The 72,089-nt window shown below is 39.3% G+C and overlaps 1 protein-coding gene and 1 pseudogene across 1 annotated transcript; one reads left to right on the plus strand and one right to left on the minus strand.

Annotated features, from left to right (window-relative positions):
* Window positions 1-5,502: 5,502 nt before the first annotated feature.
* On the minus strand, window positions 5,503-38,811 carry LOC126011096 (cytochrome P450 4X1). Its single transcript, XM_049774794.1, has 12 exons — window positions 38,439-38,811; window positions 31,597-31,738; window positions 29,876-29,920; window positions 27,901-28,028; window positions 17,399-17,526; window positions 17,156-17,310; window positions 15,223-15,326; window positions 14,497-14,687; window positions 11,831-11,964; window positions 9,368-9,432; window positions 6,997-7,079; window positions 5,503-6,054 (listed from the first exon to the last, which is right to left on the minus strand). Exons 1-12 carry the CDS (start codon window positions 38,613-38,615, stop codon window positions 5,880-5,882), a joined length of 1,527 nt encoding a protein of 508 aa, XP_049630751.1. The 5' UTR covers window positions 38,616-38,811; the 3' UTR covers window positions 5,503-5,879.
* Window positions 38,812-60,752: 21,941 nt separating this feature from the next.
* LOC126011294 (eukaryotic translation initiation factor 4E-like) lies at window positions 60,753-61,515 on the plus strand (annotated as a pseudogene).
* The last annotated feature ends 10,574 nt before the right edge of the window (window positions 61,516-72,089 follow it).

Below are 72,089 nucleotides of genomic sequence, written 5' to 3' on the forward strand. Positions count from 1 at the left end.
ACTCCTGACCAGTTTCAACTGTGAGCTTGAATAATGAGGACAGGGGCTGGCAAAGTGGAGGAGGAGAGGGAGAGATGGAGGAAGCTGAGAGAAGCATCAGGACTCAAAAGCTCAGGAGCTTGGAACAGAAGGGAAGGTGTATTTCCAGAGACTATAGGGGATGGTGGAGGCTGGCATAGCAGGGCCTAAGGCTACTGGACAGTGTTCCAGATTCTCAAGGAGAAAATGTGAACTTAGAGAGGGAAGTGACCTATTAAGATCACAGCCATTGAGAGGCCCTGGGTCCTGGTTTGTGGACTTTCCACTCATTGTTTGTTCTTCATTGGCACAGGGTCTCTTGTGAGCGTGTGTGCATATGCATGTGCCATGAATTTGGAACTGGAGGAGGAGTTGGACAACATGTCCCACCACAAGAAAAGATACTGCAGGAAAGGGCATGCTCTAGAGTGAATCAAGGAGGGCCAGTGCCCTGCTATTTGCTGCCTCTGTTACTTACCTTGCTGACACTATCTCTCAAAGGGCATTCATGAGTCTTTTTTTTTTTAATATTATTTTGTTTGGATTTTGGACCACACCTGGCAGCTCTCTGGGGTTACTCTTGGCTCTGTGCTCAGAAATTGCTTCTGGCAGTCTCGGGGGACCATATGGGAAGCTGGGGATTGAACCTGGGTCCATCCCAGGTTGGCCATGTGCAAAGAAAATGGCGTACCACTGTGCTATTGCCCTGGCTCCTCTTTTATTATTATTTTTTTGTGTTAGCTCCTTGCCCTGATGAATCATTTATTTTTTTGAGGTTGAGGGTTTCTCCCCAGCAGTATCCAGGGGTCCAACAGGTCACTCTTTGTGATATTTAGTCAACTAGACCACATAGTTCAATCAATTCTCAGACCCTACAGTCGTGGGGACCATTAGAACCACAACAAAAGTTCTGAGGAGTTTACTAGGGCTATAGGCAGCAATTCTGGGGCTCTGTATAGTGCTGGGATTTACATGTACATTTATTCTAAGTCCTGTTTCTAGCTCTCCCAGCTCAATTCTTTCTCTTATCAGACTTTTCAATCCATACCTAGTATTGCTCAAGGTTTATACTTGTCTCTGTGCTCAGGGGTCACTGCTTCTGGGGTTCAGGGGGTCACATGTGCCAGGAATTGAACCTAGGTTAGGTGTGTGCAAAGCATGGGAGGAGATGAATCCTTTCTTAGGAGCTCACCTAATCACCTCCAGCTCCTCAGGTCCCTAATGGTGGACCAGCAAGCTCACAGTTCACATGGGTCACAAAGCTACTCTCTGAACTCTAGGCCGCTGGCTCGTCATGGTGCCTGGGTGTCAGGCTCGAAGCTGGAACACAGGAGAAATATTTGAACACCATGAAATATTTATGTCTGGTGACTCTGGACATTCTAACCCCCACTCTTCGCTCTTTCTCTAAAACAAACATTCCTTTTAGCACCTTCAGCCCTTTTTCCACATCACCCAGAAGTCTTCTGCCTGGCTCACCATTCCCAGCAGAATTCTGGGTCTTGACCCACCTGAGTGCTCTGTTCAGTGTGTATTTAATTGGGCTTCCATTCACCCTGGCCAGAAGCCCTTCTTACCCAGAATTCTTGAATAGCCCACCTTAGAGCTGTTGGCTGTTTTTTTTTAGAGGGTCACCCCAAAATCTCCTTGTTTCACTTTTGCCCTAAGAAAACCTCCATCCACATCACTCCCTGAGACTCCCTGAGACTTTTCCCAAGCACAGGTGGCCCAACTCACTTGCCCCAAGACCTCCACTGTGTAGGCAGATGCGTCTGTGGGCAGGGGCTGCCAGGATTCCCAGGTCTAATCCCACCTCTCAAATTTTATACATGATGTTGATCTAGTTAATTCTTTAGAAACTTTGGCTTTAGACCGAAAAACTGGGGGTAAAGTCAGCCTGATTGATAAGTTGATAAAGAGAATATGAGTTGAGAAAGCTGCTGTTGAGGGCTCCTTGCCTTCTGTTTTGCCTGCGATGTTTTAAATAGCCACTAGATGGCAACATTTGAGCTCCTTGGCATTGCCAGGGCCTCTACCACTCTTCAATTTCTAGTTTCCTGCTTCTTGTACACTTTTTTTTATTTTAATTTTCATCTTATTTAAAAATTAAAAAAATATGTTGAGGTTCTGTATCTTACTATTCTAGTAATAAAGGTTTCTCATGCATATAACTCTAATAATACACCCATCACCAATGTACCTCTTTCTCTCCCAAGGACCCCACCATCCCTCCTTCCTTCCTCTTCCAACACAGTTGTGTGGCTCAATTCTCCCATTGTATTGCCTTTGATTCTTTGTTGCTACCTCGATGTGTCTCATTAGCTCCCACATGAGAGATTATTCTGCATCTGTCCCTTCTGACTGGCTTTACTAGCATAATATTCTCCAGTTCCATCCAGACTGCTGCAGATTGCATGAGTTTTTTTTTTTCTTCCTCAGAAATGCAATCTATACCACAACTTTGTGAGCTGTTCATTTGTATTTGGGCATGTGGGTTGTTCCATTTCTTGGCTTCTGTGTTGAGTGCAGCTATGAACATAAATGCTGTTTGCACACTCCTGACTGGGTTTCATTTTCCTCTGCCCTCCTCCTCCTTCTCTTACCCCCCCCCCCCCACTACTTCACACCTCAGAGTCTATGATGTTAATGTTCAATGCTTTTCCCTTCTGCTAGCTTCACCTTCTGGAGGGATTCTTCGACCCTCTTTCTCACCCCAACCCTTAGCTGGTTGTGGTCTATGGATGGTAGAACATCCCAGGTATCCAGCCTCGTCCCTGGCTTGCATGAAGTAAGGATTTACTGTTAAAGGAATGCATGTGTCACTTGACCCAACTGGGTCATTTAAATCAGTTGGGTAGCTTTGGGCAAGGCATGCAATCTCTTTTCCCTAAATGGGTATTGAAAAGTGGGTCTACCTGATGCCTGTGGTGAGTTTAGTGTAAAGCGTTGTCTGGCTGCAAACTCAGGACCACCCTGCTCAGTCTGCTCACCACCTATGCATTCCAATCACTCACCTGCTCTACTTGAGAACATTAGACACCTTCCCCAAGAGATTGTTATTCAGTTTTTTACAAACAAGGTAGCAGCTGGAATATCTATGAGCTAGATGAGACTCTCTGTTTGAAGCAAAAGGCTGCTTCTTTTATTTTTTTGGCCGCACCTGGTGGCGCTCAGGAGTTACTCCTGGCTCTGCACTCAGAAATCACTCCTGGCAAGCTCAGGGGACCATATGGAATGCCAGGGATCAAATCTGGATCTGTCCGGGGTTGGCAGCATGCAAGGCAAATGCCCTACCACTGTGCTATTGTTCTGGCCCAAAAGTCAGCCTCCTTAAGCCCTACCTTGTGTCCAGGGTGCTGCACCATTTTCTCTTTATCTCCACCCCAGTTCCTGATGTACCAGCTCAGGCTGGAGTGCAGACTAAGGTCTGGCACTGGTTGCTTCCCATCTGCCTTTTGGCACCATCTCTGGATAATCTGGGTCACTATGCCTTGTCACAAAACTCTGAGGCAACAGCCTCTGGGATAAGCACTCTGGAGAAGATGACCCCACCAGAGAATGGGGACATTTCTGGGATTCCTGTAAGGTGCTTGCTTTCTCACTGTTGATTTCTATCAGGGTTGAGTCTGTTGACTTGGGACTGGTTCTAACGCAGTGTCAACAGGGAAGGAAAGAAGATTTAGTCTCCTGAGGCCAAAATTTTCTAAAAGCTTGTTCACAAAGTATAGGGCTTTATTTTGGCCAAACACATGTTCTTGCTCTTGATCCTTTCTCCCTATTGCATGCCATATATTGAGCTCACACCATTCCTGCAACAGCATCACCGTTTTTCTTGTGCAGAGACTTTGCCCAGTCTGGGTTGGTGAGAGGCAAAGACCTTTGAGAAGCCCTTTGTGGGGAGATGCAGTGGTGATACTATGATGAGAGACCTGGTTGGAACCGAGGAGTCTGGAAGTAAACCCTGAGGCCTGTGAGGTATGGTTCAAAAACAAACAAAATATCAGACTTTTTTTTTTTTTTTTTGCTATTGAGCTATAGGAATTCTTTATAGAATTGGTTATTTGCTCTTTATCTGATAGTTTATAATGTTTTCTCCCACTTTATAGATGACCTTTTCATTTTGTTACTGTTTCTTATGCTTCCACAGAAGAATTAAGACATTCTTATATCTAGGTTTCACAAGAGCAGTTAGTTAGCACCCAGAAAATACAACCATTTTCTTTAAAATGTTGTAAATAAGTCTTTTCAGAATTCAAGACAAATAAGTAAGATACCAAGCAAATGTTACACCTTTCTAAAAAATGGAAGGGTCACATATAATAACAGATACCATGCAGTTTTTAAAAAGAAAATGTGGGCAATTACAAATAAAAGGTACAATCAAGGATTATTAATCAGAGTATACCAAAGAGTATTTATAGGAGTCAATAAGAAAAGAATAGGGGGAAGAAATGACAGTACAATATATAGGGTGCTTGCCTTGTACATGACTAACTTGGGTTCAATTTCTGGCATCCCTATGGCCCACCTTGAGTGCAGAGCCAGGAGTAAGCTTGAGCACTATCAGGTGTGGCCTTAAGAACCAACCAAACAACAACAAAAAATAAGACAAAGAACCCCATAGGAAAAAAAAGATGATATACAGACCACAGAGGACAAAACAAACATAAACACAATGACTAGTAAGTATCTTATATAAAATAACTTAGATGTCAAATTCTAGGAAAATAATAAACAATAAATTATAGCACATACATATTAGAGAAAGCTAAAGCCATGGTTAGTAATAAGATGTATTTTTATTAGTGATAAAGACAATAACAGTGTGAATATGGTTATACTATAGGAATACACACCTACATTTGTACAAAGGAGAAAGTTCTGAAATAATATAAAACTTCTGATTTTAGGAAAATCAGCAAGAGATGGGAGGGAGCTGTGGGCTACCTGATGTGGGAATTTTACTTTTTATTTTACATGCTTATAAATGCAATTAAGTTATTAATATAAAAACATTGGGGAATGCAGTTGCTCAGGACTTACTCCTGGCTCTGTGCTCAGGGATCATTCTTGGTGGTTTAGGAGACTTTATGGAATGCCAAGGATCAAACTCAGGCTGATCACATATAAGGCTAGGCCCTGCCCACTGTACTTTCTCTCCAGCCCCAACTAGTCCCTGCTTTGTGCTCCAGGGTTGCTCCTGGTGCTTAAGGAACCATATATGTCAGGTATGGAACCCAGACCTCCTGCATGCAAAGCTTGTGCTTCAACTTTTTGAGCTGTTTCTCTGGTTCACCATATTCTTTTTTGGAATAATTGATGTAAGCATACATATATCTAATACTCATATAAAAATAAAATCATTATTATTATTATTATTATTATTATTATTATTATTATTATTTAGGCCATACCTAGCAGTGCTCAGGATCAGAGCACTGGAGTGAGATCAGGAAACTCACTCCTGATCTGGGGTGTCTGGGATCAAACCCAGGTTAGTTGCATGCAAGGCAAGCCCTTTATTTCTATACTCTCTCTCTGGCTCCCTAGCACCAAAAAATATTAACATAACCAGAAAAATAATATATGGGAGCCACCTAGAAAAATTCTTGATAGAAATAATAGCAGTCAGGATCTTTAAAGCCAGAACTTTTCAGAAAGGATCTGGAAAATCTCTTAATGTTTTAGAGGAAGTAAGTGAGCCTGAATCTGTCTGGGTTTAGTGTTTGCTTCATAGAGATAGACCCCAGCCCTCTGCTCATCCCACTAGACTTTGATACCTCTCCATTTCATTGGACCGTTAGCTGTAACTTAACTTTAAAACAAAGAAACAAAAGTCAGGCATTTCAGTATCCTGGGTGCTAACATTTGGGAAGTTTCTGCAAGTACAAATGGACCCCATTTTGAGGCTTGAGGATAATCTGGGGCAAGAAGACAAGAGGTCTTTCGTGGTCTGGAGTCACTTTGAAGCGGAGCAGGATCAAGGCAACAGCCACCTTCAGTATCACCATGGCCAAGTGCTGTCCGATGCAGCTCCTGCAGACATGGGACCAGGGGAAGGGAGAGAGACTTGAAAACTGGGGCTGCTTCCTTTTCTTAGACATGTGAGTAACATAGTTGATGGTAAAGCAATGTTTCTACACTATGTGCCATAAAAACTGTTGAACGGTAGACTTATATTGTGCCCTGAAAGATGTGAGCAGGGTAGTTCCCTCACTGAATAGGAAAGTAGTTGGAGTTTCTTATAGCATTGAATTGCCTGGTGCATCTAATGTGAAACTTGGTGACGGTGATGGACAATGCTGCAGAGGGGCATGCAAAATTGCTGAGAGAATAGAACTTAAAAGTTCTTATGCAAAAAGAAAGATTAAAGGAAGGTAAATATCTGAGGTAAAGGATATTCTAATTGATAGAGTTCTTTCATAGTCCTTTCACTAATATACAGATATATTAGTATATCTCAAGTCATAACAATTTAGCTATTGAATGGATTACACGTTTATATGTCAATTTTACCTCACTAAAACTGACGTTTAGGAATTGGTTTTTATATTTTGGGGTGGGCTACATTGAGCTTCTGACTCCAGTTTGCACTGGGTGCAGGGACAAGCTCTGAGGCATGGGGTCCACAGGAGATGATAGGGGTGCTATCCTTGTGAGACCAATTGGGCTGTCCATTGCTTAAAGAGGAACCAAGATCTGAGCCTGATCTGGCAAGATGACAGGTTCCCAGAGGGAATCTATAACAGTGGGGCTAATGGAAACAAGCAGTTGGATTTTTTTGTTTGTTTGTTTTGGCCACACCCGGCAGTGCTCATGGGTTGCTCCAGACTCTGAGCACAGAAATTGCTCCTGGCAGTATTGGGGATGCCAGAGATCGAACCCAGGTTCGTCCCAGTTGGCTGCATGCAAGGCAAATGCAGTGCTATCATTCGGCCCTGCAGTTGGATATTTTCAACAATTTCAATTCATTCTCACCTGGGTCCCCCTGAGAAAGGTAAGAAGGAGTGCGAATGTCTCTGATCAGAATTCTCCTGAGAGAACCTCAAGGGGTCAAATACCTGAAATGAGAAGAACCCCATCCCCCAAATACCATGAACATGTTTCTGAAGTTCTGTAGCCCCGATCCACAGAAATCTAATGTGAAAATTGCGTACATACTTTGAAGTTGTTCTGGTAGCCATAATTTGAAGAGGTGAAATTAATTTTAACAATGTAATTTGTTTAACAGAAAAGTGGCCAACTCTAAGATATTCCACGCAAATGATTCTTAGAGAAACATTTTACATTTTTATGCTATGTCTCCAAAATTCAATGTTTATTTTGCCATTTTCAGCACATCTCCATTCTGGCAGGAAACTCTTCCAAGTGCTCAATAGCCCATGTGGCTGGCAAATGGCTAGCACCGTGGCCTGGGCCACTGCCAGCGAGCAGATCTTGTCTGGTTTCCCAATTGATGAATCTGTGCCCAGGCACATAACACCACACCCCCACACCACACACACAGTAATGCCAAAATGGCAGCAAATTTCAGGTTGAATGTGAGAGAATGTGCACACTGAGATGTGAAGGTAAACCCAAATCAATTACCACTGAGACAACTTCCCACTTTTAAATCCTAGCAGCTTACATAAAGGGAAGTATTCAAAAACATTCTGTCCAACTTCCCACTTTTAAATCCTAGCAGCTTACATAAAGGGAAGTATTCAAAAACATTTTTTTTGAATCACACCTGGAGGCATTCAGGGGTTACTCCTGGCTCTGTGCTCAGAAATCGCTCCTGACTTGGGGGACCATATAGGATGTCAGAAATTGACCGGCTCTTTTCAGTGTTGGCCTCGTGCAAGGCAAACACCCTACCCTACCACTGTGCTATCACTCTGGCCACTATTGAGATAGTTTTGTTTTTTTTTTTCCGCTTCTCCCCACCCTGTCTCCCCAAGATAGTTTTTCTAGTTTCAAAAACAAAACTGAATCAAGAGTCGAATATCTTTTTGCCTTTCAGATGTTCTCTCACTTTCCTATCCTGCTGTGATACAGACAAGCTGACCTCTACAGTTTCCTATTGGGTTTGGTTAATAGAAGACTTGGACAGCAGATCTGTAGGGAGAGAGGTATTTGGGGCATTTATCTTCTGAGCCCCTTTATCCCAGGCTGTGTCAAGTTGACTTCTGCTTCATTAAGGAGCACAGTCTTCTCTGATGGTCTTTCCACAGTCATCTCCCTGTTCTCTCTCTCTTTCTGTCTCTCTCTCTGTCTCTCTCTGTCTCTGTCTCTTTCTCTGTCTCTCTCTGTCTCTCTCTCTGTCTCTCTCTCTGTTTCTCTCTCTGTCTCTCTCTCTCTGTCTCTCTGTCTCTCTGTCTCTCTGTCTCTCTCTCTCTCTGTCTCTCTCTCTCTCTCTCTGTCTCTTTCTCACTCTCTCTGTCTCATGTTCCATTAGGCCCAGGAGTGGCAAACACTCTAGCAGTATTTTGCCTTTTCTAAACCCTACCTGGACCTCTCTACATAGTTCCTTTAAGAATGCTCAGACTAAGCATATCATTGATTTCTTGCCAGAATATTTTACAAAAATTCCTCCCCCTTTCCTTCAATGTTGCTGCTATATACCTGAGGGTGGTGCTTGCACATTTTTAGTTTGTGGTTGGTGGCAAATTAAGTTGTCATGCTTTTCACACTTGGCCATAGTGCTTCCCTTAGTTTGCACTTCTTGGGTGGCAGAGCTTGCACACAGGTTTGCTGGGGTGCAACCTCAACTGAGGGACACAAGTTATATAGTACTCTATGGATTGCTGATGTGCTAACACACATGCTTGCCAGAGGTTGCTTGGAGCTGTGGATTGCAGTGAGCAGAACTTCCAGACACAAACAGCAAAACTAGGATTGTGCTTGTTGAAATATATGAGAGATGGAGTATATGAACTTTTGAGCATATGTTTGCAAGACGGGCATGCTTTGCCCCTGCACTACTCTTTCAGCCTCCTGCCAGAATGGATTGTTAGACCTGGCAAAATGATAGTTTGAGTTGCTTAAATGGCTACATAGACAGGACACTCCTGCTGTATCTAAGTGCTAGACGGAGATTACACAAGAAATCACTGACGTACAGATGGTGACAATCTAGAACAGACTGTGACATAGTGTTAGTCTGGTCAATCAAGGCAAAGATGAAGCAGGAATAGGGGAAGAGAAACTTTCTGCTTAGTGGACAAATTTTGCCTTTTTGGTTACTTTTTTTGGTTTTATTTACCTTGTGTCATTTGCCAGACTGTTTAGCCACTTTCACGCAGTTAACAAGAGTAAAGTGCATAGTGTTAATTCACTGATGGACTTATATGTAAGACAATCATACCTTTGGATCATCCCAGATGGCAGGATTATGATGAAGACCCCAAATGCTGAGAACCACAGTTATTCCTGAGAAAGGAAGATGATGAGAGTAGATTAAAAAGGGTAAGTTATGTGCTACTTCTATACCAATATTCAGTAAAAGTTTTTTATTTTTCAATTTAAAATTTAAAAATAATTTTTGGGCCACACCCAGTGACAGGGGTTACTCCTGGCTATGTGCTTAAAAATCGCTCCTGGCTTGGGGGACCATAATGGATGCTGGAGGATCAAACCCCAGTCCATGCTAGGCTAGTGCTTGCAAGTCAGATGCTTTACGCCCTGCGCCACTGCTCGGCCCGTAAAAATAATCTTTAAATAAGTAATGTGATTTACAAAGCTGCACTTCGAAGTTTCAGGGCCCTATCAGCATCCCTCTTCCACTGTGCCCAAGTCAAGACCCCTTTCCATTCCCCCACCCAGTCCGTCTCCTTAATAGGCACAACTTAATTATTGTAGTTTGGGTTCCATGGGCCTATGGCTATAACACTGTTGACGTGTGTGTGTGTGTGTGTGTGTGTGTGTGTGTGTGTGTGTGTGCGCGCGCGTGTGTGTGTTTCAGAGGAGATGTTTATTTATTTAATTTTAAAAGTTGGTTGCTGTTGTACATGAAAACGTTTCCATAAGATTGTTCTTTGCCTGTTGTCCCACCTTGACCGTCCAGGTGGGGACGCTGTTGAGAGCCGAATAAATAGTTTGGGAGCGAGGTGTTCAGGGTCTTTTGGCAGAGTTTGCTGGCTGGCTCGAGGCATTTTTTGGAGCTTGCAGCAGACAAACAAAGGACTCTCTTTGCCCAACCTTTTACTCCTTAACCCTCCGGTCTGTGTGGATACATATTACCAAAATCTCCCACCAAAAAGGGGATAAGAGGATGGGAATCAATTTCTCATTCTGGGAGCTCTTTGAGGATACACAAATACCTAACAAAGGAGTAAACGGGACCCCACAAATGGAGCAACAGGTTGTCACACTATACTTGGTGGTATTTGGGCTTCCATAGTACATTACTTGGAGACCATGTGGTCTGAGGAATCAGTCCCAGGTGACTGGCCTGCAGAGCATGCACACTAATTCTCTGATTTCTCCCTGGTCTAAGACTTTTCTTCTGAAGGAAAGAAGTTGGCAGAGTGCAGTGTACTTTAACTGAGAGATGACTACAGCAAGATAAGCTACAGGGCATCTTAATTTTTTGAGCCACACCCAGTGGCATTCAGGGGTTACTCTTGGCTATTCACTCAGAAATCGCTCCTGGAAGGCTCTAACGACCATATGGGCTGCTGGGGATTGAACCTGGGTCTATCAAGTATTGGACCCGTGCAAGGCAAAAGCCCTGCTGCTGTGCTATCACTCTGGCCCAGCATTTTAATTTTTAAACAATGCTTTTGGATAATACATGGTTTTTCATTAAGGCAGTATTGACACTATATCAAAATCATTACTGCGATACTATTTTTCTGTGATCTTCCTTGGATGTCTATTAATTGACTACAAAACATCCACTATAGACAGTTTGACTTCCTAGGGTGAGAATTTACAATTATTGTGCATAAGATAGAATTATCAGGCAGCCCCAGTGAAAGGTGCGTAGTTCGGGAATGAAAAAAAAAAGACAATTCAAAGATTTTTAGTTACCAGGGATAATTCTAGTAAATTATTCTGGATCTGTTTAAAAATGTTAAAGGAAGTGGAGGGCTATTTCTGTTTGCTAGCAGCAGCCCCGTTGAATAGTTTCTAGGGACAAGAGTTACTGAACCCCTAACTCAGAAGGTGGGGTGGTCTCACATTCTCTGTCATCCCCAAGCCCAGGGATGCTCTGAAAATCACTGGGCTCTTAGTGAAACCTTTGTGAGAGTTCTAGTAATATACACTTCACTCTGGGGATCCCAGTGGGGTTTTAGCTCCACCAAAAACATTTTTTTTTAAATTGTTTTAGAACTGTGAAGCCCCATATAAGTGCTAAGAGCAAATTCCACAGGGGTGGAGATTTTGAGAGAATGTGCTGGAAATTCCTCTATCCACCGTGAGGTGCTGTCCATGTTCAAGGGTGATATTTGAGTGATAAAGTAAATGTCCACTTTGTGTCCTTCAAAATAAGAATAATGATTCTTAACTGCTATAAAGTCTCACCTAAATCTCAAGCTCAGCCAAATGTTGATCATTTTACAATGTCCCAAAAAGAAAGAAATCCCTGAATTGGGATTCTGGAGTTGGGGGGGGGGTCCTCTGGGAATAGTCTATACTACAGAAAAGTCTCTGAACTTTAATCAGGACACAGCTACTGACCACTTAATAAGGCCTGGCCCTAAGGGAGTGACCTTTCAACGATCTTTTTCCTTCTTCAAGAGTGGAGAACCCCACTTGTATTGGGTACTTTGATCCCAGAACTCCAAATTTTTAGGAAATTTTTTTAGCAAGAGAAGGCAGTGACCTGCAGGCAAGGAGCGTCCATCAGGGAAGGTAATGGGCTTGCTGAGTTCTCTGGAAACAGATGGGACTGGAGGGGCCATTCGGAGACTTTCCTTGATACACATTGTGGTGTACGACAGTTCATCCAGCTGGTCCCTGTGAGGACAAGTGGGGACCAGAGGGAACTCAGACTCCAAAGGTAGCTCAGAAGAATTATGTTTAAATTGTTTCTATTTTATGTTTATTACTGGCATCACTCCCATAGGTTAAACTCTTTTGACAGGTGATTTTCATACTAGAATATTAAATGGGACTCTCTTCCTCAAGATCAGCTGAAGTCCAAGAGGAAAAGGATGTTACAATATTTACAATGTCCTGATTATAAAGCAAAGTACTAACCCAGACAGCACCTTTGGTTAAGGACTCACTAAGACAATTTCTGAAAACCACTTCTGCAATCTTGAGTCCATGATATAAAGCAAGAATAAGTAAAGAGGGGTTGGACCTATTGTATGGTGCTAAAGAGTTTGCCTTGCATGTGGCAGACCTTGGTTTGATCCCCAGTATCCCATAAGGTCCACTGAGCCTGTCAGCTATAATTCCTGAGTGCAGAGTTAGGAATAATGCTTGAAGACTGCTGGCTGTGACCCAAAAGTTAAAAAAAAAAAAAAGAATATGTAAGAATGGATTGGGAAGGAAGAGAAGAGGTTTATGAGTTTGGGAAGAAAAAACAATTCTTTAAAGTTATTTGTTGAAGGGCCGGAGAGATAGCACAGCGGTAGGGTGCTTGCCTTGCATGTGGCTGACCCAGGAGGGACCCAGTTTGATTCCTTGTACCCATATGTCCCGAAGCCTACAAGGGGTGATTTCTGAGTTTTGAGCCAGGAGTAACCCTTGAGCACTGCTGGGTGTGGCCCAACAACCAGTCAATCAATCAATCAATCAATCAATAAAGTTTTAAAAAATTATTTGTTGAAATGCTACAGTGCCATGGAGAGTGGAGGTGTTTGCCTTTAACTTAAGCAAAGATTGGCTTCAGAAAATGACATATTTTTACCTATAAAAAGTGAGATCACTCATGTACCTATATAAATCCAAATTTTTCTTTATAAATATTCTTTTTTTTTTTTTTTTTTTTTTTTTTTGGTTTTTAGGCCACACTTGGCAGTGCTCAGGGGTTACTCCTGGCTGTCTGCTCAGAAATAGCTCCTGGCAGGCATGGGGGACCATATGGGACACTGGGATTTGAACCAACCACCTTTGGTCCTGGATCGCCTGCTTGCAAGGCAAACGCTATCTCTCCGGGCCCTCTTTACAAATATTCTAATTGAGATGACTTTTCTGTTTGTCATACTGTCTTTCCCTCTATTTATAGGGCTGGCTTGCCTTGAGCATTTCTTTTTTGGTTTTGAGTTTTGGGTCACACCCAGCAGTGCTCAGGAGTTACTTCTGGCTCTAGGCTCAGAAGTCACTCCTGGCAGGCTCAGGGGACCATATGGGATGCTGGGATTCAAACCACCGTCCTTCTGCATGCAAGGCAAATGCCCTACCTCCATGCTGTCTCTCTGGCCTCACCTTAAGCATTTCTAACTTGCAATCCCTTTGCAATCCCATTGCAAAACAATGATATGTAGAATATCTTGTTAAGGTGAAGTGCGGCTTATGTTGAGATGTTTGAAAAATGCACATTCAAGGGAAGAATCCATAAATAATGTGGGCTTCATTAACAGAAAGATACTCAAAGCTAACAAAATGGTATTGAAACTTTTCACATAAAAATTCCTACTCACTTTAAGGGAGGTGCTTTAAGTCTCAGTTCTCTCAGGAGGGTCCCATGAGCCCTACTAGGATAGGTGCCTGTCACCCAAGTTTCTTCATTGGCCAGTCCATATGTCTTACTAGCTGCTACTGTCTCTGGTTACTGGAGTATGAACTCATGGAAGGCACACATGACCACACTGAATTTTGTATGCACTTAACTGCCTCAATATTACATATGTCTCCAGTCTACATCTGCTTAACTCAGCAACAGGCCCTCAGTTTAGTTCAAAGTCCAAAGTCATTTCTGAGGAGTGGAATTGGTGATTATTTACCAAAGTCTCTGAGGTTTAAATAATTTAAAGACTCGGTTGTTCAAATAAGAGTCCTTCTTAGGCCTACCAATCAAGATCCCAAAGCAAGCCTAAGAAACAAGTTCCCATTTCCCAGGTACCAGAACCTGATTAAAAGAAAGAACTATCATAACAATGCCAATGAGTGAGGGAAGTAGAAAGCCTGTCTTGAATACAGGCCAGAGGGGAAGGGAGATGGGAGTATTGGTGATGGGAATGTTGCACTGGTGAAGGGGGGGGTGTTCTTTTTTTTATGACTGAAACCCAACTACAATCATGTTTGTAATCACGGTGTTTAAATAAAGATATTATTTAAAAATTAAAAAATAAAAGCGAGAACTAGGATATATCATGTATCACTGATTAGAACATGAAGGTAGCAAAGAAGTAATGGATGAGAAATGTTATTATGCAAAAAATAAGGAGATAGTTTTAGGGTCGCTAGAAAAGAATAGTATATTGCCTCTTCCATACACATCTTGAAGCACTATGATCCAGGGGCCAGGAGAGAGAGAGACAAAAAATTAGAATCCCAGGAGGAGAACTAAGATGAAATGTTTAAGGATGCAGATCTCACCAGGTGATGGAAGACCCGTTCCCCAGGATGCCCCTGATCTCCTCTCGGCATCTTTCCTGATGCTCAGGATTCAGAGCTAGGTGGTAAAGGAGCCAAGAGATGCCCCCTGCTGTGGTGTCATGCCCTGCCAGCAGGAATGTGTTCACCTCAGCCAGCAGGTCCGTATCTGGAAAGGACTCGATGTTCTCAGCCTAGAAAGTACAGCAGAAATATTTTTATGCACCAACAGTTTGCAAATGATTGGAAGTCTCGACCAAAATTAGTGGTTTTAGGAAGAAAATAGAAAAAAAATGAAGGGGGAAAATTATTTTTAAGATAATGGCTATTATTAGATTAGTAGAAAATTCAGTCTTATCTAACTCCTTTAGGAGAGAAATTCAGAACTGTTCACCCCGAATTATATAAATATAACCCATCAACCAAAATACTGTTAAGATTATATGACCAATTTTTCTTTAATCTTCACTTATACATCCACTCATAATTAAACTGATATATGTGGAGACTCATAAATGGGAATATTTTTGCTTTTTTTTTGGTTTTGGGGTCATACCCGGTGGCTCTCAGGGATTACTCTTGGCTCTGTGCTCAGAAATTGCACCTGGCAGGCTCAGGGGACCATATGGGATGCCAGGAATCAAACCAAGGCCTGTCCTGGGTTGGCCACTTGCAAGGCAAATGCCCTACTATGAGCTATCTCGCTGGCCCCAAATGGGAATAATTTACCTGAGTGGAAAGGAGAATATCTAAGAAATCCTGGCACTTCTTCTGAGTGTTTTCCTGATTCTTCTCATCCTTAAGAGATTTTTTTCTATCCTGGAATACTTTTTCTGAGGTAAAAAAAATAATTTCCCGTTATCAATATCACAGCAAAGTCCAAGTACAATAAATTATTGAGTAAGTCAGGACCATGAATAGCTTTGAATATTGCCCTATTTTCTGAAGATTTTTGTTTGTTTTTGTGTCATATCCAGGCCTTACTCTTGGCTCTGCACTCAGGGATCAGTCCTGGCAAGGGTCTACACTAAGGCAAGTGCATACAAGGCAAGTACTGGTACCTCTAATCACTGTACTACTGTTTCCTCTATATAAATTTAATTTTTGAAGACATTTAAAATTTTCCTATCAGTCAACAATCTTTACTTAAATCTTCAGAGACTAACAAAGCAAACTAAGATATACATTATGTAACTAGAGAGAATACAAAGTGATTTCAGGGTTACGTAGAGCTATCAATCATTCTTTCCTCAGTTTATCTCTTTTATCATAAAAAGTTATCAAATGAAACACAGAGAAATTGATAAAGAATTGATAAAGGTCACCATAAGTGTCATTAAAGGATTTTGAAGAAAAAGCAAAAATATGGACTAGAATATTTAAAACTATATTTCCAAGAAATCTGGAAATAGGAAAAAAATTTAGTCTACATACTCAAGGGCCTGAAAAGTTATGATAACCCATTTTAAGCAATATTTGTAAAGCCTATCAACATTAAAGACAGAGGGAAAAATTCCCCATAGATTCTAGAGGAATGACCAAGTGATTTTAAGGGTAACAAAATAAGGCTAGCATTATTATTTCTCAAGGACAATCGAGAAATCAAGGCAACCATAGAGAATTTTGAAGTAACTCAAGTAAACAAAGTATAAGGTAGTTTTTGAAATATCGGTCAAACTTGTCTTTCAAATAGAGTCTGTCAAAAATAGTTATAAATGTGGGAATTTGGGAAATTCAATTGTGGTTTAATTTCATCCAACAAAAAGAAAACTGGAAAAACATCATAAAAGAACAGAGATGGATGTTTCATAGATTTACCTTTACATCTTGTTAAAATAAAGGTAAAGACAAGAGTGGACAAATAATGCACAGGTACTGAAAGTGAAGGGATCAAAGCACCAGTATAGCAGCCAGGGCACTTTCTTTGGATATAGCTGACCTGGATTTGATCTCCAGCATCCCATATGATCCCTTGAGCCCTGCCAAGAGTGAACCCTGCATACAGAACCAGAAGACCCTGAGCATCACTGGGTGTGGGCTCCTCCTCCCAAATCGAGAGTGAAATAAATGCAACAAAAAGTAGTAGTGGGGAGGGAGAAAGGGAAAGATTTATAATAAATCATTAGAGTCATATCTAGTCTATCTTTTCATGTCTCCCCCCAGCCCCAGACTTCCCACTCTCTTTGACAATATGAGTTTTGTAACTCAGGCCAAGGACGTCATCATTACTTGTTTTATTTTTCTATTATATAGACCACAGATAAGTGAGATCATCTGGTATTTGTCCTTCTCTCCCAAGTTATTTCACTTAATCTGAAGTATAAATACCATAACATAGATCAAGAAAAAAAAACTTAAAATATATTTCCACTATGTGTTTTTTGTTTAATTTAATTTTTTTTTTAGGTTCACACCTGGTGGTGCTCAAGACTGATGCCTAGCTCTGCTCTCAGGGGTCTATTTTGCTAGTGATTGGGAACCATCTGGGGTGCTGGAGCTGAACCTGGGCTTGGTTGGGCACATACAAGGCAAGTGCTCTGCCTGCTGTACAATTTCTGTGACTGAGAGACTGAGTTTCTTTTACTCATTTTTTTATTATATTAAAAAAATTTAAAGGTCTTACACACTTTGGTGGCATTATTTCTTTGTATCCCAGAAATACCTGTGTACTGATGCAGCTCTGTGCTTATCTCCTGTAAGCAGTAGCCCTCAGGGCTGAACTTGAAAATTATGTCAGGGTGAGGTAAGAAGCTGTACAAGGGGTAAAAGATGATTTTGCTGGCTTCAAATGTGGCTTTCACATAAGGATCCTGGGTGCTAGAAGAGAAAGTGAGAAAAATATTTCAATAATTGCCTTAGATAAAGCTAACAAAATTTGTTTTCTATCTCCCTTCCTTTTGCTGACCTGTTTAGCTGGCAGTTGGTTTCCTGGCTGAAAGCACATTGCATGAGCATGTCCAGGGTCATCAGGCTGATGTGTTCGAAGACCTCCACGGTTGTGTCCTGACTGCTACATATTTCCTCCCACTTACCCTGGTACAGAAGGTCAAGATAAACAATATCACCATCATCAAACTCCCTTTGTTTGAAGATGACTCCTGACACTGCCTCATGAGAAGAGATAGCCCTGACCTGGCAGAAGTTAAATACTTCATGAAAGAATAAGCCAAGTACTTCTTTAATTTAATGGAGGGACAGATGCACCAACTGGATGAGAAAGAGCATATAGGGAACCTGGTGAAGAGCTGAGTGAAGTATCTTAGACCTTTCACTTATTTTAATGACTTTTTCTGTGAAACAGACCAGAGGCCCAATAAAATAGACCATCTTTATTAGAAAGGCCCATAATTACTCAAGCACTTGCTCCATCGTCAGTCCCCAAATTGCTAGAAACCCAGTCCATCACTAATCTCAGCCACTATAAACAGGCTTAATTTTGGAACACGAAAATGCTTTTGATTTGGGGGGGGGCGTCAGAAAAAGCTGTGAACAGAAGTCTGTGCAGGAAACTGGGTCACAGCCAGGCACGATGTGTACCTATCTGACTTGTACCCTAAGGGTCACATCCCTTGCAAGACCCTTGATAAGCTACTGAGGAAAGAACATTTAAAGAAAGCAACCACCTATTTGGGTCATGAGCTGGAGCTGGGAACCTGGGCAATCACCCTCTCCTTCGAATGTGTGTGTTGAGGAAGTAGTTTCAAGAACATGTGTACTGTGAAATATGTTGTTGACATTAACTGAACCACATAGATGCCTGAGGATAGTTAAAGCCCCTGTCAAACTTTGGACATGAGATTGAAGACAAAGACTTGTGAGTAAATTTGTTTGTTCATCAAAAAATTTTACTTGCTAATCTTTCTTTGGTCTCTTCCTATTTTCTGGTCTGGGACAGATTGCTGAGTATTCCTGGGAAAGGTGGGCTTTGCCCCAGCAATTGAGGAACTAGTCAGTAGCCCCAAGAAACAGAGGATCCCACATTTGACATTGGGAAGAGAACTTTTAAGTCTCATTAGTTCTCTGGCTTTGGGAAAAAAGTATTATCAGGGGAAATCTAAGTTGACTTCTGACCTCTGTGTGGACAGGCTGGCCTGTATGTAAGATGTTTGTGGGCTACAAAGATAAGGTAACCATGTGGAAAATTCTGGCTATTTTCCTGTGCTTGTTTTGAGAAACTGCACTAGTAGCCTGTGGTGAGTGGGGATGACAAATAGCTAGTGCACTGGGCTAGCCTCTACTGTAGACCATTTGCCTAACCATCCATGCTGGCTAGAGGCTGACTAAAGTTCCACTTACAAAATTAGAAAAGAGACAATGTTGGAGAAATATACCCTGAACATGCAAGTTTGTCCTCTGTCCCATAAATTGTAAACTAACAAATGCCAAGTACCCAGGACTGCTGGCAGCAATCCAAGATGAACAAGTAAGGAAAAACTTTATTTTATTGGGGGGGGGGATTTGGCCATACCCAGCGGTGCTCAGGGTTTTCTCCTGGCTCTGCACTCAGATATTGTTCCTGGCAGATTCGGGGGACTATATGGTATACAGGGGATCAAATCTGGGGGGATCAAACCTGGGTTTCATTAGGAGTTAATTAATTATTCTAAAATGAAATTGGTGGATGACATGAGAAGTGAGGGAGTCAATAGGGGAGGAGGATGGGAAAAAGGGAAGGAAGGAGAAGGGAGGGAGAGAGAAAAAGAGAGAGAGAGAGAGAGAGAGAGAACGAGAGAGAGAGAGAGAGAGCACACTCTGCTCCTTGATTCATCTTGATTTTCCTAGAGAAGTGCCTGGAGGTATATGGGCGATATAAGACTGATAAAAAGGCTTCCATGAGCACCTGCGTGGGTGAGGGAACTGGTCTCTATCACCTGAGTCTTGGGGATCTTGGATCTTAGGTAGAATTAAGGCTTGTTTTATTTTGCAGGCAAAGTAGAGTCAGTCCCAATCACCACACAGGATTCTCTGAGATTTATCATCTACACTTGCAGAACAGAATTTCAGCAGAATAGTGGAGCACAATATTTATTTAGGAAATTGAGAGGGGACAGAGAGAGAGAGGGAGATGAGGAGGTAGGTTGCTGTTGGTGGTGAGATAGAGGTAGAGGCAGAGACAAAGGCAGAGGCAGAAAAAGATATGGGAACCCATAAAGTAAAAGAAAGGAACCACACATCTCAAATTAGTATGTGGATGATTCCAAAACAGAAGCTCTGTGCTTGATTTTGCAAAGCTCATTTAATAGGCTTTTTTTTCATACTGTCCAGGCTTATATATAAATGTCTGTTAGAAGTCTGTTGTCAGTGAAAAAATTTTGAACTTTTGCTGGTCTTCTTTTATGCTCTTGATCAGGTCTTTTGTTCCTGCTGAAATTTTTTTCTCTCCTAAAGGGGTACAGCCTTCTCTGGGTTGAAGTTGGCATTATTTAAAGTTTTAAGATGTCTCAATCCCCACATCTTCTCAGTAGGTTCAGTCTTTATGCTTTTAAACAGATGACAAAGTAATTTCTTTTCTTTAGACGGTATCTTAGTTTTATGACTTCTCCAATGCATCGTCAAAGAGTTCCTACATATACCTGCTTTAAAAGGATAGAAAATGAGTGTATGTAAAGGTAGTTTGGAGAATAGAATGTGTTTCTGAATAAGAAGAAAAACATATAAAATACATGGATTTCTTCTGGTAGAAGAAGGGGAGAGGAAAGTATTCCTCCCTTAAAGAGATTGCTCCAGAATGAAAAAGATAGGCAAAGATAAATGAATACAGCAGGTTGCAGAGGGCCTGTACTAAGATACAGAAGATTTATGGAAAAGAAATCTTTTTTTTTTTTTTTTGGTTTTTGGGCCACACCCGTTTGACGCTCAGGGGTTACTCCTGGCTATGCGCTCAGAAATCGCCCCTGGCTTGGGGGGACCATATGGGACGCCGGGGGATCGAACCGCGGTCCTTCCTTGGCTAGCGCTTGCAAGGCAGACACCTTACCTCCAGCGCCACCTACCCGGCCCCTGGAAAAGAAATCTTAAAATAAGAATTTTAGGGGTAGCAAAGGTAATATTTCCATGGATTTGTTAAATCTGGTTGTCTCTGTTAAAAGGACAAAATTTTTTTTTTTTTTTTTGGTTTTTGGGCCACACCTGGTGACGCTCAGGGGTTACTCCTGGCTATGCGCTCAGAAGTCACTCCTGGCTTGGGGGACCATATGGGATGCTGGGGGAGGGACCTGAGGTCTGTCCTAGGCTAGTGCTGGCAAGGCAGACACCTTACCTCTAGTGCCACCGTGCCAGCCCCTAAAAGGACAATTTTAATATTTGTAACCATGGTGCTTAACTAAAGATATTATTTATTTTTTTTAAAAAGGACAATTTTAAGACAATTTGGTCTGCTTTTAACCAAGTTTTCTTATCAATTGCATGATGCCAATCTCCTCAAATCTTTATTACCTTTGATATTAATTTATTTTTCAAAATTTTTAGCCGCCATAATTTATACACTGTTAATAATAGAGTTTAAGGCATAAAATGTTCCAACATCCATTTAGTACCAGAGTGTCACTATTCTTCCAAGGGTGTCTCAAATTCCCTTCCTGTTAGATTATACCTTATTTTACCCAAAAAGAAGACATTCCTGGTTTCTTTGTATCTGTTTCTTTACAACTTAGTTTTACCCCCAAACAGAGATTGTTTTACATGTAAACCTAGGTGGGACTGGCTCAGGATAGTCTGATCTATCTGTCCTTACTCTGTCCCTACTACCTCACATGGGGGTGGTCACTGTACTCAATAAAAACGATCATTCTGGCAGGCAACTTGCTCTTGATATGAGGTAGAAGATTGCCATTCAAACTCAGGAGAGTGGCACAAAGCTTTATCAATAAGCTATCTCTCTGGCCCCATATGTTTCTATTTTTTTCTGCCTACTTTATTACCTTTTGTTTTTGGGGGGGATTTGGGCCAAACTATACCAAGTGATACTCATAGATTATTTCTGCTATGCATTTAGGAATTACTCCTGGCAGTGCCTGGGGACACCTGGGATGCTGGGAATTGAACTTAGGTCAGCCTCATGAAAGGCAAGTGCCTTACCCACAGTACTATAGATCTCTCCTAGCCTATTCTTAATAGCTTTTCTTTGTATGCTTTTTACTTCCTTTGTTAAATTTATTCCCAAGGGCACAATTGATTTGGGGTGCGGGAACACAATTGTTAATGAGATTTAAAACCTTTTTCTCTCTTCTACTTCATTCTTTGCATGTAGAAATGTTGTGGATTTCTTCTTATTGATTTTACAATCAATCACTTAACACAATACTGGGTCATTGTTTCTAAGAATTTGGGGGGAGGGGCTAATCTTTAGGATTTTCTAAGTATATCTTGTCATTTACAAATAGTGTGTTTTATTTATTTTCCAATCTATATCCCCTTAATATCTTTATCTTGCCTAATTGCTTTGGCAAAGACTTCCAATACTATGTTGAATAATAATGGTGAGAATGAAAAAAACCTTTGCTTTGTACATGATCTTAGAGTTTTCAGTTTTTCATCACTGAGTATGTTACCTGTGGCTTTGTGGTAAATGACTTTCACTATATTAAAAAAAACTTCCTTCTATCCCGATTTTATTGAGAATTAAAAAAAAATTCTTTGAGCATACCAGCTGTGCTCAGAGCTTACTTCTGGCTTTGCACTAAGGAATCACTCTGGCAGAGACTATCTGGGGTGCTAAGGATTGAACCAGAGTTGGCTGCAAATAAGGCAAATGCCTTGCCACAGTCTTATCTTGTAGGGCCTTTGAGGGAGGTTTTTTTTTTTTTTTAACTCATAAATGGGTGTTGGATTTTGTCAAATGCTTTCTCTAGATCTACTGACATCATATAATTTTTTAATCTTTCCTTATACAAATATAGTGTTTATATGAATGAATTTTTTGTATATCAAACAAACATGCAACCCTGGGATAAATTCAAGTTTATCATGGTGTATGATCCTTTAAATGTTAGTCCTTTAATTCTTGAATTCAGAATTTTGTTAAGAATTTCTGTATCTATATTTATCCAGGATATTTCCTGTAATTTTTCTTAGTAGTGTTTTTGTCTATTTATAGGATAAATTTAAATGGGAAAATTCTTATTTCCTCACTTTTTTGGAAGAGTCTGAGTAGGATAGGAAGTATTTTAAAAAGGTTATGGAGGCAATCACTAGAAAACCCATTGAACTCAGGATTTTATTTTTGGGAAACTTTTGATTATCATTTAAATTTCTTAGCTAGAAACTAGTCTACTAGATGTTGTATTTCTTATACACTCAATCTTAAGAAATTAGGATATTCCAAAATGAATGCATATCTTCTAGGCTCTCCAATTTCATGGCATAGTTTTTATTGCAATTTTTTAATTTATACAATACCTGTTGTAGCTTCTCCCCTTTCATTTCTAATCTGGCTTATGAGATTTTTTTTCTTTTTTTCTAATGGGTTGCTAATCTTGTTTATTCTTCCAATATATCTTGATTTCAAATGATCTTTTGTATTTTTCTATTTCATTCATTTCTTACTTTACACCCTGCTTACTTTGAACTCACTGTTTGTTTTTTTCTAGAAATAAGATATTTTGTTAGGTTATTTTTTGCATATTTTTCTTATTTCCTGATGAAAGCTTGCATTGCTGTTAACTTCCTCTTAGAACAGCCTTTTCTCTGATATGTTCTGATAATTTATGTCTTCATTCTCATTTGTTTCCAGGAATATTTTGATTTGTTCTTTGCTTTTCTCTCTGATCTTTTGGCTGTTTTAGCAGCAAGTTGTTTAGTTTCCAAGTACTGAATTTCCTCACCCTGATACTATATATATTGATAGATAGATAGATAGATGATAAATAGATAGATTTCAGCTTCCTTCATTTCTGTTTGAATGCTCTCATTTTTCTCATCAGCTGTTCTCATTCTCTTTGTTTTGGGGTCATGTTCAGTGGTAATCAGGGCTTCTGGTTCTTCACTCAGGGACCATTCCTGGCAGGATTTGGAGAATCTTTTTAGTGTCAGGAATTGAACACAGATCAGTCACTTGCAAAGCAAGCATCTTACCAACTGTACTGTCTCTCCATCCCCTGAGTCTCTTTTCTAATAATTTCCTCAGTTCAGTAAACTTGGAGAATATTGTTGCTCTAATGTCGTCCTAAGGCAACACAAAAATTCTGATATACTTGAGGACTTACATGGACTTCTATCCTCATTCATTGATACTGCTAGATTAATTTGTTTTCATTTTTCCTGATGATTGGCAAAGGGTAGAATTTCAAGTCCCAGGTGGTCTGGGCAGTGATCTGGTGCTCCCATTTTCAATATTAAACTAAAGCTTAACATCTTAGTTATTTCTGGCAGTTACAGCCCCCATGTGAAGACGTTTTGGCATTGGTAAGAGCAGCAGTAGGTGGAACTCTAATAAGGCCAGGTCTGGGACAAACCAGGACCACAGAGTCTTTGTAGGCTCATAGTCAGAACTGATGGTGTTGGAACTTGACCTTTAAGATACTTAATATGACCAGTTAATGGAGAGAAGTGAGATGTGTAAGGCTAGGAGTACTCTGGAGTGAATGGCAAGGCCCATGGCTATCTGTTGGGATAAAGGAGTGTTGGATGGATGGCAACCATGATGGAACAAACTGAACTGTAGCAGCCAGTGGGCTGGACTCAGCATTTGATTAACCCCTAAGTTTAGACAACAAAAGGGTGGATGATTCTGAGTAGGCCTTTGTGGGCCTACATTTGGATTTGCTGCAGGAGTCTGAGACTTGACATTCTGGCTCATATGTTAGTGATAATCTCTGACAGTAGAAAAGCTGAGAAACAGACTATGAATTAAATACAATAGGTTTAGTGCACAGGAAAGCAGCCACTGCAGTGCTTGGTACAATTCTTATTGCCCTGGATGCTGAGCTGCCCTTGAAAGGATGGACTCAAGTAATGGAAAGACAGCATGTGAATTCTAGACAATAGGCAAGGCAACTATCAAAGGAGTTGGACCACCAACTGCAGTCCACAATTTCTGAGGTGTTAGCAAATTGGCTATATTGGTACTCTCCCTCTCAAGTGGCAGTTCTTTCTTTAGGCTGGGGAGTACATTCAGTGATGCTCAGAGGTTACTCATGACTGTCCTCAGGAATGTCTCTTGGAGGTGCTTAGGGAACCATAGAGATGCTGGGAATTGAGAGGGCTAAGGCCATTTGCAGTTAACTTCTTCAAATAGGGGCTCATGGGGATGGGGATGAGAGAACATTTTAAGTTATGTTGTATAAGAGTGGGAAGGAGAGCACAGTATTGAATAGAGACATTACTCTCTATACCAACAAAGTTGGCAGAGAGAAAAATGAAATATTAGAGCACCAGATAAAATTTATCCTGACTTAGTAGACTAAAATACTGTCCCAAGAAAAAAAATTTGGTTTGGTTTTGGGCCACACACTGTGATGCTCAGGGGTTACACCTGGCTTTGCAGTCAGGAATTACTCCTGGTGGTGCTCGAGGGCCCATATAGGATGCTGGGGATCAATCTCAGTTAGTCACAGGCAAGGCTAGTACCCTTCCTGCTGTATATTTCTCCAGCCCCTTGTCTCATTTACTTGAATGATAAGTCAGTAAGATCAGTTGCCCTCTATGTCATCCTGGGAAATAGAGGGAAAGTGTCATTGCTCCAGTTTTCATAATGCTATGCTACTAACAACACCAAGCCCATTCCTGCTGGGAAAGGCATTAACATTAACTACTGGAATATGAATGAGATGTCCACTAGGATGGGTCAGTTACTTTGAGTCTCTCGGGGAAGGAAAATGACTCAGTGCCCACTGGATTCCATTTATCCTGCTTCAAATCGGGCCTAATGAAATACACGATGCCTAGCATGAAGCATAACAAAGAAGATGGGGGTCCTGGTCTAGCAATTCCCATCTCTAATCTATCACTAATGTTCCTGACAGTGTTGTCACCCCCAGACAATGTGTATGGTTAGGCAGGTATTCTTTTTCCATGGAGAAGGCCTTACTAAATTCACTCAATAAGCCTTAAATAAGGGCCAGAAAGTCTGTCATTATTGACCCCTGAAATATATCCAAGGACAAAAATTGTCCTTGCAAAGTACAATGGCCATGGGCATTACTGCAAGGAGTTATCTGTGTCATTATTGGAAAAGGAAATTATGTTTATATAAGTTGTTAAGATATTATCTTTAATAAATCACATGAGAATATGAATTAATGCACACAGTCATACGACAGCCTGGGGGGTTGAAAGTCACTGATTCAGATCACAGGGCATTTTGAAGGGAAACAAATCTCTGGCACATATGTTGTCTGAGTACAAAGTACCCAGGCACCTGCCTCTCCCCTCTTGAGATTGTGAACTCTCCTACTTTTATGCTGGGATGTATACCAGAGCTCTCTCTACCTTTTGAGAAGCCTGTGCTCTCTCTTGAATTTATTACTCATTACTCTCTCACTTCCTTATCTTCTCTCTCTCCTTCCTCAATATCTCGAAATAAAATTTTTTTTCTTCAAAAATTAAAAAAAATAAGTTGTCACTAATTTTGGGGGGTCTTTCTCTTAACTTGTGTTTTCTCTAGCATGTAGCTGTATCATGGCTGTGGCATCAGCCTTAGTGCAGAGAGATAGCTACCAAATGAATGATCTTTGAGTAAGGGAAGCCCTTTGCTAACAGCTCAGAGAGCACTGCAGAAAAGTAGAGCATGTGATATCATCAAGGCCAGTCATGAGGGATTGGATGCTGGGAAGACAATCAAAGACTATGACTATCTGCTTCATGCAAAAGCAGTATTTCAGCAGAGGTAGCTCATCCTTCTCCCCTGAAATGTCTGGGTCCAGAAGCTGCACCAAGAATTCAGCTTGACGGGGCTGGAGAGATAGCATGAAGACAAGGCATTTGCCTTGCATGAAGAAGGTTGGTGGTTTGAATCCTGGCATCCCATATGGTCCCCTGAGCCTGCCAGGAGCGATTTCTGAGCTTAGAGCCAGGAGTAACCCCTAAGCGCTGCTGGTGTGACCAAAAACCAAAAACAAAAAAACATATAAACAAAAAAAATAATTCAGCTTGATGCATTATTTAGGGAATGTGCACTGTGTCCTGTGAGGTTGAGTCTGTACTGTTTGCATGACTGAACAGTTAAAGCCTTTCTAAAACTTTGACACTTGGCAGGGTATCAGGGTAGGGAATGGAGGTAAAAAACTCATCTTGTGACAAGAAAAAAAAGCCTCATAAACTCTTTGCTCATTTAAACTTCTATCTACCTCTCTGGGGTGGCTTGTATTTTTCTGTGGTCTTTCCTTGCACTCTGGTGAGGCCCCATCTATCATCTGATTCTTACTACCATCTGTATACTTAGGTTTGATCTCAAAATATATTGTAGGTAGAGAACCAGATCTTCATCTTTGGGGTGTGGGGTATTGAGTTACATTTGACAGTATTCAGGGTACCATATGGGATTCCAGGAATTGAAGGTAGGTCAGGTATATAGTTTCAGTTCACACCCAAGAAGAACCTAGGTTGTGCCTCAACTATGACCTTCAGGCAAATCTATTCTAAACCACAAATATTTGCAAATATTTGCATTTTGAATCCCTACATGCTTGGCAGCTGTATATCAAGTCTAACTTTGATGTCATGGTAAATGAGAGTCTTCTCCAAATCTGAAACTGTCAGTTATTTTTGTTTTCCTTACTATCTATCATATGATTCTTTTTAAAAATATTTTTTTCAGCCACACCTGGTGACGCCCAGGGGTTACTCCTGGCTATGCTCTCAGAAATTGCCCCTAACTTGGGGGAACATATGAAATGGCGGGGGATCGAACTGCAGTCTGTCCTAGGCTAGCGTGGGCAAGGCAGACACTTTATGTCCTGGGCCACCGCTCCGACCCCATCTATCATCTGATTCTTACTACCATCTGTATACTTAGGTTTGATCTCAAAATATATTGTAGGTAGAGAACCAGATCTTCATCTTTGGAGTGTGGAGTATTGAGTTACATTTAGCAGTATTCAGGGTACCATATGGGATTCCAGGAATTGAATGTAGGTCAGGTATATACAAACAAGTGCTTTACATGCTGTACTGTCTCTCTGGCCCCATTCTTTTTTAAACACTCAAAGAACAATAATAAAGTCATATACACCTTATATATAGTTTTTTAGAAATCATCCAATGTTGGCTCTCACCAACCACTAAAATATGTATCATACATTCCCCTCTAGAAGTATTAAATTTTTTGGTGTGTGTTGTTGGAATTCAAAACCAGGTCACCGACATAAAAGGCAAGAAGCCATATCTAAACCACCTTCCACTGAGACACATCCCTAATCTTCCTGCTGAAAGTATTTTACAACAAATCGGAAGTCCTTGTGCCTCTCTTACCAGCATTGTGTTTACTGAATGGACCATCACTTCAACATAAGATTTCAAGATGTTCAAATCAAATCCAGGAGTTAGTAGACAACGATGCTGGAACCACTTAGGTCCATCAAGGTTCAACAGTCCTTTTCCTTGAGAAAAAAAGGTAGAAAAATTTCATGCCATTTTGTTATATGAGAAGGAGAAGGAAAGTCAAGAAGCACAGATCATGAATGACAGGGACACACAGGGCAGTACTCTGATATCAAATTGGAAGTGAGTTTTGGTGCTTGAATATGATTAAAACTGTGAGAGAGACCCTAAATTTTAAAACCTGATACGAGTATGAAGCCTTAAATGTCTAGTTATAGCACATGTAGTGGGTAAATTACTTATTTAACCTTCCTGAGGCTTGGTTTTTCTCAGCAATAAAGTTTGATTAAATAAAACATCTGGGACTGGAATTACCTTGCATGCAGTTGACCCCGGTTTCATTTCCAGCATCCCATATGGTCCGCTGAGCTGTAAGGAGTGTTCTAAGTTCTGAGTACAGAACCAGAAGTAATCCCTGAGCATCACTGTATGTGGCCCCCAAACCAAACATCAACAGACATCTACTTCACCAGGCTGCTGTTAAGATTAAACAAAAATATGGATGTATGTCTAGCTATTAGGAAAACAACAAAAATTCATCTCCTCTCTGCTCCAATTTATGAGCTATGGTGTGAACACAAAATTTACACGTACCCCTACACTTTACCCTCAAATCTCCCTCTTCCTTGCCACCTACAAATGATACAACATAGAAACAACTGTCTGTTACCAGGCAATTATAGACTAGATATTTGAAAAACCTTCAAGTTTATTAATATATAATAGTCTTCATTTAGTGCTTACAACACACTAGGCTTGTGAGGCATGGTGTCTGCTGGAACAATGTCATCTGTTACAGTAAATATTGAAAATACAAATTAAATATCATTTAATTATAATTATATCATTTTTATAATAATTATATAGTTGTATAATATATTATATTATAAATATAAACATATAAATAATAGATACACTTATACATTATATTATTATATTATGTATATGTATATTATTATATTATTTATTATAAATATTTAATTATTAAACATTATTTATATCTCTGAAATATAATTCTCATCCTCATTTTCAAAAAATGAAAAAAAAGGGTTCTCAGAGATTTCATGACTTCCCAAGACCACCACTCAACTATCCAGTGGAGTCAGGATTCAAGTTGAAGCATTTTTAAATTCTTTTTTGGTTTGTTTCTTTTTCTGGGCCACACCCAGTGACGCTCAGGGATTACTCATGGCTAGGCACTCAGAAATTGCTCCTGGTTTGAAGGACCATATGGGACACCAGGGATCGAATGGCAGTCCATTCTAGATTAGCTCGTGCAAGGCAAATGCCCTACGCTCTGGCCTCTTTCAATCCATTTTTAAAAGATTTTTAAATCTCTTTTTATTTGAGTTCTTCTTTGTCTCACATAAAGACCAACTATATGATTAAAAGGCTGGATTTATCTGTTCATGGAATAACAACAAATCCTTAAAAAATTCTTAAATTCTTAAAATTCTTTTTTTAATTAATATCTTTATTTAAACACTTGATTACAAATATGATTGTAGTTGGGTTTCAGTCATGTAAAGAACATTCTTAAAATTCTTTGAAAAAGAGTTCAAGACAAAAGAAGAAAGATTAAAGATAAAGAATATCAGTGGTATATATGAACTTGAAGTTTTAAAGTCAAAGCTAGAAAAAATTCATACATATCTGGATGTGACATTGGGGAGAAAAATAAATTAGGAAGTTTTCTGAGAAGCTGGGCTCTGTGAAGTCCTAACTATGGTTTACATCTGCCAAACTGAAAGCTTCTGAATTCCAATTTTATTTTTTTTTGATGCTCTAATATTAAAAGGGGCTTTATATGGGACAGTGGCTTACCCTTCTCATTGGCCATACATACCAAGACATGGCATCAGGAACTTATACAAGGACTTGGACTTGGGGTCTGCAGAATTGAAGAAAGAAAAGATGGCATTAAATTGGTAAAGTATCTCTTATTTTGTCTCCACTAACCATAGATCAAGAGCTATAAGGAGCCCTAGGATCGTTCCCTCCAGCCTTAGCAGACCCAGGAAAACCACAACTTTCAATGTAAGAACAAGAGAACAATCATCCCTGCAAGGAGATTGGCACACAAATTCATAGTCCTTTTTTTTTTCTACTTTCTCTAACAGAAACAGATTGCCTGAGGGTTCCAAAGTTAACAGAATAATTATAGGAACAATTTTGAAAATAATGTTAATTATCAATCAGAACAGGTGTCAGCAGACAGATAATGAAGTACAAATGTCTTGGGGTTCCAGGAACTTTTTGTTGTTTCTTCTGTTCAGTTTTTTGAAGGGATACTGTTTTGCTCTGGGTGATGGGAGCGGGGGTCACTCCTAGTGATAGATGCTTGGACTCTGTGGTGCTCAGCACCATCAGGACAATCCAGGAAGTACTCAGAGCCTCCAGAGGCCACATGAAGAGGTGTTGGGGATAAAGTATGCAGTGTCAAGATTCCAATTTGTATCTAAATAAGCATGCCCCCCAACTATGGAGCCATCTTCTTGGTCCTATGGGGAAGTTTTTTTGAATTTTGAGTGGAGGTGCTTCTGTAGAGAGGGCATGAGAAGGATACAAGCTTGGGAACTAGGAAACATAGAGACAAGAACATAAAGTTTGTTCTTTGTTTGGAGGTGTTGGGTCGCACCTGGCAGCTGGTTGTGTTAAGGAGATCATATATGGAACCAGGGGTAAAACTAGGACTGGTTTTATACAAGCATGGTCCTGAAAAGGCTGTTTTCTAATGAAAGGTTTTTTTTTTTTTTTTTTTTTTTTTAGAAACTTTTGGTACAAGGTGAAAGATTAGAAAAATCAGACCATAGTTTATAAAATTCAGGGAACACAAATAGGATATTTTAATGTTTTGTAAGAGACAGTGCATCAGGAAATCTTGGAAAATAAATTGTATTATAGGCCTGTGTGATTTGAGCATCAAAAGTAAAGACAGGTGGGTAGTGATAGTACAGTGATGGTACAGTGGATAGAATGTTTGCCTTGCAAGGAGCTGCCCTGAGTTAGATCCCTAGTATCCCATATAATTCCCTGAGCACTACCAGGAGTAACTCCTGAGTGTATCGCCAGCAATAACTCCTGAGCACTACTGGTGTGGCCTAAAAACAAACAAACTAAAAAGTGAATACAGGCAACAATTGTACAAAATGAATAAAATTGGGACCTCAATCAAGAGGTTAGACTGGTAGATCAGCCATGGAGATAGCAGGTTTACATACTTAACAAGCAGAGACTGAACTACTTCTGAACACCATGAAGACTTAGGCTCAAGAAAGGACATAGAGGTTGGTGCTGAGATTGAACATGAAGTCAAGGTAGGCAAAAGAAACTTGGTGATCTGGGGATGTTGATAATACACTAACCTAATAACCACAGAATTAGAACAAGACAAGTATGGGAGTGAGAAGCAGTTAAGAGTGACATGAAACTACTCAGTACTTTTGCCATGGTCTCTGACAAGCCTAATACTAATCATTGCTTCAGAATTCCTTTAGAACCCTGTCTGAGACTTGTGCACATCATTCTGAGAAAAATTAAATTTCTGAGATCCTTTACTCTTCTTACCTGTTCTGCTCAGAAATGTCTTTGCATAGTCAGGATCATAGATATAGAAATATGCCTGAAAGGGTCCAACCCAGCAAGGAAAGGCACAAGGATATGTTTCAACAAACTCTTCCAGCTTCTCCATTTTACCATCTTGAAGTAACTGGAGAGAAAGAGAAGTTTGGTATTGGCATGAGGATAGACACAGATCAGTGCAATAAACTGAGAATCCAGAAATTTTTACTTTATGTTAATAGTCAACTGATTTTTGACGTATAATCTCACATCTACCAAGGCCCTTATCTATCTATCTATCTATCTATCTATCTATCTATCTATCTATCTATCTATCTATCTATCTATCTATCTATCTATCTATCTATCTATCTACATGTTTTTCAGTCCTGAATTGCTGGCACAGGGCTTTTAGAACCTGTATAACCTTGTTTTTCTAATTGAGAAGAGGAATAAAAGCATGTTCTGTTCTAACATTTGATCTTTGACCCCAGTTTTTGACACAGTTCTTGAAATACCTGAAATTTCCAAGTGATATCAGTGGTTTTTGTTTTGTTTTGCTTTGCTTTGTTCTAATGTGATGACTGTTGGTGGGTTCCTTGACTGATTATCAGAAAAACCAAGTCATAAAGAGAAGCTTAGAATTTTCAGCCCTCCATTTCCCTTTATTTCCAGAGAGGAGCAAGGGGTTTGAAAAGGACTTAATGAGTCAGATTGATTGCATAATGAAGCTATCATATGAGCCCCAAAGTATGAGGGTTGAGTATTCTTGGTGTGGCCCGGGTAATTCCTGGCACCAGAAGGCTTAAGCAGCACTGAATCCATAAGTCTCTGTATTGAGTCACTTCTCTGGTGAGCCCATGGGGAATCTGGTGGGGAGCAGTGTGTGGAGTGGAATGGGCTGAGAACAATATTTGCAAACTTGTCAAATCTGGCTAAGGCATGGGTATACAAATCCACAGAGCTAACTCAATGTCTAATACCTTCTCTAGGCTACATAATAATAAAACTATCAAAAAGCAATGATAAAGTTGTTTTTCTTCACAGCTTGGTCAAAATATTTATTACTCTCTTCAATCTTCATAAAAATGATGGTTTGGGGTCAGAGCGGTGGAGCAAGTGGTAAAGCGTTTACCTTGCCTGCACTAGACTAGGATGGACCACAGTTCAATCCCCCGGCATTCGCATCCCCAAGCCAGGAGCAATTTCTGAGCGTATAGCCAGGAGTAACCCTGAGCAGTCACCGGGTGTGGCCCAAAAAACAAAACAAAACAAAAAATGATGGTTTGATTTTTTGTTCTTAGTAACCCACTCCAAATAAAGATTTTTTAAAGGCAGAACTAATCTTTGCTGCTATTGAATAGTTTCAGATAAGCCCTGTCTCTTGGTGGGTGCAGGACCTTGACAAGAAGCCCAGCACCTTACTCCACTGGGCATCCTTTGGTATATAAATGGCCCAGCTTCACAGCTCCACAAGTAATTTTTGAAGAAATGCCAAGCTGCTGAATCATTCCATTTCCACAGCTCCTGGAGCTCAGTAGGAGCACAACATATTAGAAGGGAAAGTTGTGTAGAAGCCTCTAAGCTCAAGGAATAAAAACTATAATGTCTAAGGCCCAACTAGCACCAAAAAGCTCAGAAAATCCTCAGGCAATGATTTTAGTAACACCATTGTGAGATATATGATATAACAGAGTATAAAGTAAATTATTTTGTGCCTGCTAATGGATTAGGCTTGGGAAACTGGGGTCATTGGTAAAGAGAAGGTAGTGGGATTAGTGTTGGAACACTGAATATCTGAAAAAACTGTATTATGAGCAAATCATGGTGTTAAATAAAATTTAAAATAAAATTAAAGGCATTAGGAATTCAAAAACCCCCTACTAGGTTATATTCATGGTACTCAGCAGCATCTGCAGATCATGTGAGAATAGAATGATATTTCAAATACTGAAAGATAAAAATTGTAGGCATAAAATACTCGATCCAACAAAGTTGTCCTGTAAATAAGAAGAAACAAAGGCTTTCCAAGACAAATAAAAGCTGAGATTAATCACTACAAAGTGGGGGGTGAGTGGGTTGGGGAGGAGGAAGATTTGGGACATTGGTGATGGGCATGTCATACTGGTGAAGGGGGGTGTTCTTTACATGACTGAAACTCAACTACAATCATGTTTGTAATCAAGGTGTTTAAATAAAGATATTAATAAAAAAAAAGAAAAAAAAAAGAAATTATAAAAGGATCTCTTATTTCCAAAACAAAAAAACCCCAAAAGGCATCTAACTTTACATCAGGAGATATACAGAATCAGAAACATTACAACTCTTTATGAAAGGCAGATTAAAGGAAAAATAATTTAAAATAACGATAGCTATGGGGCTGGAGTGATGGCGCAGCAGTAGGGTGTTTGCCTTGCATGCGGCTGACCCAGGATGGACAGTGGTTTGATCCCCCGAAGTTCCATATGGTCTCCCAAGTCAGGAGTGATTTCTGATCGCATAGCCAGGAATAACCCCTGAGCATCACTGAGTGTGCCTGCCACCCAAAATGATAGCTACATCAACTTATTTTTAAAAATTCACAGCAAAATAAATTAAAAATTAAAGAACAATTTAAAATAAGGGCTAAGGGCACAGAGATGTAGAGCACCTGCCTTGAATTCAAATCCCTAACATCTCACATGCTGTGAAAAACAAAACAAAACAAAACAAAACAACAGAAATAAAGAAAAACAAAAAATAAAATAGAATAAAAAAAAAAGAAAAATGGCTGTCTTCTGGATATGTTACAGAATTTCTCAGAATTCTCTCAAGAAAATGGGAGCACGGAGGCAGCAGATTATGACTAACAGGAGCCACACGCAGTTGTGTGGGAGAACAATGTTCTGGTTTGCTACACAAATATTGGGGGCATATATGAAATATTTTTGCCATTCAGTTTTTTTCTTTTTTCTTTTTAAATAATATTTTTTTAAACACCTCAGTTGCAAACATGATTGTGGTTGGGTTTCAGTCATATAAGAGAACACTCCCCCACATCACCAGTGCAATATTCCCACCACCAATGTCCCAAATATCCCTCCTCCCCACCCACCCCCATCCGTACTCTAGACAGGCTTTCTATTTCCCTCATACATTCTCATTGTTAGGATAGTTCGCAATGTAGTTATTTCTCTAACTAAACTCATCACTTTGTGGTGAGGTTCATGAAGTGGGCTGTAACTTCCAGCCCTCCTCTCTTTTGTCTCTGAAAATTATTGTAAGAATGTCTTTCATTTTTCTTAAAACCCATAGATGAGTGAGACCATTTTGCGTCTTTCTCTCTCTCTCTGACTTATTTCACTCAGTATAATAGATTCCATGTATATCCATGTATAGTAAAATTTCATGACTTCATCTCTCCTGACAGCTAAATAATATTCCATTGTGTATATGTACCACAATTTCTTTAGCCATTCATCTGTTGAAAGGCATCTTGGTTGTTTCCAGAGTCTAGCTATGGTAAATAGTGCTGCAATAAATATAGGTGTAAGGAGCCAGTCAGTTTTTTATGGTATGTAAATGTTCACATTTGTTTCTTTGCAAAGTAAAACAGATCTCTCTTGTTAATGGAAGCTTTATCAGTATATGTTGTTTGATCTTCAAAACAATTCCCATGCCTCTAGGTGGTTTCTAGACCTCATGAATAGATACACTTCAATTAAGAGTCCAGAGGATGAAAAGAGGATAAATTTTAACATCTCAAAGTTTTTCCTCTTGGACCCAGACCCTAGGTGTCAATTCTCATGTAAATTAAAAGATTTAGCAAGAAGCCATGTTTCCTATTACAGACAACTGACTTACTAAAGTGTGACTAAGAAAATAGTTTTTAGAAGGGGCAATAAAAGAGACAAACTTATATAAAAGTGATGCAAATCTATACCTGGTAAAAATTTTTTTAAAAACCTATTGGGCCAAACTTTGGATGTTATATCTGAGGTAAAAATTTAGTTAGCAAGTCACTCAGAGTCCCTTAGAGGTGTCCCAAAATAAACATTCCTTTCATCTGACAGAGTAGTCTGTTTAAAGCTACAAGGCTTTTTAAAAGACTATGTGGATTAAAGTTGTTTTTAAGTATCTCTTGGTGCTGAGTTTTCCAGGTAAAGAGAAATTTAATCAAGGCTATATTTGCCTGTATTAATTCTTATATTTGAAAGTATATGTTAAAATATATACATACTTAGTACAGCAGACAGGAGATTCATATTCAGGCCAAATAAAAGCTTGTGACTAAGCTTGAGAAATAGCATCCTCATTATTAGGGAAGTCTAGTCAGCAATCCAGGTCTCCTGGAAGCTGAGGAAGGGCCTCTATCTGTCTATCTGCCTCCTCTCTATTCTTTTTTTGTTTTTGGGTCACACCCGGCAACAGTTACTTCTGGCTCTATGCTCAGAAATCAGTCCTGGCAGACTTGGGGAACCACATGGGATGCCAGGATTCGAACCACTATCCTTCTGCATGCAAGGCAAATGTCTTACCTCCATGCTATCTCTCTGGCCCCTCTATTATTATTTTTTAAAATAATAACGCTGCTCTCACTTATCTGGAAACAAATGTATTATGTTCAACTATGCCAATTTTGTGATGCATCTTCTTTAAATGAAATAAAAAATATCTCAGTGATCATTACTATATGACTGCTTATTACTCTTGAGAAACTAACATTAAGTGAACAAAGCAAGACTAACTATCAAAAACTAATAAATTCAATGGAGTAGAACCAAGATACTTGAGATTCCTCTGCAGGAGAAAGTCAGAGTCATGTTTTACCATGATGATGCCAATCATCCATATTATGATGTAGCAAGTGGCTGCAGATATATCAGTGAAACAAGACAAAGTCATTTGAGTTTGGCTCATAAGAGCAAAATCTCCTATCCTAAATAGGTGCCAAGAATTGAACTCAAGACCTCATGGACCTCACACTTGTATGGTGGACACTTTTCATCACCAAGCCATCCTCCGGTTTCTGATGGCCAATAGTTTTCACAAAAATGATTTTAGGAATGCTGGTAGGAAGATAATATCAAAATGCAAAGATTTTCTAAATACATAAGGACCTGACCTCCTACCCAAATAACTGGAGTTCCAGAAAGAGAGAAGAGAGGAAATTAGACAGCTATAACAGAAGTATAGAGAAGTCATAGTTAAATAGTGCCAGATAATTAACATCCTTATCACTTTAGTGGCTAGAACAACCTGCTTTTGTATTTATTAATCTAGCCTGTATATCAGAATGATAAAAATGCTAAGGAGTTAAGTAAAATACAGAAATATCAAATCTTTCCAAACCAGTAGGACCAGTTCAAGTTAGGATACTTGGCACAAATACTGAGGGGTGGTTAGGGCACAGAAGAGAACACTGTGACAGTGATAGTTGGAAATGATTACTCTGGACAAGAACTAAATGGTGAAAGATAGGAGGTAAAGTGATATGTATGATAATCCTTCAGTAACAACTTTGTAAACCACAGTGTCGAAAAGAGAAAAAAGAAAGTATGGAGACAGAGAGAGAGAGAGAGAGAGAGAGAGAGAGAGAGAGAGAGAGAGAGAAAGAGAGAGAGAGAGAAATTTCTGCCACTAAGGCAGGCAGGGGAGAGGGTGGGAGGGAAACTGGGAACATTGGTGGCAGGAAATGTACACCGGTGAAGGAAAGGGTGTTGGACATTGTATGACTGAAATCCAGTCATTAATAACTTTGTAACGGTATATCTCACAGTGATTCAATTAAGTAACTTATTAACAAAGTAAAATAAAATGTAAAAATAATTACAAAAAATTTTCATTGTATCAAGCATATGTTGAGAGCAACCAGTTCAGATTGAAACAGGAGAAGAGATCATGGCAGAAACACCTCCAGAAAAGCATATGGATGGACAGATTGGTATGTTTCAATATTTGAAAATATTACTGAGATGTGTTCAGCAAGCCTAGAAAAAATGGTAAGTATAGAAAAACTAAGTATATGAAAAAAGTACCAAGTTAATAATTAATATTTGGCAAGGAGCGAAAGCTCTATGAGAAAAAAAACCGAAATCAAGCTTTAGGAAAAATGATAACACCGAAATAAAATAAAATAAAATAAAAAATTTTCAATTTAGCTAAAGATACAAATAGAATTATATTGGAAAAGTAAAACATGGTGTGGTTATTCATCCTGCCAAATATGATGCGTTACAGGTGGATTTAACATGAGTACCAAGACTGGGTGCAAACAAATAGCCTTCCGGTTCTGCAGGGTGTGGCCCAAATACCAAAGAAACAAAACAAAACAAAATGATTAAATTAGGTACTGCAGTATAGCAATATATTTTTGCAGTATAGCAATTGCAGTATAGCAATATTTTACTAGTAAGGACTTAAATAAATAATATAAAACAGAGTGTGGGGGGATGCTTAAAGGATACAGGGGAGCTGGCGACTGTGGTGCCCATTTTTTGCATATCTTCTGCAATTAATAAATGTTATTTAGGACACCAAACTATACTTTTTCACCCCAGCAAAAAAGCATTTTGAAATGCAGTATATAATAAATTCCAAGAAATAGGCGAAGCGATTAGAGACAGACCCGAGTTCCATAGCTTTGCTTTTCTGCATTTAGGCTCTTGAAAGTCCCTCCCAGAGTGGCTGCCGGAAGTCCCCGTTTCCCCTGAAGATTGTGAGGGAGCAGGTGGAGAGCAGTGACTAGATGCTGCGACCCGGGGACTGAGCAGGAGAGATCTAGGAGCGACAGGGTGATGGGAAGAAGGGATGGGAGCTGCCCATCTGTCCCCGCGGGTTTCAGCATCCTTCGCCCATCCCTCCTCTACCTTCTGGTGGCCGTAGAACCAGTGCGTGGGGGGCGCGGGGAAGGACCGCAGATCTCGCAGCAACCGCTGCCTCCGTAGGTAGAGCTTGATGGCCTGCAGCAGCCCCAGGGCCAGGCAGAACACGAAGGCCAGGTAGAAGGACCGCGCCCAGCGCGTCTCCAGCCAGGAGGGCTCCATCGCGGCGCACTGGGCCTTTTGTCTACAGTCTCCGCCGGCTGAGGAGGGTTCAGGGGAGCCAGAACCCCGCTCCAGGGGCGGATCATGCAGCCCACCGCTCCCTTGAACTCTCCAGGATGGCTCCCAGCCTCCCTGGGAAGGCGGAGGGCTGGGAGGGGCAGAGATGCGCAGGCTGGGCCTGAGAAGGCTAGCGCGAGTTCCCGGATTTCAAAGGCACTGATTGATGAAGGGGTGCTCACTTTCGTTCTTACACCCTCCGGAGTGCCAGTCTCCTATCTGGGAGGTCTGGATTTAGGATTTGAAATAACGCCAAGGCTGAAAACATTTTTTTTTTTATCCTTTGTCACAGATAGGACACTACTATTTAAACAGAAATTCTAAATTTAGCAAACCACCATAAGGGACTAGAGGGTTGTAGGGTGCTTGCCTTGCAAGTAGTTGACCCACGTTTGATCCCCGACATCCCTTATAGTTCCCTAGCTTGCCAGGAGTGAGTGCAGAATCAGGAGTAAGCCCTGAGCACTGCTGGGCATGACCCCCGAAACCAAACACACACATACCACAAATCCTAAAACAAAAACCAAACACCGCACAGAGGCATGGACTGATGATGATTTGATGATTATACTTACCCAGTTTGGCCTGTCCAGTAATGGGCTAGGAAATGCTTTATGATACTGCTCCTCTATGTCTTCGCCATATGGGGACAAAGAGTGTCCATCTGTAATTGCAAATTCCAGTCCAAAGTGAACATTTAGGGTCCTGATTAAAATTTTATTAATGGTTTCAGTAGGACACATCATTAGACCAAGGACACTCCGCTCTGAGAACAGTACCACTAGAGGCTGACTGCTCAGCTCCCACAGACCACTAAACCAGCTGTGGATATGAGACAACAAAAACCCCACAAGAATGGGGCTGGAGTGATATAGCATAGTAGGTAGGGCGTTTGCTTTCCCCGTGGCTAATCTGCTTTTGATTCCTGGCATCCCATATGGTTCCCCGAGCCTGCTAGGAGTCATTTTTGAGCTCAGAGCCAGGAGTAATCCCTGACCGCTGCCGGGGTTAATATAAATACAAAATAAATACCTAAATTAATATTAGTTTTAAACCCGAACAAATCACAAGAGCATAGAATATAGAAAGAGGTATTAAAATGATTATAAAGTAATTTATTTTTTATACCTATCAGGTGCTGAACTAGGCCTGACTTTCCAAGCTGCTGAGAACTTTTTTTAAAAGTCCTGCAGCATTTCTTTTTTTTTTTAAATTAATATCTTTATTTAAACACCTTGTCTACAAATATGACTGTAGTTGGGTTTCAGTCATGTAAAGAACACCCCCCTTCACCAGTGTAACATTTCCATCACCAATGCCCCAAATCTCACTACTGGGAACTTGAGAAGTTTTTTTTTTTTATAAGCATTTCTCACACTTCATTTATTCAGTTCTCTGTTTATGCTCATACAGGCACATGTTAGTTGTTGAATTTATTGCTCTGAATGATAAGTTTAGTGACATCTGTATGTCCTTGTCATTATATTTCTTTTATGCTAGCATCTCATTTTCTAAGTTAGATATAATTAAGATAGAAACTAGTGTTGGTAATAGAGACTGGCACACATCACAAAGAACAATATGTGCTGGCAGGGATGTGGGGAGAAAGGAACTCTCATTCACTGCTGAGTGGGAAAGCCATTTAGTACAGCCTTTCAGGAAAACAATATGGATATTACTAAAAAAAAAAAAAAAGGAAATTGAGCTCCTTTGTGATCCAGCAATACCACTCCTAGGGATATAACCTAGGAACACAAAAACACTATGCAAAAATGACCTCTGCATGCCTATGTTCATTGCAGCTCTATTTACAATAGACAGAATTTGGGAATAACCCAGGTGCCCTACAACACATGAGTGGCTAAAGAAACTGTGGTTCATCTACACATGGAGTACTATGCAGCTATTAGGAAAAGGGGAAGTTACAACATTTGTCTATATATAGATGGACATGGAGACTATTATGCTAAGTGAAATAAGTCAGAGAGAGAGAAATAGACACAGAATAGTATCACTCATCTGTGAGATTAAAAAGACAGCATATTAATAATACTCAAAAACAAGGTAGATGAGGGCTAGAAGGACCAACCCATGCATAATATGAAGCTTGCCACATATGTAAATATGTAATATGTTTCCCCATTGCACTGCTCTCCTGCTCTTTGAGAACACCTTGCATACCAGAGTCTGTGCTTATAAAATGTCATTGACTGAAAAATAAATTCACATATTAAAAGACCGTTCTTCAGGTGAGAAAGAACTCTGCTGGAGGGCAGTGAAACCAGAACTGGAGATGTTTTTGGTTTAGCAAAAAGCAGGTTTTTCAAGAAACCAGGAGGAGAGAGACAGAGATATTTATGGTGTTTTATGTAGTAGCTGGATAATAGATTTTAGGGGGGACGGAAGTAATTGTTTACCATCATAGAGCTAGACTCAGAAAAACAAGCTGTTGGTGCCAGGTTATATGAACTAGCCAGCAGGGAACTTTTGGCGGGCTTTTGGTACTGACATTTCTTTGTCTGCAGGGGAGCTGAGGCTGGATTTCTATAGTGGCCAAATAGAGAAAAAAATGTAATGTTACAGCCATGTTGGAATTACCGCCAATGATCCACACAAAGGGTCAAATGATTGACTTCGCTAAGCGGGCCTTTTGGTAAATAATTCTTTTGGAGAAAGGCACTGCACCAGGGAAGGAAAAAACTACATCTGGTGCATGCTTTCCTTAAATGGGAGGTAACATAGACTGGTGCAGCTTTTTTTTTGAAAACAAAAGGACATTCCTAAAAAAACCAAAATAAAACAAAACTAGAAATTGGGCTCCCATATAGCAGTGCTATTCCTGGGAACATACTCTAGGGGCCCAAAAACACAATGCAGAAAAGGATCTGAGCTCCTGTGTTTATTGCAGCACTATTCATAATAAACAAAATCTGGAACCAACCCAAATGCCTTGGAACAGATGAGTGGATAAAAAACTGTGATACATCTACACAATGGAATACTATGCAGCTGTTAGGAAAGAAATAGAGCAATTAAATTTTCTTTTACATGGATGGATATGGAGAGTATTATGCTGAGTGATATGAGTCAGAATGATAGACATAGAATGATCACACTCATTTATGGGATATATAAAAATAGTATGGTAATAATTCCTAAAGAAAATAGACATTAGGGCCAGGACAACTCATCCATGGTAGAAAGTTTACCACAAAGAGTAAGGGAATGCAGCTAGGGCAGAGAAGAGACTACTATGACAATGATAGGAATTATCACTCAGGACAAGAATTTGATGCTAAAAGGAAGTAAAGTGATATGTATGCTATCCCTTCAGTAACAATATTATAAACCACAGAGTCTAGAGGGGAAAACAGTAAGAGTGAGTGTAAGAAAGAGAGAGATAGGGAGAATGTCTGCCATAGACACAGTCAGGGGGAAGGCTTAAAGGAGTGGCGAGGGAAACCGAGGATATTGGTGGCAGAAAGTGTATACTGATGAAGGGATGGGTATTGGACATTGTGTGGCTGAAACTCAATCATGAACTATTTTGTAAATGTCTACCCAATGATGATTAAATTAAAATTTTATATTAAAAATAAACTGTTTTAAAACAAATTAAGGACTTCCTAGAAGTTTTCTTTAGGTGGTTAGAGTTATTTAAAGAAATAAAATAAAAAAATTGTTTTACTTGTTAAAAAATGTACTGTGAATCACAAAACTCAGTTAATTTTTTGAAAGTATCAACCTTTTTTATGGTGATGTACTGACCTTTCTTATATGTGCCCATAATGTAACTTCTTAGAACACATTTGGTTCTGCAAAAAGTGTCCCTAGTCCTTGTAATCACATCTCTTCTATCCATGTATACACCCCTGTATGTTCCAGGGTATGGTTTGCTTCTCTTGAATGTCCAGAACTGGTTCCAGCACCGGCGCATGCTGACCCCAGCCTTCCACTATGATATCCTCAAACCCTATGTGGGAATTACAGCTGACTCTGTACGAGTGATGCTGGTAAGTCTGCCCTTATCTCACCTGATCACCTTTACCTACACCACAGTTCAGAGTCTACCCTCACACACATACTGCTAGACACCCTCAGACACATCCATGCAGAACAATAAACCCATGTGGGATGGTTGTTCTCCCAAATTAAATTAGTTGGGAGATGACTCGGGCAGCAGCTAAGTGACACTTGGCTCCATACCTACAAAAGTCACCGTGAAGAAAGGGACCCACTTCATCTTTGGCTGGCCACCTCTGGACAGCTGGATCTGTTATCCTAATTGGCTTGGGAGACATGACCACCTTAGTGGTAGCATTCTTTCCCAGGATGTTGTGCATGGACCTCTGTCTGGGCCCAGGGCTTCTGCAAGTCATAGGGTCCTTGCAGAATATATGGAGATGGGTATATATCTTAGAATCACCCTGTGTGACTTCCCAGGAGACTCTGAGCTCTTATGCATCAGTCAGCTTGATAATAATAGATGCTCAAAACAACTAAATCTATAAGGGTGGATCTCTTGGCCTTTTCTCCCCAGATACCTGAGATTACTTCAATGTTTTTTTCTTCTATCAAGCTTAACTCTTGGGTTAGTGAAAATTACTTCTTTCTCCTCAAGAAACAAGGCAAATTGATCTCAAAAAGGATATTATAATCATGACCTGCTTTTAAAATTTAAAGCAAACTCAAGGATATTTGGATTATTATCTGAATAATTATTCAGTAGGATAATTATTAAATAGGATATTCAGTAGGAAATAGTCATCAAATTATGAAAACACACACTTTATGTACATAGTTTGCCCAAAACTCATCTGTTTTAGATAGTAGAAAAGAGTCACCAGAGTATTTAGTGACAGCAAGGACATAGCCAGTCAAGGACATAGTCAGACAAGGTCTTCTGGGGACACAAAGGTCATGTCCCTCTTCCAGGACAAATGGGAAAAGCTTCACGGAAGTGACCCCATGGAGATCTTTGAATCCATCTCCTTGATGACACTGGACACCATCATGAAGTGTGCCTTCAGCCATCTCAGCAGCATGCAGACTGACAGGTCAGTGGTCACCCCAGTCAGGACCTGCTCTGCCCAGCTCTGGGATCTACCTTCAAGGCCAGCAGGGCAGTTTGCATAAGAACCAGCACAAACAGAGAGGCTCTCAGGAGTCTTGGTCAGGGACAATAACCACAGACCAACTCTAATTCCTAATTCTGATCCTGGCTGCTTAAGTTTTATCTAAAACACAAGTTCTTTGGCACAAACAGAAAAATCAGTGTCTCCCTGTTGTCTCTGAAAACCTATATCTACATCCCCTCTCTAATTCCAGGATCTGCTCCCATAACTCTGCCCCTGCAGGAAGTCCCAGTCCTACACCAAGGCTATTGAGAGCCTGAAGAGCTTCTTCTTAGCCCGGATAAAAAATGCCTTCCACCAGAATGACGTCCTCTACAGCCTGTCCTCCAATGGCCGCAGTAACTTCAAGGCTTGTGAAGTTGCCCACAAACACACAGGTGAAACCCCCACATCTGGAATGTTTCCTCTGTCATTAGCCACATCTAAAGAACCTACAGAAATGTCCCTGGTACAGTGGAACCTTGCTGACCACTCAGAAATAGAAGATGTAGGATGTGAGGTTCTAGACTGTGAGGATATTGTGTCTCCTTATCAGGGAGTATTGAATGAAACTGGAGTTCTCACCTGCTGTGTACTTGTTTCTCCACTCTTCCTGAGCCTCTGCACCCAGGCCTTGGGAGTGGGGGTAGTAGTCAGAGATATTGTGAACACTAACCTGGGTCCCCAGAACTCTCATCTATGTCTGGAAACTCTGTATTTTTTTTTTTGGGGGGGTTTTTGGGCCACACCCAGCGGTGCTCAGGGGTTACTCCTGGCTATCTGCTCAGAAATAGCTCCTGGCAGGCACGGGGGACCATATGAGACACCGGGATTCGAACCAACCACCTTTGGTCCTGAATCGGCTGCTTGCAAGGCAAACGCCACTGTGCTATCTCTCCGGGCCCTGGAAACTCTGTCTTGATAGACCGAGTGATTCAGCAGAGGAAGGCACAACTGCAGGAGGAGAATGAGCTGGAAAAGATCAGGAAGAAGAGTCACCTGGATTTCTTGGACATCCTGCTTTTTGCCAAGGTAAGTGTGACAGGGCTAGGAGTGGAGGAGAGTAAGGGTGGAGGAAGTAAGGGTAGAATCGGGTGAGAGTCAAAGAGGTGAGTGTGGTCTTATGCAAGAATACTTCATGGGTAAGGTCTCCCTGTTTTATTTATAAGTTTTGTTTTGTTTTTGTTTTTGTTTTTTAATTTTATTTTTTTATTGTGACTGAAGTTTATTACACAGAATTATTTACAATACATAGTGACAATGAATGAAGGGCATTCCCATCACCAATGTTGTCCTCCCTCCACTCCTGTTCCCAGCATGTCTCCCACATCTCCCTTCTTTAACCCCCAGAATCCTAGTGTAACTGGTCTCCACCTTACAGCTTGTTATAGGTTGGGTATCTATTCTGTTTGATGTTCCAGTCTGGTCATTATTTATTTACACTACATGTTCATATGACTGGTCCTGGTATCATTCTTTTCCCCGCTCAATTTATGAGGCTGAGTGATTCAAGTTATGCTATTCTGTTGGAGATAAAAAGGTTAAGGAAAAGAGAAGAAAAAATTGTTATCAACTACTAAAAAAAAAATCACCGAATAATATCCACAAAAGTGGAAAAGAAAGAAAAAAGTGGAAGAAAAAGGAGAAGGAAAATAATATCAAAAACAAACAAAAAATAAAACAAAACCAGATAAAGTGCTGCAGTGGCAGGGTTTGGTGTTACCCCACCTTTTTTTTTTTTTTTTTTTTTTGGTATAGGCACAGTAAGAATTGGGGAAGGAAGGAAATTTCCGTGGCCTAAGAGATTCAGGGTTTCTCCACTCTTGAAGCATATTGTCATGGGAACAAACACTGGCTCCATACCTTCTCATTGCCATATCCCAGGTTTTTTTTTTTTTTTTTTTTTTTTTTTTTTTTTTTTTTTGTGGTGTCAGGAACCTTTCCTCTCGGTTGTGGATGAGAAAATAAGGCCACTGTAGTAAGCAATCTTGGTGTTTGTGCAGGTCCTCAGACAAGGCCTAGGATAGAGTCTTTAAGGTTCTAGAGGTACTATTCCACCATTGTTGGTGTGTTCAGTTTTCTGTATCATGTGCTCCATGTGTTTGCTCATTCCCTAAGCCAAAGTCTAGGAAATTATGGTTCCAATGGTTCTGCTCAGTCTCTGTTGTCAGAATTGGGCCTCTGTACTAAGAAATCTTGATTTTTGTAAGAGACCTGGGATATAGCCTAGGGTAGGGTTTTCCTTAATGGTCTCAAGGTATGTTCTGCCCAGTCACGGTTGTCAAAGTCAGTTTTCTGTAGTTAGCGCTCTTATTTTTTATAGTTCAAAGGACGATACATCTTCTGATTTCCACTTACTGTTAGGTGATGTGATAGGACCTCCTGGTCTTAGGTCAAGTTGTCATTTCCTTGCTGTCCTGGTTGTCATATTAACACTGGCACAAGTATATCTCCCAACGCAGCTTAGTTCCTGGTGTTCTTGCAGGGAGTTGTTTCAGTTCCACATCTTGGATCTGGGATTTGAGAATGAACTAACACTGTCCAATCTCGTGGAGACTGAGTTGTATCCACATGACATATGTCCAGGATGGGAGGCACCCTTGTATAAAAAGTGTGAGTTCTTATCCTTAGAAGATAAGATCTTGGGCCTGGAGAGATAGCACAGCGGCGTTTGCCTTGCAAGCAGCCGATCCAGGACCAAAGGTGGTTGGTTCGAATCTTGGTGTCCCATATGGTCCCCCGTGCCTGCCAGGAGCTATTTCTGAGCAGACAGCCAGGAGTAACCCTTGTGCAACGCCGGGTGTGGCCCAAAAAACAAAAAAAAAAAAAAAAAAGAAAAAAAGAAAAAGATAAGATCTTGTGTTTGAGTCTATGATTTTCCCTTATTTACTGTGCCTATACAAAAACGTATGGTGTCCTTTTGTATTGCTGGTGCTATTCCAGGTAAGAATGACAGGCTACACATACAATATCTGTAGTGTGGTCTGAGCTTTTATCCCAGGCAAGATATTTTCTTAGTTTTTGACCAAACAGCACAAAAACTGGTGAGGGTAGAGAAAATATGTATATATAAAAAAATAGAATATATAGATAAAATTGATATATAAAAAATAAAAAAAGAAAGGAAATTGAGAAAAGAGGGGAAAAAGGTATTTGAAAAAAGAAAGTGATGGGGGAGGCTATCTGTATATTTAGGAATACATATCTTAGGTATTAAGCTTATGTAGGCAATATAGGCCTCTCAATTAGGTCTTACGAGATATTCTTGTGGGGAGTGAAAACCAAGGTACTTTTTCATATAACAGACTTTGGTCGAGAGTTTAAGATCTGATTTGCAGCATTTCAGAGTCCTGTAGTGTCCTTGAGCTGGGGGTTTTGCTGCAGCTGAATCCAGTATCATGCAACCATCCACGATTTGATGGGGGTGAGAGGGGTCACAAGCTTGAGTCAGGAGGCTTATTGGTTGTGGTTCCTTGTTGAGACACAAGAGGAGGGATCGAGAGGATGTCTCATTGAGGAGCTGGATGGTGGTCTGTTGGGAAGGAGGTCGGTCTTGGTGCCTAAAAGTTAAAAACTGAGGGCAAAGAGGGTTAAATAAGGGGGAAATAACAAATCCGGGTTGGGATTTGTTATTATTTCTAAATAATAATGGTCTCTGGGTCTGGAAAGACAATATAGAAGGGGGGCTATATACATTGTATAGATGAAATGTTTAAGGCTAAGGCTCGGTAGTCAGGGAGGACAACTGTATAGAAAGTAAAGTTCACTTAGACACTGACTTCAGAGATCTATTTGAGTGCTATACTTCATATATAGAATATTCCATTTCCTTTGGACAATGTAAAAAAGGGTATATGTCTCGCGGGCGCCTGCGCGCTTTTGAAAATGTTTGAGATAAATCTGCTTTGGCTAGCTGTCCAGGTATGTGGGGCTTCCAAGCCCCGCTCTCGCCTCTGAGCTTGTGAATGTATGGACAGGGGTGGAGTTTTCCTCCACCCCATCCCATTCCCCAAGGCCCAGGTTATCAGATCTGGCTATGAAGACCATTCTGGCATGGGGGAATCTGGCCCCCCGCAATCCGGGGGTCCTTTGGCTAGCTGTCCAGCCCAGTGCCCACCACATACCAGTGCAAGGGACCAACTCCTGGCATGTGAGGTCTCCCTGTTTTTAGGCCAAAGGTTTTTTCTTTCTGTTTCTCCCATATTTTTTTGTACCTATGCAAACAGCAACTGCCACACACACACACACACACACACACACACACACACACACACACACACATACACACACACTCACACACACCTCTTTTTATTGTATTTTTTATCTCTTATCTTTTAAAAAGAGCTTACTAAACCTTCTGCTATTGTATTAATGACTTTATTGGAGATACAATAATTTTCACAAATATACTTGTTACTGAACTTTTTCTTCTTTCTTTTTCTTTTCTTCCATTTTTAAGTTATTTTTCTATTTTCTTTTTTATTTTTAATAACTTTGCTTTCTGTCATCTTGAAACAAATGTATTATGAACAGTTATGTCAACTATGTGATGCATTTTCTTTAAATAAAAATAATTTAAAAAATTAATGAACCAAAAACAAAGTATCAGAAAAGCAAAAAGGTATGTTGTATCTCAAAGAATGTATTTGAACATCATTTATTTGATAAACATTTAGTTTCCAAAATATATAAGCTATTCAGACGAATGTGATGGCACTTAACTCTTGTAGTGGGTACAGTGAGTCTTCTACACAGTTTGAAAATATATTCCTAAAATTTTATGATTTAACATAAATTTATAATAAATTGTAACATATACTGTTATTAAATGAGTGAACTTTGTCTACAATATTAGAAACAATAATAAGTATTCTAAGTGGCAAGCTGCAAGATCAATAGGAAAAAAGAAAAAGAAAAATAGTCCATTTTTCCTGTAACTGATCACATGGTTTTAAGCTAGATTTATAATTAACTTCTGATACTGCACATTTCATATTATCATGTCACTCAGAAAATGCCTCAGAGACATTTTGGGGAGACTTAATGCATGTCCGTACTATGTGAGGAGGGGGCCAGGGAGAGAAACTTTATTCTTAGAATCACCTCTCCACTTACCTTTCTTAGAAGGCAGAGATATAGAATATCCCCTGGCTCCAAATAAGCAGGATATTTATGTGCCTTACCTTTGAAGGGAAAAAACAAGGATTATTTAGGTGGAAAAAAAAAGATTGTTTAGGTTTAAAAATCTGCCTTAGAGAAGAAGCCCTTGAAGAGAAATGGAATTCAACAGCATTGGATGAATCAAGTTGACTGGATCCAATCTAGAAAATAAGAAGCTCATCACTGCCCAGCAATGTGACTGTCCAGGATCTCCTCACAAGGCTATGTGCTCAGAAATGTCCATAGGGGCTTTGGTCAAATGCGCAGCTATCATAGGTGTGATTACTTAAACATACTGGGTAGAACCTACTATCTATCTGGACTATGTGGTGTGACCTGTTGGGACCAGTGTCATATATGTGTCTCTTCATACAGGATGCTGCCCTTATTACTTTATAGAAAAAAATTTAATTATTGTATATTATGCAAAAACTAAGATATAAAGAGGTCAGCTACCTTCTGGCTTACCTTACTTATAAGTGGTGCATCCTCTGTAACATGTGATTCTAATATGGTCACCTATTAGCTTGGTGATTGCTGAGCCCTCTTTTGTGTTTCTGTTCCCTATAAAAAGGAGTCAGAAAATACACAGGAATAAAAATGTTAATTTATTTTCTCCAGTGAAATAGTTTTATGAGGGAGGTATTGATTTTAAGGAGATTGTGAAATTCTTCAGATAAAAAAATGATAGTCCAAAAAAGTAAAGAGGAGGTGATGCGCTAAAGTTGGTATAATGATGACTGCAGAGGCCAGTGTCTTACTTTTCTTTGAGAAGTGGCACTCCCATCCAAAATTTTTCCCACTCTTCTCCTTCATTTATTTCTTCATCCAATCACTGGGGATTACTGTATTTCCATTATGTGGAAAGTCTATACACATGGAAAGCCTCTTTATAACTTTCCAAAGTTTGGGGTTGGTGTATCTAGATAGCAAAGATTGGGAAATACTTTACTAATTAAGAAACAAAGAATATGGGCTCAAAATGATAGTATAGTGGGTAGGCACTTGACTTGCACACCACTGCTCTAGGTTTGATCCCTGGCATTCCATATGACTTCCTGAGCAGATCCAGGAGTAATTTTTGAATGCAGAGCCAGTAGTAATCTCTGAATGTTGCCAGGTGTGCCTCCAAAACAACAAAATGAAACAAAACAAAACAAAAAACAAGAAATGCTGACATTAACCCAGCACTCTACATTATGATTTGATGACTTTTAAAAATGATACAAACCTTTTTTATATCATTAAATTCTTTCCTGAACTCTTTCCATAAATGGCTTGTCCAACACGTTCTCTCAAAAACTAGTGAGGCTTGTTTATGCCAGCATGTGACGATGATACCTTGAAATATTCCTACTCCTTGAATACATGGGGCAAAACAGTGCAAACAGGATAAGACCCCTCCAAAGTTTGGGGACCTCTATGTATGGCCAGGAGGCTCAACTAAGCAACCAGCAGTCATCTTTATAGTCATGGTCAGCAACCAGATCTCTAGAGCTGACTGCCTGGGTTTGAATCTTGAATGCACCGTTTACAAGTAGGGTGAGACAGAAGGTAACTGAGTCTTTATTTTAGTTTTTGCACAGAGTAGAAGAATTAAAAAATAATTTTCTATGAAACAATATGAAAAGTGATACGTTTACTTGTGCAATGCTTAAGACATATAAAGCATTCATTAAATATTTGCTATTGCCAGTATTATAAACACAACTGTTAGGAAAAAACTTAAGACTAAGAAAGAAAAATGTACAACCAGAATTTAAAACCAAGCTTTTTTTTTTTTTTTTTTGGCCACACTCGTTTTGATGCTCAGGGGTTACTCCTGGCTAAGTGCTCAGAAATTACTCCTGGCTTTGGGGGACCATATGGGACGCCAGGGGATCGAACCGCGGTTCTTTCTTGGACACTGGGGGATCGAACCTCGGTCCTTCCTTGGCTAGCGCTTGCAAGGCAGATACCTTACCTCTAGCGCCACCTCACCAGCCCCTAAACCCAAGATTTATGACTTTAAAATTCTATCTACTTTGGTCTCTGTGCTGAGGTGAACATTAGGTGCTGAGTAAAGTAGGGGAAAGAGCAAGAAGTTAAGAGTTCTTAGTGTAGGGTAAAAGCAGGTTGAAAAGTGACCATGGTAAAATACTGTTAATGGTTGCATGCTGCTGCCCTCTGGCCTGAAAAGAAGCCCAGGATTTACATTGAAATAAAAGACCTTTGACCACAAGAATTGTGTAATAAAAATTCTGTCATGATGCAAAGGAGAAGTTTTAGAAGTTTTAGGAGTACAAGGTTAGGTACATGGGCAAAAGTCAGAACAAAGACAGTTACCTCTTGGAAGGTTATCTACTCAGAAATTTTTTCTGAAATTTACATTTTCTGTATGAATTCTGGTCCTTGGAGAAGGTTCTGAAAAAGACAGTCATGCAAACAATAAGAGAAATAGTGAATTTAAGGTGAATTGGTCTTTATTCTTTCGTTTGCCTTGTGTGTGATGCTCTATTATTTCTGAACACTATTTTGTTTTTATAGCACATTACAGCTGGCCAATTTTATCCCTTACAGATGAACTTTTAATTGATTTTTTACCCTAGCTGAATTATTCATTCAGTACATTATTTATTATTTTTATATACATATTTATTCTTTTATTGGTTTCTCATGCTAAACTGTGAGCTCAAAAGATGTTGAGTTTTACTGAATTAAGAAATAAGAGGACCTCACATCTATATTCATTGTAGCACTATTTATAATATACAGACTTTGGAAACAACCAGGATGCCCCTCAACAGATAATGGCTAAAGAAACTGTGGTACATATACACAATGAAATATGCAGCCATCAGGAGAGATGAAGTCATGAATTTTTCCTATATGTGTATATACATGAAATCTATTATGCTGAGTGAAATAAGTCAGAGGGAGAGAAATAGATGCAGAATAGTCTCACTCATCTATGGGATTTAAGAAAAATTAAAGACATTACTGTAATAAGGCCCAGAGAAAATAGAGTTAAAGGCTGGAAGGGCGAAAGGACCAGCTCACAATTTGAAGCTCACCACAAAGAGTGGTGAATGCTGTTAGGGAAATAACTACACTAACAGCTAGCATGACAATGTTAAAGAATGAGAGAAGTAGAATGCCTGTCGTGAATACAGGCAGGGGTGGAGGAGGATGGGGGGCTTTTGGTGGTGAGAATGTTGCACTGATGAAGTGGGGTAGTCTGTTTATGACTGAAACCCAACTTCAAACATGCTTGTAATCATGGTGCTTAAATAAAGATTTATATAAAAAAGAAAAAAGAAAAAAAAGAAATAAGAGGACACAAGGTAAGTGAGACACATATTCTGTTCAAGCATTGGGAGGATTAACATATTAAAATGGCAATACTCCCAAGGTATTGTACAGATTCAATACCATCTCTCTTAAGAATACCCATGACATTCTTCAAATAAGTGGATCAAACACTCCAAAATTCCTTTGGAACAATAAACACCCACAAATAGCTAAAGCAACCCTTAGGAAAAAGAAGATGGCAGGCATTACTTTCCCCAACTTTAATTGTATTACAATGCAATAGTCATTAAAATATCATGGTATTGGAATAAAGACAGACCCTTAGATCAGTGGAATAGGTTTTCATATTAAGAGAATGTTTCCCAGACATACAATCAATTAATCATTGATAAAGGGGCAAGAAACACAAAATGGAACAAGGAAATTCTCTGCAACAAGTAGTGCTGGGATAACTGGTCAACCACATGCAAAAAAGCGAACAAAGACTAATCCAACCTTCCTGGAAAACGATAAGGAGATTCTTCAAAGGACTGGAAATTGAGCTCCCATATAATCCAGCAATACCACTGCTTAATCAAATACAAAAGCACAATACAAAAATGCCCTCTGCATGTCTATGTTCATTGTAGCTCTATTTACAATAGATACAACCTGGAAACAACCCAGATGCCCGACAACAGATGTGTGGCTAAAGAAACTGTGGTACATCTACATAGTGGAATAATATGTAGCTGTTAGGGAAATATCAAGTCACAAAATTTGCCTATATATGGATAGACATGTAGACTATTATGCTAAGTGAAATAAGTCACAGGGATAAAGACATAGAATATTATCACTCATTTGTGAGATTTAAAAGATGGTACATTAATAATACCCAAAGACAATAGGGATGAGGACTAGAAGGGCCAACCCATAATTTGAAGCTTACCACAAAGAGTGGTGAGTGCAGGTAGAGAAATATCTACAGTGACAACTATCATGACAATGATAGTGTGAGAGAGAAATAGAATGCCAGTCTCAAAGACAGTCAGGGGTGGGGGAGGAGGAGGGTGGGGGCATTGGTGGTGGGAAAGTTGTACAGGTGAAGTGAATGTACTTTTTAAAAAGCGGTTTATTAAAAAAAAAAAAGAAAAGAAAAGAAAAGAAAAGAAAGGGGCCGGAGAGATAGCATGGAGGTAAGGCATTTGCCTTTCATGCAGAAGGTCATCGGTTCGAATCCCGGCATCCCATATGGTTCCCCGTGCCTGCCAGGAGCGATTTCTGAGCATGGAGCCAGGAGTAACCCCTGAGCACTGCTGGGTGTGACCCAAAAACCACAAAAAAAAAAAAAAAGAAAAAAAAAAGCGGTTTATTGATTGATTGATTGATTGATTTTGAGGCAACACGGTGATATTCAAAGGTTACTCCTGGCTTTGACTCAGAAATCACTCCTGGCAAGCTCAGGGGACCATATGGGATGCCAGGAATCGAACCTTGGCCATCCCGGGTAGGCTGGCTACATAAAAGGCAAATGCCTTTCTGCTGTGCTATCTCTCCAGCCCCAGGAATGTACTTTTTAGACTGAAACCAAACTACAAAGTTATTTACTTTTAAGGTTTAGGAGCCAGGAGGCTAAAAAATTAAAAAAAAAATATGTTGAGTTTTTTTTTCCTCCCCTTTGTTGTTGTGTTGTTATATAATCAGGGGTCACATACACTTAGTTGTGGTCCTCCTGGGGGATTACACACTTTAATTATAATGCTCACAGTACTTGGTTGTGATGTGCCAGAGTTCAACACTTGTTTGGAAATTGTAAATTGTTCTTTGTGGCTACATGCTTACAAGGCAAAAAATCTAACTCTGAGTTCCCTGAGCCCAAAAGATTAATTGATTTTGAGTGAATGACTGACTGATTGAATAAATAATCACTGAGGTATTGGAAAAAAGATTATTGTCATATTAAGATTAGTTTCCTGGGGTAAATACAATAGCTAGCCAGAAAATGGCCAACTTAAAATAATAGAATTAAGAACTGGTGAGATGGTTCAAAGATCTGGGGCATATGCTGGGTATAAGAACTTCTGATTTGATCCCCAGAAACTCATGGTGTCCTGAGTACTGCCTTGGTTGACCCTCAAGTGCCATTCCAGGATTACTGGGTTTGATCCCCAAACAAAATAATAATAATAATAATATAAGTAAATCTCTTATATTTATGAATTGAGCCTGACATAATTGTCATTAAACCAAAATAAAAATTTTGACAGGGCCAGACTCTTTCTGGTATTCTAAGGTGAGTTAATTTCTTTTATCTTAATTCCAGTTTTCAGAAACTGTTAGAATCCCTTGCCTTATAGACATGTGTTATAAGCTAAGAAGATGCTTCAAAATGAGCATCTTCCAAATTCTGCCTTTCAAGACTTTCTTGTGTGTGTGCATGTGTGTGCCTGTGTGTGAGTGAGACTCTGTGTGTGTGTGTGTGTGTGTGTGTGTGTGTAATCTTTATTTGTCTGTCTTCAAATATGAAGAGATATGATTTTATTTAGGACTTTTTAAATTATTCATTGCTTGAATTTTTCCACTTCAACTTCAGCCTTCTGATTCTTTGAGAGTACCTAGGAATCACAGATGTGATTTGGCTCCAGGAAACTTTCCTAACAGTGATTCCTAACAGTGATTTCCTATCAGTGATTTCCTAGCAGTGATTGTTTGAATTTTAGCTTACTTTTTGGACTTTGGAAAGGCTAGCAGTCCTGTAGATCTTCAAGAAACAGTTTCTATTTGAATCCTCCCACACTCTATTTTTCCTTTATTTTAACTTCTGATTATAAACAGCAAAAAGAAGCCTACCCATATCTTCAACATTTTTCATGGAAAATTTCATCAAAGAAGTATTCAAGGTCACAGAATTTGCTTATAAGTTCTGCTTTATACACAACTTTAGGATATAATTAAGCCAAATTTGTTGCCACAATATAGCCAGATTTATTTCTCTCCAAGTTTCAATAACTGATTTCTCACTCTTTTTCTGAGTCATTATCCAAGTGCCTTTTTGGGATAAGATATGAACAAAATAAAAGATGGCATTTGGTGACATGTGTTTTCCCCAAGACAGTGTCAGCATTATTCTGACAAAGCATTATATGCATCTCGCTTTCTTCTATAACTTAACCAAAGCACCTTTAATTTCTGTATTTCTGCCAATAACATGTACATACTTTTCTTATGCTTTCAAAAAGTTTTATCTTTAAGATGCTTTCACATTTTTAGTATCTGTTCTATAAACAATACCATAGTCATTTAAAACCACAAAATTTATTCTCTCAAGTATAAAGTCCAAAATCTAGGTCATGCATCCAAAACAAAGTTTCAGCAGGCCTAAGGTTCTATCAGAGTTTCTAGGAACAATTCATGTCCTGCAACTGTAAGTATGCCTCAGTTAATGACTGCACCATTCCTGTCTTCAAGGCCTGCATTTTCAAAATTCCTTGTATTTCAAAGTACTTGTATTCTCTTTTAGAATAGGATCCTGTCATGAGTGATGATATAAACTGTTAGTATTTAGTGAATTTAGTAAGATGGCTTCAGAATATAATGAAAACACAAATATCTTCATCAGTATCCACTTCCTTTAACCAATGCCTCCAGACTGCAATTTATTTAATGACTACTCATCTGTTATTGGGCACTTGTGTTGTTTTCAGACCCTGGCTATTAATTATAATGCTGAAGTATTAATATATACTCAAATTCACATTTTTTGTATGTTCTTAAGATAGACACCAAGGTGTGAAATTGCAAGGTTATATGGTAATTTGTTTTTAACTTTTTTTTTGTCCTTTTTTCTGGTTTTTTTTTTTTTGGTCTATCTTTTTTTTTTGTTTGTTTGTTTTTAACTTTTTGAGAAATCTCTTTTCTCTTTTCGGTAAAGGATAAACGATGTTACACTCTACCAGTAGAGAATAAAGGTTCCTTTTTTACTGTATCCCCACTAGTACTCTTGTTTCTGGACTTAAAAAACATGTTATTCTTGGTGGTGTGAGATAATATCTCATTTTAATTTTTGATTTGAATTTTCCTGAAAACCAGTGATGATGAACTTATTTTTTCTTGGGCTTATGTGTCCTATGGAGAACTGTCTGTTTAGCTTTTTTCAATCTTTAAATGGGGTTGTTTGTTTTGTTGTTAAGTTTTATTAGTGCTTTATACATCTTAGATATTAGCCCTTCATCACTTGTATAGAGTGGAAATAGTTTCTTTTAGTGAGGATTTTTTAAATTTAGGTCATAGTCTATTTCAGAATGCAGGAACCTTTTAGTTTGATGTCATTCCATTTTAAAAGTCTCATAACTGAAATAAAATGATTCAACCTAGAAATGAAAAAGTTATCCAAATATAGAAAACAATATAAAGACTCCATCAAAAGTTCTTTAAGTATAATAGAACTATACAGCAAGGTGGAAGGGGACAAAATCAATATACAAAATGTGTTGTCTTTCTGGGTTGGAACGTTAGTACAAAGGGTAGGGCATTTGCCTTCCAAGTGACCTACCCAGGTTTGAACCCTGGCACCCTATATGGTCCCCAGAGTCCACCAAAAGTGATTTCTGAGCACAGAGCCAAAAATAAGTCCTGAACACTGCCAACTGTAGCCACCAAACAAACTAAATCAACAAGCCAAACAAAAAACTAAAATGCATTGCATTTCTACTTGTAAGTAATGAATAAGAAGATAAATTCAAAACTTTTCATTCGCAATTACATTCCCCAAACCAGATATTTAAGAATCATCTTTACAAAGGAGGTTAAAAAAAACTTTTACAACCAGGATGTGTGATGAAAATGTGCTCTGGATTCTACCCCCCACAAGAAAAGCTCAAAAGACAATGGGGAAGCCTATATTTCCTTTATAAATTTAAGACCTATATAATACTACCTCTTAACCTGTTTATCCCCAAATGTAAGGTAGTCTCCTGCATCACTTTATTCCATTGATATTTTTTAAACTTATTTTTATTTATTTTTTCCTTTATAAATATGTGAGTATATAATATATATATGATATATATACTATATATAGTTATATACTATATATATATAGTCTCATTTCTGTTTTCTCTTCTTCCTTAACTCCCCCTGTTTTGGTTCTGCTTGATACAAAAACCTACAAGAAAAAAGTCTTGCTGAGGATAATAGCTCAGGTCAAAACCAGGACACAGAGATGATGGAGCCTGACACTCTCACCCCTAAATGCACCAGCACTATAATATACTACCATTTCTTCTTGCAAAGGCATACTAAAAAGGGGAACATTTTGTGTATTGAAACAAGCTCTTATCTATCTATACTATATCTATATCTTATCTCTACTATAGATAGGAACTCATATACTTTACAATACAGGGTCACCTCCCACCTTGAATATATGGTCCTAATTTAGACTTCATGTGACTGTCCAACCCTGAACCCTAGATCTCAGACATAGAACTGACACAGTTCTCCACAACAGCTACAGGAACCAAACTCCCTCTGGGACATTCTTAATACTGCTCTGACACCAACATGCGCTGGTTTTGATATGACATCCTCATAATGAGGAAATGGCAACAACTTGGACTAAGAGCAGGTTGTCTTACCTCACCTCCTAACGATAAGATGAATTCAAAAGACATGTCATTCTTTGGTACAAAAGCCAACTTCAATATCTACAGAAGACTGACTGTGATAAACCATGACTGGGCAGAACTTATCCTGGGATTAATAAAAAAAAAAAAAAAGACCCTAGTCTAGGCCTTGGCCTATGATCTGTACAACAACCAAGATCTCTAACTCCAGAGATCTGAATGAGACAACTGGAACCAAACAGATATTCTGGAAATATAAGGAAAGACTCTATTCTATGCTTCATCCTAGAATCAGGGCAAAAACCAACCATAGAAGACTGATTAAAACAACAATGATGGAACAGAACTCCTAGAACCATAAAGAAAGACTTCATCCTAGGTTCCATCCTTGAACCTGTGTAAATACCAAGATCTCTTGCTACAGAGGCAGGATTTTATCATCCACGATGGAGAGGAAAGTTTCTAGACACCACCAAAGGACCAAGGAGAGAGTAAAAGAACATGTATGGAGCCTGTAGTTATTCCCATGACAATATACTTCAAGGGTGGAGAAATCCTGTATCTCTTAGGCCAATGGAATTCCCTTTCTAATTTCGCCAATATTTACTGTGCCTATGCAAGAAAAAAAAAAGAGAGAGAAGCACAAATTAACTTTTTTTTGTTTTGTTTTGCTTTTGTTGTTATTTGTTTCTTGTTTCCCTCCCCCATGGGTTCTCTTTTTTGTGTGTGCTTTGTTTTGTTTTCTTTCTTTCTTTTCTTTCTTTCTTTCTTTCTTTCTTTCTTTCTTTCTTTCTTTCTTTCTTTCTTTCTTTCTTTCTTACTTTCTTTCTTTCTTTCTTTCTTTATTTCTTTCTTTCTTTCTTTCTTTCTTTCTTTCTTTCTTTCTTTCTTTCTTTCTTTCTTTCTTTCTTTCTTCTTCCTTCCTTCCTTCTTCCTTCCTCTTCCTTCCTCCTTCCCTCCTTCCTTCCTTCCCTTCCTTCCTTCCTTCCTTCCTTCCCTCCTTCCTTCCTTCCTTCCTTCCCTTCCTTCCTTCCTTCCTTCCTTCCTTCCCTTCCTCCTTCCTTTCCCTCCTTCCTTCCTTCCCTCCCTCCTTCCTTCCTTCCTTCCTTCCTTCCTCCTTCCTTCCTTCCTCTTCCTTCCTTCCTCCTTCCTTCTCTTCCTTCCTTCTTTCTTTCTTTCTTTCTTTCTTTTTTTCTTTCTTTCTTTCTTTCTTTCTTTTTCTTTTCTTTCTTTCTTTCTTTTCTTCTCTTTCTTTCTTTCTTTCTTTCTTTCTTTCTTTCTTTTTCTTTCTTTCTTTTTTTCTTTCTTTCTTTCTTTCTTTCTTTCTTTCTTTCTTTCTTTCTTCCTCCTTCCTTCCTTCCTTCCTCCCTCCCTCCCTCCCTCCTTCCTCCTTCCTCCTTCCCTCCTTCCTCCCTTCCTTCCTTCGTTCCTTCCTTCGTTCCTTCTTTCTTTCTTTCTTTCTTTCTTTCTTTCTTTCTTTCTTTCTTTCTTTCTTTCTTTCTTTCTTTCTTTCTTTCTTTCTTTCTTTCTTTCTTTCTTTCTTTCTTTCTTTTTTTCTTTTTTTGGTTTTTTAGTCACACCTGGCAGCTCTCAGGGGCTACTCCTGGCTTTACACTCAGAAATCACCCTGGCAGTCTCGGGGGACCATATGGGATGCTGGGATTTGAACCACTCTCCTTCTGCATGCGAGGCAAATCCCTTACCACTGTGCTATCTCTCTGGTCCCCATTTTCTTTATTTCAGGACCATGGTTATTGTGTGGTTGGTATCTTTATTGCTGTGGTGCTTTTCAATTTTTTTGTTTGATTTTTTAAAATTTTTTTTTAGTATTGTTGATAGGTTTCTCCCTTTTTCCCTTTCTTCTCTTAAACTGATATTTATAGCCTCTAGAAAGACTCCTCCCATTTTTTGCTTGTTTGATTTTTGTCCCATTTTATTTATATTTTTTTCTTTTCTTCAAACAGAACCACATAATTTGAGCCATCTTATCTCGCCTCACAAATTGAGGAGGAAATAACGGAGGGTTCCAAGGCAGACAGTTGTATGAATATTGAGTGGAAATAAAAAAGATGATCAGACATGCTAGACACAGAGGGGACCACTTATACTAGCAACCCAGGTGGTAAAGGAGGGGGATGTGGGATGCATGCTGGGAACAGGGGTGGAGGGAGGACAACATTGGTGGTGGGAGTGCCCCTGATTCAATATCACTATGTACCTAAAAATTACTGTGAAAGATTTGTAATCCACTTGGTCAAAATAAAAATTATAAAATGGGGGCCCGGAGAGATAGCACAGCAGTGTTTGCCTTGCAAGCAGCTGATCCAGGACCTAAGGTGGTTGGTTCAAATCCCAGTGTCCCAAAAGAGAAAAGAGCTGGAAGTTCCAGCTCACCTCAGGAAGCTCACCACAAATAGTGATGAGTTTAGTTAGGGAAATAACTACATTTTGAACTGTCCTAATAACGAGAATGTATGAGGAAAATGGAGAGCCTGTCTAGAGTACAGGCGGGGGTCGGGTGGGGAGGAGGGAGACTTGGGACATTGGTGATGAGAATGTTGCACTGGTGATGGGTGGTGTTCTTTACATGACTGAAACCCAAACACAATCATGTATGTAATTAAGGTGTTTAAATAAATTAAAAAAATAAAACAATAAAAAAAATGTAGGATACAATAAAATTATGTTTTACAGAAAAAAAAAACCGAAAAAACAAATCCCAGTGTCCCATATGGTCCCCCGTGCCTGCCAGGAGCTATTTCTAAGCAGACAGCCAGAAGTAACCGCTGAGCACCACCGGGTGTGGCCCAAAAACAAAAAAAAAATTATAAAAAAGAAATTGTAATAAAAAACAAACAAACAAAAACTTTTACATAAAGAATTATGTCACTATTAGTCATTGATCTAAAATGGCAATCAAAGAACTGGAAATTACCTCTGCTCCTAATCTTCCACCTACAAAAGAAGAGAAAATAGAATCTAATCAGGAAGTTGCTAGTCCATAACATTATACTAAACATCCTTTATAGAACAGATGGGCACTCTAGTTTTTTTTTAAATGATGAAAACAAAATGTGGCAAGCAAATCTAGGGCTGATCTCTACGTTTGCTACTATTGAAAACTTTTTGGCTCTATACATCCATATCCAGTTATCTAGTAATTTAATGCCTGGCTGTAGCTACTCACTTTTCTTTTTTTATTAAATAATTTTTTTTATTTAAACACTGTATTTACAAACATAATTGTAGCTGGGTTTCAGTCATAACAAGAACACCCCCCTTCACCATGCAACCTTCCCATTACCAATGCCCCCGTCTCTTCCCTCCTATGTGGGAAGATGAGAGCAAACATGGAGGACAAAGGTTAATCACATTGAACAAGCAGCAGAGAAGAAGTGACCTTGATCGCTTCTGGCTACAAACACTGCTGTGCATTACTGGATTTTTTTTTTTTTTTTTACTACAGTGATGATGTGTGTGGAGCTGTTGTTAATGTTAGAGCTAAAGGCGATAAGATAGCAATATAGACTACTGATGTGAAAACAGAGTTGGTCACACATATAGAGAGGGTATGCAAGTAGGACATCCTCCAAAGATAGTTATTAGTTATCAGTTCCATGCAGAATAGCTACTAAGAGTGGCTTTACCACTAAAAGTAGATTTGTTGTTTAAGAAGACACCTTCTGAGTATTCTCACAGGAGACAGAGTCAAGCAATCAAGATTTGGGAGCTGAACCAAAGTCTATTCAAAAGCAAAGTGGATTGCATTTAAATGTGATTTCCTAACTATAATCATGTTACTTAAATAAATAATATATTTATAAAAATGTTAATTTCCATCTAAATGCTGCTAAAAAAGGGCCAGACAGATAGCACAGCTGTAGGGCATTTGCCGTGCAAGCAGTCGACCCAGAATGAACCTAGAACAGATGGTGGTTCGAATCCCGTCACCTCATATGGTCCCCAAGCCTGTCAGGAGCACAGCCCCTGAGTGGCACCAGGTTTGACCCCAAAATAAAAATAAATAAACAAATAAATGTTGCTAAGATATAAGGGAATTCTCTTTTGCCTTTGTCTTGTACTTTTCTGTTTGTTTTAGATTTTATTTTGTTTTGTGTGTGTGTGTGTGTGTGTTTTAATGTTGGCTAGAGTGTCCACTAATCCAATCAAAGAATTATAGTATAATCATCCCTAGAATTCATAAGTTTGTTCCTGGCTCACTCTTGTTATAGTTTAGTAGAATTAACATTACAGGTACATTTTAACCAACCAAAATATCAATGAAAAAATATCCAACAACTTGTATTTCTGTTTTTACAGGAAAAATTGTAAATGTTCCATTTTATGTGGGAGCATGATGCAACCAGTTTTCTAGTAATTGTCTGCTTTTTGTTTTGTTTTGTTTTTGTTTTACAGCATTGTCTCTGCTGTGCTCTTGCTAATGACTGCTAGATTTTTATTTGTTTCCCTACCGATAACATTGGTGATTCTTTTTTTTTTTTTTTGAATTTTTTTGGGGGGCCACACCCGGTGACGCTCAGGGGTTATTCCTGGCTATGCGCTGAGAAGTTGCTCCTGGCTTGGGGGACCATATGGGACGCCGAAGATCAAACCGCGGTCCATCCTAGGCTAGTGCTGGCAAGGCAGATACCTTACCTCTAGCGCCACCACACTGGCCCCAACATTGGTGATTCTTATTTTAGTTTTTCATTTGTTTTGCTTTTGATTTTTCCTCATGTAACATTGGTGAAGGGTCTAGGAATATGACAAAAGGTGGAATAAACATTAATGTTGTGTAAAAACAATTTAAAAAAAGGAATTGTGTCAAAGAATAAGAGATTAGGAAATGGAAAAACATTCCATGCTCATATAATAAAATTTTAACATTGTTAAGATGACCATCCTACCCAAAGCATTATATAGATTAATGTAATTTCTATCAAAATTTTCATGGCATTCATCAAGAACATATAAAAATGCTACTAAAATTTGTATGGGACCACACCCACACGTAAGTCCCCCAAAATATAAAGAATAAAAGAGAATATAAAAAAGAGAACAAAAAAAAGAATAAAAGAATTATGTTTCCTAACTTTAAATTATATGAAGCAATAAAAACTGTTACTAAAATAAATGCAAACAATCAAAGAAATAGAATTGAGATCCTCAAAAGAAACCTTCAGATAAATAGACTTTACAATAAAAGAGCATAGAGTATAAAGTGGAGAAAAAAAAGTCGCTTCTATAAATGGTGAAATTAGGACATTATCACATGCCATATATAAAAGTTAATTCGAAGTGAATTAAAGACTTCGATGTTTAACGAGAATTTATAAAATAAATAAAATAAAACATAGAAAAACACTAAACAACATTGACTTCCACCCAGCCAGAGTGATCCTCAAGCACAGAACAAGAAGTAGCTCCCGAGCACTTTTTTGTAGCGCAAAAATACAACAAAACAAACCTCATTTCAGTTTCTTTCATTTTGTAGAAGACTTAGACTCTTTTATTTTTTTACTTTCTTTACTAGTAATTGGTCTTTTCAGGTGTTCTATTTCTCCTAATTAAGTTTTAGGAGCTATAAAGGAAATAAGGAGGCAGGATTCTAGACAAGGGGTAAACCATGAGGAAGCACTGGATGAGAAGTGAGAGCCAATCAGACACCAAAAATAAGTCAGGTATGAGGGATAGAACATATATAAACCCAGGTCACTGTATATGGAAAGATTGGTATGTATGTGGGAAAAAAACTGCTGTCTGGAATAAAGATTTCTATTTCTATGATCATTCCAGTCAGCAGCTATATACCAACTTGAGCTCTTCAGAAAATGGATTTGTAATACCAACAAGTGCCAATGATCGGCATGATAATCTTACACACCATCCACACAAGCCCAGAGCTGGTCCTAACGTGCTGTAATAATATGCTTCTAAAAACAAAATCACTATTTTCTTTTAGGCACTTAATTTAGTTGCAAAAGTTACTGATAACAGTTTTAAAATCTTTTGTGATATAGTGTAACTGCCTTTCATATCTGATCTGATTTAGGATGTTCTTTTCTTTTTCATTTTACATCTAGCTAATTATTAATTTTGTTTAATCTTTTTGAAAAACAGTTCTTGGTTTCTTTGGTTTTATTTTTTGCATTGTTGTTCTATATTTGCTTTTGTTGTACTTTTTATTATTTCCTTCCTCTTACTCTGGGTTTTGTTTGTTGGTCTTTTCCTAGCTCTTTAAGATCGCAAGATTAGAGCATTAATTTTAGTGTATAGTGTTTCCTGGTATAATCCTGCCTTGCTTTATGACCTACTCTTCTAGCACTGTTTTTGTTTATGTCTCATAGTTCCTGATATCTTGTATCTTCATCTTTATTTGTTTCCAGGTATTCTTTTATTATTTGATTTTATTCTTTCACTCAAGGTTAATTTAAAGGTGTGTTGTTTACTCATCAAATGTTTGTGTTTTCCTGTCTTTATTTTTGGCGGCCATATAAAAAGGTTCTCAGAGGTTATTCCTAGCTCAGTGCTTGATGTACCATCTGGTGTTGGAGGCTGAACATAAACCTTTCACATACTATACAGTCAACTGCTGCTGTTGTTCAAGACTGTCCAGACCAAACTTTCTCAGGTGGGACAAGATTATGGACTGAAAACTCTGGGGTATTCTGGAAATGGGGCAGGCAAAGTTCCCTCCCACACACACTCATCTGCACCTGAAAACAGATTTTGTTCAACCTGGCCATTTTCCTTCAACTCCTCTACTAAGCTCCAAAAGAAAATGACAGCTGCCTAACATGTCCCAGGTAGTCTGGTCCTGACTGAAAAATCTAGGGCCTTCTCAGAATGGTGAAGGCAAATTCCTCTTTCTGTCTGAAAGCACAGCAGTTCACAGTCAACCCTGAAACCCTCCAGCAGAAATGGTCCAACTTTTCAAAGTGTAGAAAATAAAGAAATTGTCTACTCAACTCTCCAGGAAAAAAAAACCTTAATTTATCACATAGGTGACATAGTTGATCATGATACATTTGTTTCCAGGTAAGTGGGAGCAAAATTATTAAAAAAGAAAAAGGAGCTGGGGCCGGGAAGGTGGTGCTAGAGGTAAGGTGTCTGCCTTGCAAGCGCTAGCGTAGGACGGACAGCGGTTCGATCCCCCAGCGTCCCATATGGTCCCCCCAAGCCAGGGGCGATTTCTGAGCGCATAGCTAGGAGTAACCCCTGAGCGTCAAATGGGTGTGTCCCAAAAACAAAACAAAACAAACAAAAAAAAAGAAGGAAAAGAAGGAAAAGAAAAAAGGAAGAATAAAAAAGAATATGACAAGAAAATTTGTTAAAATTAATATATCTCACAATAAGTTCAGTAAGTCATTGTCAGAAGGTTTAGTAAGATCTTGCTAGTTCATCATTTTGTTGCTTCTTTTGTTTCTGAACATTAGGTGGTTTCAGATACACTTTGGTATCTAAATTGATGTGTTCCTATGGAGATAACAGTGTTTTAAAAATTGAAATTATTGCATGTTTGTGAATGCTACCTTGAGGTCCAGGAATTCCAAAGTACTATTGCTGATACCGTGTCTTTTGTGGGGCATGTTTTCAGCTGCCAAGGCTTTCAGAAGACTCAGAATGTGTGGGGAGGGTACCTGCACTCACTCCAGAAAAATCCTGGTGATGGGCTTTAATGCCAGTTCTGATCATCTGCCTCCTGTGGCCAGTTCAGATAACACTGGCTGAGGCAACTGCATACCATAGACTCCTGCTACAGTGCTCACTCATTGAGTATGGTGTTGCAATTTATTTTTAATTTAAGTTAGTTTAGCATTATATCATAATGCTCGTGATTTCAGTTTGCTATCAGGAAAGAAACCTGGATGCTCAAGACCCACCAGATGATAATTAGTGGTGTAGACTTTTTTACAGTGCTTACTACCATATTGCTTAGTATTCTAGACTTCAAAATTATGATCGTTTTAAGAATAATATACACAATGATACACTGATCTTTCTATATATAGTATACACTGTATACACTGCTCTATATACAATCAAACCCAGGAAGCCTTTCTTCAGTAAAGTTTACCCTCATCAATGATGATTTGCCTGGAAAATGGAAAATCTTTCCATCTGACTTGCCAACTTTATATTTTTAAGTGTTATGATCCATTCTACCTGGGTCAGCTTTTCAACTGCAGCCTATGGATCTATCTTCATTGTCTGTCTATGTGTGTATGTGAGTTGGCCACCTTTATGTCTGTCTAATGTCCATCTGTAGTGTATATAATGTCTGTTTATATTGCCTATAGTTCTTTCCCCTATTATATATATAACTCTTCCTCCTCCTCTGCTTACCATTTTATAAATCATTTTCTATCCCTTCACTCTTTCACTCCTGATCTGTTATTTCTCCCTATTTAACCTTTTTACCCTCATTTCCTAACTCCTCAGGAACTGGAATATTCCCCATACCCCAACCAGCTGCCAACCAGCTCCCAAAATGAAGATAGCTTCCCAGCACACTTTGCCTCAGCCCAGGAAGAAGCTTCCACTACCATTGCTGCTGATTTGTTCTCAGCGCCTCCCCCCATTTTTTTCTTTGTCCCACCTCTCTTCACTATGGACTGTTGCTCGCTACCAGATTCTGTTTTTGAGAATCCCCTAGCTTGAGGTCGTTTCCTGATCCATGACTGTTGGGAGCTGCTTCTCAGACTCTACAAGACCATGTAGCAGGCTGAAATTGTGCTCCGGATTTTATTTACCCCCCCCACCCCAACTATTTCAAAAGATTTAAAGGAGATATATATATTTCCTTTTTATATTTCTATATATGTATTTCTTTTATTTTTCTTTTTGGTTTTTGGTTTTTGGGCCGCACCCGGCGGTGCTCAGGGGTTACTCTTGGCTGTCTGCTCAGAAATAGCTCTTGGCAGGAACGGGGGACCATATGGGACAACAGAATTCGAACCAACCACCTTTGGTCCTGGATCGGCTGCTTGCAAGGCAAACGCCGTTGTGCTATCTCTCCGGGCCCTAGATGTATTTCTTAATAGGTATAATTCTTATTGTGTATTTCCTTATATAGAGGTAGTTTTTCTATCCCTCTTTTGAATCTGTTTATTAAGAAATTCTAGTAGGTAAGTTACTCTTGGGTTCTGATTATTTTATGTTAGAAGAAGCATGTTATTGGGTTTGTTTATCTTATTATTTTTACCCCCTATACACCAGTAGTATTATGTGGCATTGTTCCTTTTTGCATAGGCACATTAAAAAGGGGAAATACTAAGTATAGAAAGAAATCTTTATCTAATATGATAGAATATCATAAATTTTTAAAATTAATTTATTTAAAGAAAATGTATCACATAGTTGACATAACTGATCTTAATACATTTGTTTCAGGTTGACAGAAAGTGAAGTTATTAAATAATAGAAAGAAAGGGGCCAGAGCAAAGGCACAAGCTGTAAGGCAACTGCCTTGCCCACGCTAGCCTAGGACAGCCTAGGACAGTTCAATCCCCAGCATCCCATATATTCCCCCAAGCCAGGAGTGATTTCTGAGAGCATAGCCAGGAGTAACCCCTGAGCATCACCGGGTGTGGACCAAAAACAAAAACAAAAAATAAAAATAAAAAAACTGGGGCCGGGCGGTGGCGCTAAAGGTAAGGTGCGTCTGCCTTGCCTGCGCTAGCCTTGGACGGACCGCGGTTCGATCCCCCAGTGTCCCATATGGTCCCCCAAGCCAGGAGCAACTTCTGAGCACATAGCCAGGAGTAACCCCTGAGTGTTACCGGGTGTGGCCCAAAAACCAAAAAAAAAAAAAAAATAAAATAAAAAATAAAAAACTAAAACATAATAAAATAATAATAATAATATGGAAAAATTAAAAAAAGTTCACTAGCAAGTATATTTGTAAAAATTATTGTATGTTCAGTAAATACATTATTACAATAGCAGAGGGTTTAATAAGCTCCACCCACTTTTTTAAGCTAGAAAATACAAAAATACACTAAAAAAGATGTGTGTGCATGTGTGTGTGTGTGTGTGTGTGTGTGTGTGTGTGTGTGTGTGTGTGTGGCAATTATTTGCATAGGTACAGCAAAATATGGGAGAAATGGAAAGGAAAAACTTTTGGCCTATAAACAGGGAGACCTTACCCATGAAGTATTATGGCAAAAGACCGACTCCAGGCTCTAGGCATTCTAGGTTGTCCAACCCCATAGTCATTCTCGATGGGCCTGGTAAGAGCTCTTCATCATCACGGTTGTTGCTGTCAGGTTTCTGTAGTTATAGATCCTGGTTTCTGTACAGATCATATATTGAAGTCTGGTGATGTGTAGCTTCTTTTGGTTTTATCTCACCATTAGGTAGCAATACAGAGAACCCTGTCCTAAAAACCAGACTGTTGCTGTTACTGAGTCGTCAGGGTATCATAAGGACCCTGTTTGGAGTAAGTCAGTGCCATGGCAGTAGTAGGGCCTTCCCTGGTAGCTTTTTTCTTTTAATTCCTGCTGATGGTGTAGAAAACTGTGGTTGTTTCTGCAGATGGTATCCTTGGTTCAGAGGTGAATGGTCAATGCCTGATTTACTGAAGTCTAAGCTAAGTTACTATGCCAAGTGTTCAGGTTGTGAGGCCCCATCGCAGTATAAAATTTGTGTATTTCTTTCTCTATTAGATAAGAAACATATGTAAACATGCAAACATGTAAACAATGCAAAGTTCACAGTGAAGAGAGGTGGAGGAGAAGGGGCTAAAAATCAGTAGCAGCAAAACAGTAGCAGCAGTGTGTTGGTTTCTTCTCAGCAACTGGTTTGTGGGGTGAACAGCTTGCAGTGAAAATTTTCTTGCCTGCTATTTCCTCTATTTCTGTGTGGATTAATTATTTCCTGAGAATTATCAATGTGCCATCTTCACCTGTGCTCTCTGGATAGGGGTTATAGGATATCCCTTACTCTTGGGAACTTTGGGACAACCAGGCCTCAATCCAACTCCCAAAGAACATCTATTTACATCTATCTTTTCACTTTGGGAGCTAGTTGGCAGCTGGCTGGGGTGGGGAGCATGTTCTGCTTCGAGAGGAGTTAAGAACTGAGAGTAAAAAGGGTTAAATGGGGGAAATAACATGTCGGGCTAAAAAAGAGTTTGTAAGGTTGTAAGCAAAAGAGGGTGGGAGGAAGAAGTTATATATGATAGGGGGAAAACAACATACAACATAGACATCATATCTATTACAGACGGACATTAGACTGACATTGCTGTGATGAACACATACACTCATGTGCAAATATCAGCAGAAACAGAGGATTGATCCATGAGTTATATTTACTGAGCTGACCCAGGTGATATGGGACAGAACACTTAAAAAGAAAAACAAACAAACCCACAAAAGAATATATAAAGCTGGCATGTCTAATGTAAAGGCTTTTCATTTGATAGGCCAATCCTGATTGGTGAGGGTGAACTTTACTGAAAAAAGGCTTCATGTATTAGGTTGTGTATAGAGCATTTTAGAAAATGACATGATATGATATTGAGCACTATATGGGGAGTGTAAACTGTGGAATATTTTCTGGTGTGTCCTGAGCACCCCATTTCCTTTCCCAAAAGTAATTCAAAATTATGAGCATTATTGTACCATAACACTATAAACTACCTACAGTTTACCTACATAAAACTGTAAACTAGTAAAGTTCTGTCAGTGCCTTGTATATTTTGGAGATTAGCCCCTTATCTGATGGGTATTGGGTGAATAGTTTCTCCCACTCAGTGGGTGGCTCTTGTATCCTGGGCACTATTTCCTTTGAGGTGCAGAAGCTTCTCAGCTTAATATATTCCCATCTGTTAATCTCTGCTTTCACTTGCTTGGAGAGTGCAGTTTCCTCCTTGAAGATGCCTGTAATGTCCTGGAGTGTTTTGCCTATGTGCTGTTCTATATATCTTATGGTTTTGGGGTTGATATCGAGGTCTTTAATCCATTTGGATTTTACCTTTGTACATGATGTTAGCTGGGGGTCTAAGTTTAATTTTTTGCAAGTGGCTATCCAATTGTGCCAACACCACTTGTTGAAGAGGCTTTCCCTGCTCCATTTAGGATTTCCTGCTCCTTTATAAAAAATTAGGTGGTTGTATCTCTGGGGAACATTTTCTGAGTATTCAAGCCTATTCCACTGATCTGAGGACCTATCCTTATTCCAATACCATGCTGTTTTGATAACTGTTGCTTTGTAGTACAGTTTAAAGTTGGGGAAAGTAATTCCTCCCATATTCTTTTTCCCAATGATTGCTTTAGCTATTCGAGGGTAAAATGGGGAGAAGAAATGAACAGACACTTTGACAAAGAAGAAATACACATGGCCAAAAGACACATGAAAAAATGTTCCACATCACTAATCATCAGGGAGATGCAAATCAAAACAACGATGAGATACCACCTCACACCCCAGAGAATGGCACACATCACAAAGAATGAGAATCAACAGTGTTGGCGGGGATGTGGAGAGAAAGGAACTCTTATCCACTGCTGGTGGGAATGCTGTCTAGTTCAACCTTTATGGAAAGCGATATGGAGATTCCTCCAAAAACTGGAAATCGAGCTCCCATACGATCCAGCTATACCACTCCTAGGAATATACCCTAGGAACACAAAAATACAATACAAAAACCCCTTCCTTACACCTATATTCATTGCAGCTCTATTTACCATAGCAAGACTCTGGAAACAACCAAGATGCCCTTCAACAGACGAATGGCTAAAGAAACTGTGGTACATATACACAATGGAATATTATGCAGCTGTCAGGAGAGATGAAGTCATGAAATTTTCCTATACATGGATGTACATGGAATCTATTATGCTGAGTGAAATAAGTCAGAGAGAGAGAGAAAAACGCAGAATGGTCTCACTCATCTATGGGTTTTAAGAAAAATGAAAGACACCCTTGTAATAATAATTTTCAGACACAAAAGAGAAAAGAGCTGGAAGTTCCAGCTCACCTCAGGAAGCTCACCACAAAGAGTGATGAGTTTAGTTAGGGAAATAACTACATTTTGAACTGTCCTAATAATGAGAATGTATGAGGAAAATGGAGAGCCTGTCTAGAGTACAGGCGGGGGTCGGGTGGGGCGAAGGGAGACTTGGGACATTGGTGATGGGAATGTTGCACTGGTGATGGGTGGTGTTCTTTACATGACTGAAACCCAAACACAATCATGTATGTAATTAAGGTGTTTAAATAAATTAAAAAAAAGAAAGTTTAGTAATAGGAGAGCAGAATTGTGTATGGAGAAAAGGATCGTTTGCATTGCTTGACTACTTATTTCCCTCAGAACCTGATTTTGTGTATAGATGAAACTATTGGATATATTATTGAAAAGCATTTCCTGTTAATCAAGCTGATGCATTTTTCTGAAGCTTGGAAAAAATGTATAACTCTGTATTGAAATCATGTCTAGTAAAATATGCTGTTCAATAAAAAAAAATACAAAAAAAAAACAAAAAAAACCCTGTAAACTAACTACAGTTGTCACGCAGGTGCACTAGCACCCACTTGGTTTGGAAGATGAGGACTGATGGGAAGAAAGTTAAGCTGTTTGGGAAGGCTGCTTGGACAGGTCCATTTCCATTTGTTGGGATGGGTTACTGACTAGTGTTCCCTTCTCCCTCTGAGGCCCATCTGTCTGCCCCCAAATGGGCTGGAGTGGAGAAGCTGCCCCATGGCCCCATTGAGGGCCTTTGCTCTGGAGCCTTGTTGTCCACCCTGAGCCCAGGGAAGGCTTCCCTGGACCCAGGTGCAAGAAGTTCTGGTAATGGCCGGAAATCATAAATTTTATATTACAGTGGGCCCTTTAACCCTGAATATTTGTCATAGTGACTTGGCTTATGATTAAGTTGATCGGCCATCAGCCGTTAATCCTTGAACCTTGGATCCCATCTATGGAATGGGCACAGTTTTCTGCACCAGCACCAGCACCAGCACCAGGAATCATACTTCTACTGGGAAAGGCCCTAATGCTGCCCTGGCACTGACTTTCTCCAAAGTAGGTTCATATGTCACCTTGACGATTTGAAAACAGCAATAACTTGCTTTCAGGGTAAGGTTCCCTGCATTACCACCTAACAGTAAAATAAAACCAGAAAACACTACATGAATCTAACTTCAACAAGGGTTCTGTACAAAAACCAAGATCTCTAATTACAGAAACCTGACTGTGACAACCATGATTGAGAAGAATTTTTACTGGGACCATGAAGAAG

The sequence above is a fragment of the Suncus etruscus genome, chromosome 6 (genome assembly GCF_024139225.1).
Source record: "Suncus etruscus isolate mSunEtr1 chromosome 6, mSunEtr1.pri.cur, whole genome shotgun sequence".
Classification (NCBI taxonomy): domain Eukaryota; kingdom Metazoa; phylum Chordata; class Mammalia; order Eulipotyphla; family Soricidae; genus Suncus; species Suncus etruscus.

Excerpts from the sequence above, each read along its gene's own strand:
- LOC126011096 (XM_049774794.1), bottom strand. The coding sequence starts at position 38,615 with ATGGAGCCCTCCTGGCTGGAGACGCGCTGGGCGCGGTCCTTCTACCTG. Across the intron at positions 31,739-38,438 it reads GGTTCTACGGCCACCAGAAG|TTACTTCAAGATGGTAAAAT; the intron begins GTAGAGGAGGGA and ends CTTTCTCTCCAG. Across the intron at positions 9,433-11,830 it reads TGGACGCTCCTTGCCTGCAG|GAATAACTGTGGTTCTCAGC; the intron begins GTCACTGCCTTC and ends TTCCTTTCTCAG.